Source organism: Hakea prostrata, chromosome 9 (assembly GCF_041222555.1).
Source record: "Hakea prostrata isolate BN-2017 chromosome 9, UWA_Hpros_2, whole genome shotgun sequence".
NCBI lineage: Eukaryota > Viridiplantae > Streptophyta > Magnoliopsida > Proteales > Proteaceae > Hakea > Hakea prostrata.
In genome coordinates this window covers 44,143,154-44,215,242 of record NC_142608.1, presented here as the reverse complement: position 1 = coordinate 44,215,242, position 72,089 = coordinate 44,143,154, and the positions used below count along the sequence as shown (strand labels likewise).

The 72,089-nt window shown below is 39.6% G+C and overlaps 1 protein-coding gene across 2 annotated transcripts; it reads right to left on the bottom strand.

The window, feature by feature from the left end:
* Positions 1-14,961: 14,961 nt before the first annotated feature.
* Positions 14,962-62,102, bottom strand: LOC149005282 (polyadenylate-binding protein-interacting protein 9-like). Of its 2 annotated transcripts, XM_089168164.1 has the most exons (10): positions 61,482-62,102; positions 61,039-61,149; positions 60,844-60,888; positions 49,564-49,636; positions 49,345-49,457; positions 49,136-49,195; positions 37,267-37,314; positions 37,013-37,081; positions 16,667-16,728; positions 14,963-16,568 (listed from the first exon to the last, which is right to left on the bottom strand). In XM_089168164.1, exons 1-10 carry the CDS (start codon positions 61,779-61,781, stop codon positions 16,511-16,513), a joined length of 939 nt encoding a protein of 312 aa, XP_089024290.1. In that variant the 5' UTR covers positions 61,782-62,102; the 3' UTR covers positions 14,963-16,510. The 2 variants fall into 2 exon arrangements, with proteins under 2 accessions (XP_089024291.1, XP_089024290.1); XM_089168165.1 differs by lacking the exon at positions 37,267-37,314 and having other exon boundaries at positions 14,962-16,568.
* Positions 62,103-72,089: the final 9,987 nt, after the last annotated feature.

Here is a 72,089-nt window from a genome sequence, read left to right as displayed (position 1 = left end):
TTACTTGTTTATGCTAATTAGTTCATGTATGATTTAGTTACCAATTATATACAAGTTAGATGTTGTTATTGATTTCTTTCCATATAAGGAGTTACTATATATGTGATATGATTGGGTTATGGTTGTGAATGATTAGGTATGGTTTGGAAAGGGGAGGTGTCCTTTTGACACTTCTGTCCTTGGACACCTACCGGAATATTATGGGATGTTTCCGGAGATGCCCTTTGGACACCTTCCTAAACTGTTGGTTGACATATCTGGGGTTGTCTAGTAGTGTTTGGCTAGGATGTCCCATTATGTCAGACCCTAATCGGAGGGGTATTGAGACCGAATGACCCGTGGTAGCAATGGGGATTCATGGGCGCTCAAGACCGGTAACCAACCCGTGAGAGGATAGGAATCACATTGTGGGGGCCATTCATTGGTAGGGTTGCATATGGATAGACTTGGTCTCACAGGTGCTCAAGACCAGTAACCAACCCGTCTGGGGACGTGAGAGCTTCCCGTTTACCATATGTGGATAACCGATTGGGTTGATGAGTCCGTAGTCAAGGACTATGAGGACTCTAGTGTGAAGGATACCAGAAAGGATCGCCAGGGGTGAGGAATGGACGTATCTGTATCTGAGTTGATGTGACTAAGTAGGAGACTTGCATTTGGCTAGGCTTTAACCTTGACATGCGCCAATACTTAGACCAATGGTGATGTGAGAGAGCGGTGACCTAAACCCCAGCCATGGAATGTCCCGAGGGATGCCGGACCCACTACCAAAAGGCATTGTGTGATGAGACATTCCTAAAGAAGTACGGTGCTATGACTTAAAGCATGTTTGCCAATAGAGACCAGCATACATAGAGTTAGAATCATAATGCATCATATGTTTCATATCATATTGCATCTTACTTTGCTTTGAAATCCTGCTATTTATGTTATTATGGATTAACTGCCTTACTGGGTTTCTTTTGAAACTCATTCCTTTTGTGTTATGTATTGTTAGATTTCTCTATAGGTTCTGAGTATCATGACTGCTCGTATGAGGAAGCGCAAGGAGAAGAGACATATCTCCTGGAAGGTGATTGCGGTTACGACAATTACACTGAAGATTCTGCGGGTGGTTATGCTGCGTACGATGCTTAGTCCGACCATAGAGTGGAAGCGCCCTTTGCGCCATTTTTGAGATTTATACTTATAGAGATGTCGTTTATAAGATTGAGAACAATTTAGTTACTTATTGTACTTGCTACTAGGATTAGTTTTCATCCCTTTTCCTATTCTTTTTGAACTACTATTCCACTGTTAGTAGAGTGAGAATTCCGCCTCACTTTACTTTATGATTTAGACATTTTGCTTGTCTTTCGTACTCTGATGATATTGGATTTTATTCCTTCCTTATTTGGATCTCTTTTTTATACTTTGCACATTGATTATTTATGTTCATGATTATGTTATTGTCTATGTAGGAGGTTGATTACCTCGATACTTGATCTTCGGGGTTGTGGATCACACACTCGGGTATGCCAGGTAGGGTACGGGCTGGGTGGATGTGACACATTCTATTAATTAGATATATGCTGCAATAAGAACAGCTTCACCCCAAAATCGAAGATGCACATGCATAGAAAACATGAGGCAATGTGCTACCTCAAGTAGATGTCTATTCTTGCATTCGGCAACCCCATTTTAAGGTGGAGTGTCGACGCAACTAGTTTGGTGCATGATGCCATGGTTTGCTAAGGAGGAAGGGAATGCGCCACCCAAGTACTCAGTTCCGTTATTCGTACAAAGGATTTTGACTGTCGCCCCAAACTGAGTCCTAATCATATTATGAAAAGTTTGAAAGCACGAGAAAACGTCACTTTTTTTGGTGAAGTAAGTAAACCCATGTGGTCTTAGTACAACAATCAATAAAGGTTACAAACCATCTATGACCAGATACAGACACGGTTCGAGAAGGACCCTACACATCAGAGTGAATGATTGAAAAATGAATTTTACTACGATTATCTGAAATAGGGTAAACATGCCTGATCTGTTTGGCCAAAATACATGCCTCACAATAAAAATCATTCAAATTACACCTTTTAATCAGATCAAGAAATAATTTGGAAAAAATAGGTAAAGGAACGTAGCCAAGATGACTATGCCACTATAATAAGATAAAAAGTGCAGCAGAGGTGGAACTAGAGACCGTAGAAAGAACTGATGGGGACCAATCCATTAAGTAGAGCCCCCCTTTCTGTCTACCACTGCCAATCGTAAGCCCCGTTTCCTGGTCCTGAAACACATAATGAGAAGGAAAGAAAGTTTTTTTGTAGTTCATATCACAAGTAAGGCTACTAATAGATAAAAGATTAGTCGAAAACTTAGGAACATGCATGACATTAGATAAGGTAAGAGAAGGGGAACAAATAATAGATCCTTTCGAAGAGATCCAAAGCAATAGTGACAGATGAATAAGTATGAAACAAATTAGATGAGCCTGTCATATGGTTGCCCCATAGTCGATTACCCAGGAGGGATAAGTCAAATTGACATTGTGACAACCAAAAATACCTGTGGGGAATTGTGGATCAACAAAGGAAACAATGACAGAGGCTTTACTCACACTGGAAGTCGATACTGGAGAAGATGAGTCAAGTCTGGACATCAATTGGCGAAGGTGCTGGAGCTCATCTGAGGAAAGAGGTGTTGGAGTACTCAGGGTGTTAGAATTGGCTTGATTTGCAGATGTTTGATTGTTGCCCTTGATTCCATTTCTACCTCCTCCACGGGAATTTGTTGGACATCCATGCAACTTCTAACACTTGTCCTTTGTATGATGCTCTTTTCCACAATACTCGCACTTTACTGGGAGGGCAAAAATTATCGAACTAGATTTATTATTGCCATAACCAATCACCAATGTAGATCTATCAGATGTTTGAGTGTGTATCATAACTGTCCTCAGTATTTACCATGGCATAGGCTTGAACCAGAGAAGGGAAAGGCTCTCTAAAAAGGATCTATGTGCAAATTTGATCAAATTCTATATTCAATCCTGCCAAAAAATCATAAACTCTCTGTTTATCTTCCCATGTTGATAGGCAATAGCATCTTCAGCATTCTTCAGTGTAAACTTCCCATAGAAATTTAAAGTCTAGTAATCCCCCTGAAGAGTGTTATAGTACTGAGAAAGAGGAAGGTCTTTCTGCTGTAACTGATTGATTTTCCATCTAATTTCAAAGCATTGTGCATCATTGCCAACTCTAGAGTATGTATCTTTAGTAACTTTCCAAATAGTTGTTGCATTAGGAAGGAGGAGATAACTCTCTGCTATGCTAGATTCAATGGAGTTGAAGAGATGAGAAAACCCATGACCAAGATTCATCTATATACCACTTGGAAAGTTGCAGACCAGGTGTGGAAGGTTTTGTAGAAGTCCCATCAAGATGGCCAGTAAGACCACGAGCACCAACAGCGTGGGAAACTAAACGAGACCATTTAAGATAATTTATCCCATTAAGTTTCACAGTGGTTATCTGAAGGGGAGAAAACTCACGATCCTTATGAGTGGAAGACATGGGAGACTCTTCAGATGTACCAGATAAAGGAGATATAGGATCAACCATCATCGCAAGGAGAAATTATTCAAATTTACAAATAGCCCCCTGAACTTTTTGAAATTATTAAAAAGTCCCTAAAATTGTTTAAAAAATGCAAAAAAGTCCCTTTTTTTTTTTAAATTACAAAAAAGTTCCTACAATTGTTGAAAAGTGCAAAAAAGTCCCTAGCTTTTTCAAAAATTATGAAAAAGTCCATGGAATTGTTGAAACTTGCAAAAAAGTCCCTGAACTTTTTCAAAATTACGAAAAAGTCCCTGAAATATTTTCAAAATTATGAAACAATACCTGAAACTATTCAAATTTGCAAAAGCTGCCCTTGCTTCTATCACAAATTGTTGTTGACTATAGAATAACTCCCACTAATTCATATAAAAAGTATCTCCTCAGGTTACTTTCAATTGGTATATTGTTGAACCAAAGTACACCAGGAAAGTTTTCAGGAAAGACTGGAGGGACACAACCGGTCCTTAAATACCAGACTCCTTAGACAAAAATTTCCTAGACATGCACTTAATCACCCAATATACATTTTCAAGATACCCGAAAAGAAAACAAACACGTGAATAGCGACTTCAAAAAAAAAAATTCTACAGCACCTCAGTAGGATGAAAACAAAACCTTGCTCTAATACCATGTTGTAATGTGAGGAATTGCTCCTCTAAAGTATATTATTCACAAGACCCCAATAGGGTATTTATAGTTACAACCTAGTTAAGTCCTATACTAAGTAGGAAAAGGAAATATAAAAAAAATAAAAATAAACTCTAGACTTATTAGGAAACATAATCCTATTCTAATTAAAAAACCTTAGTCCATGTTTTCAACAAAATAGTATAAAAGGCTTAACCTCTACAGGGGTGGGCATGAAAGCATTTTCTCCAAAATTCTTGAATCTTCTCTAAGCTCTGCTTCTCTCTGTTTTTGCTCTTCTTCTCGCCTTTCACTAAATTCTGCTTTGCAAGTCTTCTTCATCAAGAATCACAACAGTTTGGTCCGACCTGCCAGATCAATGGCAGAAGGAACACGTACAAGGAATTTGATTGAAATGGTTGAACAATTTAGAAAAACCTCATCGGAATAAGGAGTTGCAATCACAACCTTGAGGGAGATGATGTCAGAATTGACTATCAAGTTCACGGCAATGGACAGACGAGTTAAGAAGGCTCTCTAGTTGAATCCACAAGTTGATTTACAGTCTAGATCTCCAATATCGCTTCTAACGTTGACAATGAAAACATCCGTTGGAATCCATATGCGAACGATTAAACTCAATTTTCCACGCTTTGATGGAACAGATCTAGTCGGATGGGTGTTCTCAAAGCCAAGCAATTCTTTGAGTATCAAGCAACACCTGATGATCAAAGGATTCTTGAGTCTTCATTCCATATGGATGGTTATGCTTTGCAATGGTTCCAATGGATGCATAGGGTAAATCCGTTCAGATCTTGAACTATTCTTGCTTGAGCTCTAAAAACCAAGTTTGGTCCTACAAGATTTGATGATCCTCAAGTTGCTCTAGCTAAACTTACACAGATTACAACGGTGGATGAATATCAAAGTTGTTTTCAGGCTCTCAGCAAATCAGATCCAAGGATTGCTGAGTTCCTTCTTAGTGAGTTGTTTTATATTAGGTCTCCGACTAGATATATGACACAAAGTAATGGCTTATTGTCCAATGAACATGACGCAAGCAGTAGGAATGGCACGTTTGCAAGAGGCCAAATTCCAAGAGATTAGACGAGGACCTTTTCGAGCAATTCTAGTTTCCAGTAGACCGCCTCGGTTGCCAACTATCACATCCCCCCAGCCAGTACCCTAACTGGCATACCTGGGTGTGTGATCCACAGCCCCGAAGATCAAGTATCGAGGAAATCATCCTCCCACATATGCAATAACATAATCAAGTATAATATTATAAACAAAAGATCTAATCAAGAAATGAATATCAGTATAATCAAAGTGCGAAAATGATACCAGATGTAATCACATCAAAAAGAAGTAGAGTGAGGCGGAAACTCACTCCACAGTTACAGCGGAAATGTAGTACGTAAGTCGAAAAAGAATTACAACTGAGTTTAAAGGAAAACGAGGAAAGAAAGTCAACTGAACTACGAGTTTTCAATCCTATAGATAACATCTTCAAAACAGTGGACTTCATCAAACCAACATAGATGTTCCAACTCTACGTTACGCCTAATCGTAGTACGCAATTTGATCTCTCGAGGGATCATCAGTGTGATCTTCATAGTTGCTAGTACTTTGCGTGAAGTACGCTTCATCAATTTGCGCTTCAACGTACTGTCCTTCATAGTAGTCAGTACCTGTAGAATAATCTAACAAAAAGATTGTACAAAAAGGAGTGAGTTCGAATGAACTCAGCAAGACAAGTTAACTCATAACAACATACATGAAATAGATAATGTATGTATGCATCTAAACTCTATGTATGCTGGTCTCTATTTGCAGACATGCTTTAAGTCATAGCACCATACTTCTTTGGGTAGGTCTCAAATCACACATCATCGGTTGGTAATGGGTCCGGCATCCCTCGGGATATACTGTCACATCCTCCCAGCCGGTACCCTCTAGCATACCCGTGAGTGTGATCCACAGCCCGAAGATCAGGTATCGAGTAATCAACCTCCCACATAAACAATAACATAATCATGAACAATAATAATAAAAGTGCGGAAGATAAACCATAGATCCAAATAGGGAAAGAATGAATCATATATAAATCAGAGTACTAGATATAATCAGAGTGTCAAAACAGATAAGTAAAGTGAGGCAAATCCCACTCTACAACCAGCGGAAAAGTAGTTCTAAAAGAGAATAAGCTAGACAAAATCTAATCCCAGTAGCAAGTACAATGGGTAACTAAATTGTTCTCCACTTTATAGACAACATCCCTATAAGTATAAATCTCATAAACGGCACAAGGGCGCTTCCACTCAATGGTCGGACTAAGCATCGTACGGAGCATAACCACTCGCGGAATCTTCAGTGTAATTGTTGTAACCGCAATCACCTTCCAGGAGATATGCCTCTTCGCCTTGCGCTTCTTCATAGGGACTGTCATAATATTCAGTACCTGCAGAATAGTCTAACAAACATTGTACAATAAAGGAATGAGTTTCAAAGAAACTCAGTAAGGCAGTTAAATCCATAATAACATAAATGGCAGGATTTCAGAACAAACATAAATGCAATATGGTATAAGACAAGCAATGAATGAATGAATCTAACTCTATGTATGCTGGTCTCTATTGGCAGACATGCTTTAAGTCATAGCACTGTACTTCTTTAGGAAGGTCTCAATCACTCATCATCAGTTGGTAATGGGTCCGGCATCCCTCGGGACATTCCATGGCTGGGGGTTAAGTCACCACTCTCTCATATCACCATTGGTCTAAGTACCGGCGCATGTCAGGGTAAAGCCTAGCCAAATGCAAGTCTTCTACTTAGTTACACCAAGTCAGATCCAGATACGTCCATTCCTCGTCCCTGACGATCCTTTCCGGTATCCTTCACACTAGAGTCCTCATAGTCCCTGACTACGGACTCATCAACCCTATTGATCATCCACATATGGTAAACGGGAAGCTCTCACGTCCTCTCACGGGTTGGTTACCGGTCTTGAGCGCCCATGAATCCCCATTGCTACCACGGGTCGTTCGGTCTCAATACCCCTCCGATTAGGGTCTGACATAACAGGACATCCTAGCCAAACACTACTAGACAATCCTAGATATGTCATCCAACAGTTTAGGAAGGTGTCCATAGGGCATCTCCGGAAACATCCCATAATATTCACGTAGTAGTCCAAGGACAGAAATGTCAAAAGGACACCTCTCCTTTCCAAACCATACTTAAGCATACACATGCATCAATTCATATCATCACATATATGGTAACTTCATATATGGAAAGAAATCAATAATTACAATCACTTTGTATATAATTGGTAAGTAAATCATACATGAGTCAATTCAATATGAATAAGTAATGCTACTGTAATCAAAGTTATGCAACAGTAGTATATCATTGTAAGAATCTAATTAAGGAAACAAATCAATGATATTCAAATATAGAAACTAGATTCATGCTATCTATGTTGTTAAAGAAGTAACCATCCTTACCTTTTATAACTCGCAAAGGAATCCTAAGAAATCAAGTAAAATCTTGGCAAACTTGAGAAGAAAGTCCTAAACAAGTGTATACAACATATTAGGAAAGATCCCTAACAGAAAAGATACCAAAACATCCAACACAGACCAATTCTGGAGTTGCTGTACTCATTGGTCGAGTGGATTGGTCGACTGGTCCAGTCGACCAATCAGTCAACCAATGCAGACAGTAGCCTAAAAATAACAGAGTTTGAAGATATAAAATCCGAATTTGGTGGTTCAAAAGGGTACTAATCAAGGGGTAAACTACATCAGTAGTATCCTAACATAAAGGGGACCTCAAAACACCAATCCAATCAAGCCATCAAGATCCAAATTAGGAAACAAAAAGTTACCATAATTAGATCAACCATGGATCTTGAAGAATTTAAGATAGAAATCAAAGACAAGAACAATAGAAGAATAGATCATTGCTTCAGGCATGAAAAGCATACTTAGATCTTCAAGGAAATAGGCTTGAAAGCATAAATCTAAATAAGGAAACAAAACCTACCATATATGTAACTATCATGATTCATGAAGAAAACATGGTATGGTAGAAGAGAAACAACTAGAGATTGATAGATCATGGATCATGAAAAGAAAACACAACAATTGGCTACTAACATGATCAATAAAGAAGATCCATGGAGATCAGAATTCAAATCAGAAGTTAAACAAAGACTAGATCATGGTTTGATCATGATTCCTTCAAAAGCTTGCAATGATCATGGTTAAGATCATTGTTCTAGCCATTAATCCTTAGGATGATCATGAGAGACAAGTCCAGAGATGTTTGCAACAGAGAATGCAGCATCTCCTCTACTGTCTCAACTCAAAAAGGAAAGAAAAACAGAGATGGAGGAGAAGAAGAGAGTGTAGACATACCTTTGATGCAAAAGGAAGAGTTTCGACGAAGATCCGTCAAGAAAATCACCAAGGATGCAAGGGAGATGACTTGCAGAGGTCTTTGGTTCGTTCCAAAGAGTTTGGAGGCAGCAAATACGAAGTAGACTCGAGATTGGACTTAAATAGAGCAAGCAAGACCTAATTGCCAAAGACAAGACTCATTGGTCGAGTGGATTGGTCGATCCCAGTCCACCGACCAATCAGTCGATCCAAGTCGACCAATCGATGCGACAAAGAATTCCAAAACAGGGAATTGAAGACCCAGATCAAATCCAATCCTAAAGGGGTTTTGCACACATAACAAATGACTTACCTAATAGGTAGAAATGCCTTCAAACCATGATAGAGAGCACTCCAAGTCCATCAACTAATCCGATCTTCATCAAGATTCAGTTTCCATAAATAGAACTTCATCATCAACTCTCATGGATTCAAAGCCAGACACCAAGTCCTCCACTGGGATGGCCCAAAGCTGACTTCTTACTTTACTTCGGGTCACTGGACCTACAAATAACAAGGTTTCCGGGTCAAGGTTAGGGCTGGGTTTTACACATACCATGGCTGGGGGTTAAGTCATCGCTCTCTCACATAACCATTGCTCTAAGTACTAGCGCATGTCAGGGTTAAGCCTATCCCAATGTAAGTCATCTACTCAGTTACATCAACTCAGGTCCAGATACGTCCATTCCTCGCCCTTGACGATCCTTTCCACTAGAGTCCTAATAGTCTCTGACTATGGACTCATCAACCCTATTGGTTATCCACATATGGTAAACGGGAAGCTCTCATGTCCCCTCACAAGTTGGTTACCGGTCTTCAGTGCCCATGAGCCCAAGTCTATCCATATGCAACCCTCCAATAAATGGCCCCCACAATGTGATTCCCATCTTCTAACGGGTTGGTTACCGGTCTTGAGCGCCCGTGAATCCCCATTGCTGCCATGGGTCATTCGGTCTCAATACCCTTCCGATTCGGGTCTGATATAACGGGGACATCCTAGCCAAACACTGCTAGACAGCCCTAGGTATGACAATCAATGATTCGGGAAAGTGTCAATGGGCAACCCCGGAAACATCCCATACTATTTCCGATAATGTCCAAGGACAGAAGTGTCAAAAGGACACCTCTCAATCCCAAACCATACTTAATCAAACACATTCTCAGATCAGTCATGACATACATAATCAACAACTCATCATACAAAGAGAATGAAACAACATAATCTAATCGTTAAACAATATATAGTAATAAGCATTTCATATAGACTTAAATAATGAAAAAGAATAAACAAGTGAAGTGCTACTGTACTTACAGTAGTACATCAGAAATATAAAATACAAGAACAGTAGTTAAACTCAGAGTTTCTTGAAGTAGAAACCAAAGAGTACGAGATCTATGTTATTATGAAATAACTGTCCTTACCTCGATTATCGCCGAAGATAATCCAAAGATCAAAGAGAGAGACTCCAAACTTAGCAAATAAACCCCTAACAATCATAGATACAACATTAGGAAAGATGCCTAAAAGATCAGAGAGCAAATGAATCAAACTGAGCGAAAAATGAAGCTACTGCCGTCATTGGTCAATTGATTGGTCTACTGACCCAGTCGACCAATTAGTCGATCAACATAGTCAGTACGAAGCAAGTACGGAAATTCTGATCCGAAACTCAATCTACAGGGTTCGAAACTTCACGAAACTTGGAGGAAAACTATATGATAGTATTCTAACACTAAGGGAATGAAAATCGGGCACTAATAGTGATCAAAAACATTACCTTTAAATAAAAATCATGGTTTCCCCAATTGGGTGGGAAAAAAAACCCAAAATTCGATGAAAATACACTATGGAAATCACAGCAAAGGCAAAGGATGATTTAGATCTCATCCAAGAAAAAGGTAATCAGAATTAGATTCAAGTACACCATGAAATTTAGATTCAAATGGTAACGAAATCAGATCCATAAGAAGAACTAGGGTTTCAAACAGATCTGACAAGAATTAGGGTTGAGATCTCTATGCTGATCATAAACCCTAAAGAAAAGAATCAGATTACGGAAGAGATAGTTGCAAGAATGCAGCATCGTTTTCCCAATCTCAGTCAAGAACAAGATCGAAGAAAGAATAAATTACAATACAGAAGAGATACTAACCTTAGACTGGCAGATCGGAGATGAGAGACTTCAGATCTGGCAAAGGGATCTTCGAAATCACCGAAAAGAGTTTCAAACGAGTCTTCCCATGTTCTCAAAGTGTTTTGGAGGCAGAGGATACTAAGAAACACGAAGTGTGTTTAAATAGAGAGTGAAAAACCCTAAAATTGGAGTTTCTCGGATTTAACACACCATTGGTCGATTGATTGGTCTACTGACCCAGTCGACCAATCAGTCAACCAATCAGGTCGGCAAAGTTCAAACAAGGAAATGAAGGATCAAATGGACACTAAACCTCAAGGGCTTTTGTACACACATCAAGTGACATACCTAGTGTGTAGAAATGCCTTCAAACCAAGTCAGATAATACTCCAAGTCCTTCAACTAATCTCATCTTCAGACAGGTGCAACTTCCTTCCTAAATCTGCACAGACCTCCAAGTATGGAACTCCATCATCAACATCCATGGGTTCAGAGTCAAACACCATGTCTTCTACTGAGATGACCCATGGTTGGCTTCTTCCTTTACTCCTGGTCTTCGGACCTAAAAATAACCGGGTTTCCGGGTCAGGGTTAGGGTTAGGATAGGGCTGGGTTTCACACCAACTCCACTGAGAGCTCTGGCACTACCTGCTCCACCTCCTGCAGGTATACCAATCAAATGTTTAACGCTAGCATAAATACAGTCTTGTAGGGAGAGAGGAGTTTGCTACAACTGTGATGAAAAATTTGTCGTGGGACACATGTTTAAGACTAGACAATTGTTTTTGATTGAGTATGAAGAAGGTGGAGATACTATTGCTACAGAAACTATGGTTTGTGAAGAACTCGAGTTGGAATCAGAAAATGTGTTTTCCGGATTGTCCTTCCATTCTTTAGCAAGTACTTCTTCTCCTACAACTTTGAGGTTAAATGGTGAGATTAATGGCAAGCTTCTCCAAGTGTTGGTGGACATTGGAAGTACACATAATTTTGTACGAAGCAGTGGCAACGTTTCTGCTGCTGGAAACGAAACCTGACGTTACAGTGTTAGTTGGAAATGGAGACAAAATTGTGTGTGAAGGTCTTGTTTGACATCTGTACATTAAAATTCAAAATCATGAGTTTGTTGTGGATGCATATTCTCTACCAATCAAGGGGGACAGATATCATATTGGGAGTGCAGTGGTTATTTGGTTTGGGACCAATGCTTTTTGATTATCAGAGGTTGACATTACAATTTCACGAGGAAAATCACTAGGTCACTCTTCATGGAGATTTGTCGTGGGTTCCTACAGGATTACATTATCATGAACTTCGATGGCTACTTTCCCATCGATCTTGTTTAGAATTGTATCACCTAGAAATGGAGGAGACGCAGGGATCAAAGGTGAGGGTTGAAACTGAAAATCCAGATTTGGCTGAATTGTTGGATCAATTTGTTTCAGTGTTTGAGGAACCTCATGGATTACCCCCTCACTATGAACAAGACCATGACATCACTTATAGGATGGAGCTCAGCCTATGAATGTGTGTCCCATATAGGTATCCACATTTTCAGAAAACTGAAATTGAAAGGCAAGTTATAGAGATGTTGTCAAGTGGGATTATTCAGAGTAGTACAAGTCCCTTCTCTTCACCGGTCCTCTTGGTTAAGAAGCATAATGGAACTTGGCGTTTCTATGTCGATTATGGAGCTTTGAATGCGATTACCATTTCGGATCGTTTTCCAATTCCAACTGTGGATGAATTATTTGACGAACTCCATGGTGCAAGCTTCTTTTCAAAATTAGATATGCGTTCAAGTTATCATCAGATAAGGGTGAAGGAAGAGGATGTCTGTAAAACAGCCTTTCGGAATCACAAAGGACACTATGAGTTCCTTGTGATGCCCTTCGGCTTGACGAACAACGTTTTCCAGCTGTTCCTCTGGCAGTTTGTTCTGATCTTCTTTGATGACTTGTTAGTCTACAATAAAACATGGGCCAAGAACCTTGACCATTTGCAACAGGTGCTGCACACTCTTAAAGCCCATAATGTTATTTGCTAAATGGGTTAAATGTATGTTTGAAAAAATATAGGTGGAGCATTTGGGCCACTTAATTACAGCCCAAGGTATACAAATGGATCCAAGTAAAATATCTGCCATTCAAGCTTGGCCCAGGTCCAGGAATGTAAAGGATGTGAGGGCTTTTTCGAGTTTAACCGGTTACTACTGTTGTTTTGTACGAGGATACGCTCAAGTTGCCACACCTTTGATAAATTTGCTTAAACAAGGCACATAGGAATGGTCGGCGACGACGCAAGAAGCTTTTGATGCTCTGAAATAGGTGGTGATGCATGCATCGGTACTTGCACTGCCCGATTTTTCTCAGCCATTTATCGTTGAAACCAATGCTTCAAGAATTGGTATTGGGGCAATTCTCTCTCAAGTTGGGCACCCAATAGCATTTTATAGTATGGAATTGTCTCCAACTATGCAAGCAACATCGACATATGCTCGAGAGATGTTCTCTATTACTCAAGCTATTGCAAAATGGCTGTAGTATTTTCTTGGGAGACGTTTGTGATACTTAATGACCAAAAGAGTCTGAGAGAGTTAATTGAACAAGTTATTCAATCCCCTGAAAAACAGAGATGGTTGATGAAGTTATGGGGATATTCTTTTGAAATCTCATACAAGCCAGGTCAGGAAAATGCAGCAATAGATTCTTTGTCCAGAATTGCTAATTTTAAGCTTTATGTTCTCACCATTGCTTCCTTACAATCCTGGATGATGTTCAAAAAGAGGTACAAGAGCTACCAGAGCTTCGTCAACTACGGGAGGATTTGCAATCTGATCTGGAGGGGTGTCCAAGGTATGCATACAGGGATGGTCTTCTCTATTATCATAACAGAATTTTTTGGGCACTAATTCGAAGCTCAAGAATATATTCTTACAAGAATTCCATTCCTCTCCTTTGGGTGGCCATGCTGGACATCTCCGAACTTACAAGCAGTTATCTGCTAATGTTTTTTGGAAAGGTATGCTTCAGAATACGAAAATGTTTGTATCACAATGTCATACTTGCCAGCAGACAAAGCCAATTTTCGCCAGTCTAGCCGGTTTATTGTAGCCTCTACTGGTACCAAGTCAAGTCTGGGAAGATATCTCTGTAGATTTTATTATTGGGTTGCCGTTGTCTCAAGGAAAAATATGTCATTATGGTTGTAGTGGATCATTTGACCAAATATGGTCATTTCTGCCCTCTTCCACTAGGTTATACGAGTCACAAAGTAGCATAAGTGTTTGCCCATGAGATCCTTCGGCATCATGGATTACCACGTTCTATAGTCAGTGACTGTGATCGGCTATTTCTCAGTTCTTTTTGGAAAGAGTTAAATAGACTGCAAGGCACCACATTGTCTATGAGTTCCTCTTGTCATCCTCAAATGGATGGTCAAACAGAAGTGTTGAACCGTTGTTTGGAGGCGTATTTGCGAAGTTTTGTGGCAGACGAACCTCAGAGTTGGGTAAAATTTCTGGGATTGGCTGAATATTCATATAATACTGCACATCATACCGCCATTAATACTTCTCCATTTCGTGCTTTGTATGGGTGACAACCCCTACTCTTGTATGATATCTGCCTCATTGCTTCGCTAATGCAATTGCTGATGACACCTGGCAAACCCGTGAGCAGATTTTGTTTGATCGGAAGACGCATTTATTGGGGGCTCATTTGCGGATGGAAGACATGGAAGATCACCGTCGGGAACCATAGAAGTCTGTCATTGAGGATGCAATCTCACATAAACCCAATCACCTACAAAAAATCCAAGTCTCATTTGGTAAGGTGGCATATCGGTTGGCTTTACCACCTTCTTCGCAAGTGCATCCAGTTTTTCACATTTCTGTTCTCAAGCCTTTCTATGGTGATCCTGCCTCTATGTGTGTTCAGTCTCTTCCACTACAGCTTCCTCCTCATCTGCTAGCCATTGTTAATCATCATGTTTTGCGTCGTGGATGTGCTTTGGTACCTAAACTTTTGGTTTAATGGGAGGGTCTTCCCCTTGAAGATACTTCCTGGGTTGATGTTGCAAATTTTCGTTAGCTTTTCCCTGCTTTCATCCTTGAGGACAACTTGTGGGCCAAGGAGACGGTATGGTGGCAATGGAAAACCAGATCAATATTCAGGAGAAGCCACGTCGGTCTGCTAGACCTGGGAAGTAGTAGCTGATAGCGTTGACAGCTGGTATTGCTCGTACGGCTTGTGATTTGAATAGTATAAAAGGCTTAACCTCTACGGTACTGGGCATGAGAGCATTTCTCCCAAAATTCCTGAATCTTCTTTAAGCTCTACTTCTCTCTGTTTCTGCTCTTCTCGCCTTTCTCTGAATTCTGTTTTACATGTCTTCTTCATCAAGAATCACAACGGAAGCTCATCTTTTATGCAAGATTGATAACTTTTTTTGGGGAAATACAAACATTTAAATTTCTAATTAACACCAATTTTGCAATTTTCCAAGAATTTTAGATGCACCTCCCTTGAGGTTTGATGTAACTAATTCTTTACCAATCAAACTTTCAAAATTACATGTCCTGTCCTAGCTTTCAAGGCGTTAAAATTATAACTTAGTTGACCTGAATGCCCTTATTGCCAAACTATTTTAAGAAATTATTTTTTTTTATCTTCTATTACTGATTTTAAAGAAGAAAAGAAAAATATAGCACCTCCGTTTTTTTTTTCACACCCTGTTTTTTCCACAAGCCTACTCCAAAAAGACAACCTGGTTTACAATAAAAAATAGTGAAAACCCCACCAATATCTATTAAATTTAAAACGACTAGCACACCTTGCAAGGACATCAGCACAAATAACTAATTTTCCTAGCATTCACGTAAAAACGTTGGAATAATTGTGGCCTCCTGTACCATTTGTTGAACATATTTGGGCTATTGGGCCCATTGATATGTCGTCTCTAACTTCCCTTCTGCTAGTATATATGCAGCTACCATGTCAACCCCTCCCCCCAGCCCCCAAGAAAATGAAAAAAGAAACAGTTCCTTGTTTGGGAATAAGCGTATCTCCAACAAAAACATTGTGAACCTTCTTTTGGGAATAAATGTATCATATAGTAAATCCTAGGAGTTCGTCAGATGTATGCTACTATATCCCTTTCTCCAGAGAAGCTGTCTCAAATCCTAGTACAATCAGCTTTTGAAATCTTTACTTACTGGGAGATGTATCAAACGACATTTCCAGATCCATCCATCTATTGTAGAGTGCAAGAGAAGTTTCGAAATGGTTAGAAACTTTCAAGTATACCCATGCCATGTCAAGTTCATCTACCACAGCATCGCAATAGGTGAGTACATTTGATGCTGGAAAAAGCCAACATTACACTGTTGGTTATATAGCAGTGGCATTTGAACCTGCAAAGCTAGAACTAGGTGGTTCATTGTCCAGCTCCCGCAAAAACTGAATAAATAACCTCATCAAGTACATGAGAAACATTGCAAGAAAGGTGATGACTATGCTATGAACTAACTGATTCTGACAAGAGCTTGAAAGCCAGATCATCAGTGTTCAGGTGCAGAACACATTGCAACAAAAAGATGGTTATGTACTGAAACTTAAGCTTCACCATCCCCTTCACCACAATATATTCTCTCACATGGAATTAACCATTTGCCATTGTTCATGGCCCTTAAGCCTGGTCAATGCATGGTTGTGCGAGGAACTCGAGGCCTTACTGGTGTTTTTGAAGGGCTTACCCTACATGAACAAGTATTAGAAATTCATTCAGATAAAATTATCATCTGCATTAATAAAATGAATTCCACTCCAGTACAGTGAGCTCTCAAGCACCATACCTAACAGGAAGGCTTCCCATAAGCATCCCACTGCAGTTCAGTGCAATAATGGCGCTTTGCGCCTGTGCCATGATAAGTAATGAGTCAGTTCAAGCATTTAAGAAGAGAATTTCCAGTTCGATATGAATTATAAAGAATGTGAACACCCCAGACGCTAGCCTCAGACTGTTTCTACATGCTCAGCTACCAACAATGTCCAGGCAGACCATACAAAAACCTTTTTCCAAGACAACAGAAGGTAGAATGAGCTAGAGTTCCTCCACACAAATAATATCCATGCTGGAGTAAGGCATCTCATAAAACAATGGATCAAAGATATAATTATGCCCTCAACCTTATATGTTAAGAAGAACTAAATATCCTGGTAACTTGTCAGCTAACATGGATGAAACTAAAAGCATTTGTCTCCTTCGTCTTTATAATTTAGTAATGACATGAGCAATTATGAATTGCACATGCATAAATTCTTGTACATCATTGTGCCAAAGCTATAAAACATCATGAACCTGAGAAAATCACTCTCCTAACTTGAAAGGTGGTTTGCCACCAAAAAACCATGATAGGCCGTATGATCATGACACCATTCAGGGATTATGTAGCCACTGCCACATCATTATGGATAAATGACCAACATGATAGGCAGTTCTTTTTATTATTTTGTCATATTGTTATTTGGGCCCAGAATTGTGATGTAAAAATGTTGTAAGGGAGTTATTGCTCAAGTAGTTCCTAGGAAGTAATTTCCTCTCCATTTTTTTTCTTCATTGGGTTTAGGACTATTTGGAAACAAAATCAAGCAAGGAAGGAGCAAAAATACGAGTGACTTTATCAATTCACAGTGTGGAGCCTCCTCTTCTATCCACTCCTCTTTTCCTAACCTACTTGATATCATAATTCTTCAAACCCCCCGTCTCATTTCTTCGTGTCTTACATCTGTTCTTTTAAATACATCAACCCATAAACCCCCAATGTTTAGTCAATTTAACTATAATAAGATTGTTATTGTGGCTTGATGCGACTATAATATAACTTTTGTTACATGGTTTCACGAAGCAAGAATCCACGTAGCTGACCCCATTTAGTTGGGACAAGTTTGCTTCTTGTTGTTTATATGGTTTCACAAACCAGACACTACACCATGGTAAAATTACCCGAAATGCTTAACCAATAGATATTTGTTGTTCAAAAGAACACTGAAGGAAATCAAATCAAGAAAATAATTAAATCCCCCCCCCCAAAAAAAAAGGTTAACGGATACGATAATCGGATGATTATAATAATAATTCACCCAACAAAAGATCAGACAATTCATACAGGAACTTCTTGGTGGAGATCGTAATGATTTATAAAGTTGCCCTATTGCAACTCCAGCGGCCAACCCAAGGCCGACAAGGAACTTAAACCAACCCAAAATAACTGGGGGATTACTCACATGTAACTCCACAAAGCCACCTGATAATAAAATTTTGCTTGGGCTATAACTAATACCGTTATTCGTTTCATTTCACAAAGAGACAAAATTTGGCTAGGATTTCTTGAATGCACAACTACCACAGGGAATCAGGATATCATTTATCAGATCAAGTCTAAGAGAGATCTGAAGAGCCCCAAAATGCAACTCAACTCAGCAACCAGATTTGAAAAGTTTCATTTCATAGTTTGCATGACACTGAGTTTGAACAGAAAAAACAAGAAAATTACGAGTCAAGAAAGTTGGATATAGTGAGCAGAGTCTTATCTCTAAGCAGGCTATTTATAATTTTCATAAATCTAGATTGAAGGATGGTGGATAGATAAGTCATAATTGTATGGAAGAAGCTAATCCACAAACACTTGAGCTCTGATAGGCTCCAATAATAGTATGAAATATCGCCGGAATTTCAGCGAAACTCACCAGAATTTTGGTGCTTCCGTAAGTGGCGAAAAGAGACCCAGGTCAAAAAAATTACCGAAACATTCCGAAATTTTGGTGATATTTCAAAAAAAATTCGCCGTTTCAATAGTATCGCTGGGTGGCAAAACGACATGTTTTGCCGAAATTTTGCACTATGACTCCAATGTTGCTAACCACTGAAATCAAGAAATACAATTTGCTTTCTATAAACCTAGGGGATTACAATCCATTCTCTCCTACTCAAAAGAATCATTGATGAGGATATTAGATCTATGGATCTTGAGTTTCAGAGGATATAAATGTGCTGGGCAGAGATAAGCCTACTACAGCACCAATATGGACAGAAATTGAGTTCAGAAAGCTACCATATCACTTGGATCCTTTGATTCAATGAAGACCGCAGCCTTATTTCCAGCCTTTTTTAGCCTATTTTGTTTAGTGAATTGATAGATTTCTAGCCGGATCAATAAAGTTGATGCCTACTTATTGTGTGGATTGATTTGAATTCAGATTTAGTTTGCCGGAGGCTCTTAACTTGTGCAGCTTAGCTGATTCAGCTGGGTTAACTTGGTTCTAATGGGGTTTATTTGAAAATTTATTTAGTTTATCTAGATTTTAATTCAACTCACATGTCATAATTAACCCATGGGTGATTTTCACTTTAGTGCACTTTTCTTAATTTACTAGTTTAGGCATAGTTTCTAGTTCATCCTAGGAATATTTCTTTATTTGTTTATTTATTTATTTTAAGGTATTCAATTATATAAGCATGGAACCACATTTAAGTGAGTGATTAATGAGGGGGGAAAATAAAGGAAAGACTTGAAGCACTCCCTGATCCAGCCCCCTTTCACTCTTTCATCTCAAAGAAAAACTGCCCAATACCACTGTTCTCACCTCTCTCTCAGCTGCAGGTGAGAAGGGAGAATGCCTTCCTTCCTTTTCTTCTATTCTACTTTCTTCCTGGTTCTGCTCATAGTTGTCAAGGCGTCGGCGACGCTTAGGCGACCGAGCACCTTTGGAGCACCTCAAATTGGTGTCGCCTCATTTTCAGGCAATAAGGCAACCGCCTTGGGGTATGAAGCATCACCTCAAGAGCCTCAGACGCCTTATACCCCAAGGCGTCCACTTTTTTTTTTCTTTTTTAAATCACATGAAAGATGCCAAATCGAAGGCATATATTGAATTACTTATTAGATTCCAATTGTAAAGTATCTATTGTTTGAACCTATATGCATATTTATAATGACGCTACATGTGATCAAATGTTAAAATAAAAAATAAAAAAACAAACAAAATCGAAAGAGAATAAGTTCTTGACTCGAGTCTCACACTCTCACTCTCACTCTAATCCCTAATCTCTTTCTCTTCCTCTCTTCTTCTCTTCCATTCCCACGACGACACTCTGGCAAGCCGCGCGACTTTTTATTTAGGACCTACTATGTGTGGTTTGTAGCATGTTGGATGACTTGAGGTAGGCTAATATTAGCTTTTTTTTTTAATCATATAAGATATGATAGATTTATAATGATTTGGAGTGAATGAGATGTACACTAAAAATTTCACTTAACGCCTCATCGACTCATTGCCTCAACTAGCCTAAACCGCCTCGCATCGCCTCATCGCCATGACAACTATGGTTCTGCTGTGCAGTTTTTTCCTCAGAATTCTTTTTCTTCACCTGTTTCTAGTTTGTTTAAATGGTATACTGTGTTTGCAGTTCATATCTTTTTTTCTTTCTCTGCTGTGCTTCTATTTGACTGCTATACCACCCTAGGCCTAAAAATTGACAGATTAATCTTTTTTTATTTCCTGCTCATGTTAAACTCTTACAGTTACTGTTAGGGCTATAAACCTGAAACAGCAGTGCAAAAAAAATAATTCACTGAATGCTGCTCTGCCTCTTCTATTTTCCTCTTTACACATACCTTAATGGTATAGTTGGGTCCTTCATTGGAGCCTTTAATCCCTGTTTGAAGTTTGAACAGTTATTAGCTTCCTATTTTGATGCCAGAATCCCCTATCATGGTAGCATGCAGCATTACATTGTTCAGATTGTTTACATCATCATACTATTGATTCTATAATCTAGTGACTGCAAGTCAATAGTTTAACTACAAATCCATTGAAAAATTGGATGTTTTAGCACCTCTTTAGTCTTCTCCTTCCATTTTCCCATCCCATATCTTTTATTTCGTTTCTCTCTCTTGTGTTGATGCTGCCCTTTGGCTAGGACTTATATTGCTAATAGCAACATTTAATATCACATCTTATCTTCATGTTATCAAGTTTATATGCACCTGCCTGTGTTTGTTTAGTGACACTTCCCACCCTAATAGAACATATCAAACCAACCCTCGTAGGACCCATAGTCCCAAGGCTTTCCCTTGCATCAATAATGCAAACTTGTCTTCATACTTTCTTGCCCCCAAAAAAAAAGGAAAAAGAAATCTTTATACTTGTTTGAAACTTCCCGAACAGTTCAAACCATTGGATATTCAGATTAATTCAAGCTTCCCCCCATCCTCTTTTCTAAGGAAACTCTGAGCATGTCTAGAACATCGTTTCTATCTTTAAGTAACTGGAAATGGATTTAAGACATTGTAAATCTATACCACTTGTAATTGAATCTGAGAATAGCAAAAGTAACTGCAGTTAAGAAATTCCAGGCGACATTAGATCTCTATCCATGCTGGTTCCATTCAAATATTCTTTTCCCTAGTTTCTAATTTCAAGTCGTCTATCTGTGCTGATTCCGTTCAAAACCCAAAGTCCCTAAACCAAACCTCAGCCAACTGCAAAATTCCATTACCTTCATTGCTGATGTATATCGAATATCAACATTGATGTACCCAAGAGACCACCATAAACAAACTCACTCTTAATCCAAAGTACAAGAGACCACCATCCGTGTACCCAAAGTACTCATGAGACCACCGACATCCATGTAAGCATAAGCGCCAAGTTTCAATTTACTTCAAAAGGCTCAACGAGATGGATGTGGATAATGACTGGGGGTTTCAACTGTTCACATAGGATTCAAAAAGGGCAGGAGGTTTAGGTTACAACTGAAAAGGAAAAATTCTGATTCTTTTAGAGACCACTGACATCCATGTAAGCATAAGCACCAAGTTTCAATTTACTTCAAAAGGCTCAACGAGATGGATGTGGATAATGACCTGGGGGTTTCAACTGGATTCACATAGGATTCAAAAAGGGCAGGTTTAGGTTACAACTGAAAAGGAAAAATTCCTGATTCAAAAAGAATTAAGAGAAAACAACCTGAGATTTTTTTTTTTTTTTGGGGGGGGGGGGGTGTCAAACAAATACTTTTGAAGCACATAATCGTAGTGGATGCCTACAGTCGTGCCTCTTCCATTGGTGACGGGTGCTATTGTCATGTTCTAAGTTTCTCTTGCAGCTCTCAGGGTCGTGTTAGCGGTGTTTAGGTCTGTAGCATGCAAGGATCTCTTTGGTTCTTGAAGTTACTCTATATGCTCTTTTATAATCATGGTAGTTGATTTTCTACCTGAGGAAATTAATGACAGGTCCTTGAGAGTTGGTGGGCTTGCATCAAGATCACTGTTAGCCCTGCTTAAGCTCAGCTGAATTAACTTCCTTAGGTTATGATAAGAAAAACATTGGGTACACCATAGTAGCATATTTTGGAATTCCAACACTCATGAGAGATCATACATTGCTACAAATCTGACCCGTTCAACACGATTCTAAGAACTGCTATGTTCTATTATGCATACCCCTCAACCGCCCCGTCTCTTTACCTAATCTTCATTCTCATCAACTACAACACCCTTTCCTCTACCCAAAGCTCTAAGGTTGATCTCCTCTACGAAATCAACTATGTACAGATCAGGAAAAGATCCCTTCTGCAAATCAGATACACCCTACCAATTTCCCTTTACTGAACCTTACTTTTGTCTTCCCTGAACTTCCTGCCTCTCAGACCATCCGGTTCTTGCTCAAACCCAAAAAGGCCCCAACAATCAAGGAAATCGCCAAATCCAGTAGTTTTTCACAATTTAATGTGTACTCCTCTAGAAAAGAACAATATTTTGTCATTCACTTGGCCGAAGAACTCATCGATCAATGGATCATCCAAGGTTACACCCATCTACATCTAGGTGCAATTACGCTCTCCCTTACTTTTCCTGGTAGAAGAGGAATACTTGCAGCCTCCAGAATATATCTACTTGATTCATGGTTACTTACATACCAACATGCTACTATTAGTCTGGTACAGATAAACTTAAGAGGTTGGTACCATGTTCTTTACCAACATTCACCAAGTGGAGAGGCACGACCGTACGCATCCACTATAATTGTGTGCCTCGGAAGTATTAAGAACTAAAATAAAAAAACTAAGAGAAAGTGAACAAAAGTGAGGTTCTGATACCATTCATAGAATGAAAGTGAAGTTCTGAAATTCCTTGTTTATTGCATTTCATGCCTTTTATAGGCAATTACTTACATGAAACACAGATGAAATGCCATAAAAGCAAATAAAAATTCAAATCAAATGCAAATGAAAAGCACATTCAATAGTGCATGTATGAAGTCATTGTTTATGTCATTGCTTGCATCATTGTACAACACCAGTACAGTATAGTTCACAAAAAATTCCAATACAGTACAGGGACTATTCTTCGAATGCTTCTAATATGTATCATAATTCCAATCTGAATCATGATCACATGTAGGCCGGCTGTCTTGGAGATAATAATGGTCTATCATGTAATCATGCCACACAGTAAGTAGGTAAGCACTATAAGAATTTACCCGGCCTTGGCCCAATGTAGCCTTGCAAGGAATGTAGCCTTGCAAGGATAGGGTTAGGGTCAAGGAGAGGCTAGGGAATCAGAGTCAGGTTAGGGTTTAAGACCCCAGCCTGACCTGACTTATTGCAGCCCTAGTCCACACATTAGAACACTATTCTAAAATGCAAGAACCACCATCTCCTAGAGGTCACATGTTCACTAGTGCTTACCATGCATATCTCAAAACACTGTTCACAGTACTCTTTTTTCCTGTAAGTCAGGTTCCTTCGAACATTCTGGATTTTAATCTCTTGATCCCGCTAATGCCTCTCACCTTCCTGCTCATGAGGCTGGATGTGCTTTCTTTGCTTATAATTCAACTCTCTCCTGGTCAAAGCTTAACTGTTGGGCCTTTAAACACATCTTTCTTGGGTATTCTACTTCTAAAGGACTAATCAGTGTTGTCATCCTCCCTCACACTCTTTATTACCATGAACACCACTTTCTACAAGGATGAAGGATGAACCTTCTCACTTCAAGGAGAGAATCTAGAAGAAGGGAATCCTTCATCAACATTCATCGTAGACATAGTTCCAATCTCAAGGGAGTAAACTAATGAGATCATACTACCAAAATTCATAAGGAATCATCCATTATAGAAATGAAAGGACTACCCTATCATATCATATGCATCTGTGCTCCTTGAGTTAGTCCCACAAACATAAGCACCATCTATATATCTTCTTCTGATGATATTGTCCCATTGCCCCAAGGAGAGGGGTTGAAACTAGTACCACGCACACTGTTTCTAACTTCATGTCTTGTGAACAATGCAGACTGAATTGGCTATTTTCCTTTAAGATCAAACTAAGGTTCATAGATATGGGTCTTGGACCTTTGATCAATAGGTTCACGTGGCCAGGGGCTTATTCTATGGACCTAGTGCCTAGGTTAAGTAAGAAAATACTTTAAATAACTGCATTTATTAATTCATCTAAAAAGTTTTGCTTCAATTATGTAATTCTGCCTTACTTAAGTTTTAAGGGTAAAATAGTCATCTTTTACGTTTTTACTTCAGTTTTAGGCATCCAAATCTTGGTTAATTAGAAGTATGGTAGCTGCTATCCTAGTCAGTTTCAAGTCCTAATTCAGTAGGACTTCTTTATGTAAGGCTATACATAGCTTCTCACTGATTAGAATGGGGATCAACAACTCAGATTATTAATAAAGTTACTCTGAATTTCAAGTCCTATTAGGGAGTCATACTGTTGCAACTGTGTTTTCTGTTCAATATGGAAGGTCCAAAATTTTAAAAACAGTAATGGTCTATGGTGAAGTCAAACATACTATGGCTGGATTGAAACTTGACAGCCTACAAACTCCAGTTCTATTCAATCCAAAGCTTCATAAAGCCCACTTATCTAGGTATCTGGCAGCTTACACTCCATTCCCATTTCATATCCCCCTTCTCTGTTCTATTTCCCTTGTTTTTTCCTTCGATTGTCAGATGTGCCAGTACATATAAGTTTCAAGGTCATATATATGCAAATCTGACCATTGGAATTGACTCAAACTAGGAGTGAACCTTTCCCTATAAAGCCTATGTTCCCCCCTAAGTTACACTTACACCTCCATCTAAGTCCTCTAGACCCATTTTAACCACAGGAATCCTACTAGGATTCAAATCCTACTAAATTTAAGAATCCCAAACCAGCCATTAGATTCAGTCAAAATTCAAACCAAATCATCCTTATGATGTGCCTCACTGAGATGAGGGCCAATAAACCAAGATCCTGATGATCAGCAAACAATCTAGGGTTACGAACCCTGTGGTTAAGGAATTCTAGGCTATTTAGGGGTTTTAGGGTTTGCTGAGTGGTTGGACAGGGTTTGAATTAGGGTTATAAGTTAAAGGCTTTCCAAACAAAGTCTAAACCTTACTGTTTTCAATTTCAGATTCAAGTTCTAGGGTTTGAGAATTTTAGGTTTTCAAGCTTTTAGGGTTTCTAGACGGTAACTAGACCAGCGATTGGGGTCGAGTGCTAATGGGAGTGTAAGGGTTGTGAATCTCAGGATGAGGAATTGGGAGGAGAGGATTGGGAGATACGTGACTTAGGGTTTGGGGGAAGATGAGAAAGGTCTGAATGGGGCAGGGAAGAGAAAACTATAGGGTGCGATTTCTTTTTCTTTTTTCTTTCTTTTGTTGGGAGGGGGGGGGTGAAGTTATGGTAGGGATAGCTACCAGATTTAGAGGGCTTGGGATGGAGGATGGATAGATGAAGGTAGACCAGTTGTGCTGCTGAAGGAGAATTCTTTCTAATTCAAAAACCCCAAGAGCCCACTCGATGCTTGATCTCTGTTGCAAGAACTCTCTTTGATAATTTTATTCATCAAACTGTCCTTGCTACAAGCATAGGCGGTCTATCCATAGCCTTTATTACTGACTCCTAACAGGACTAAACAACAAAAACAGAATTTAAATAGGACTTCTATCTTAAATAGGAGTCTTACTTCCATGGTCAGAGATCCTGTGAGATCTCTCTAGAGATCTCGCCTTTTAGGCCTAGTGAGACGAGATCCCGGGCGAGTCCCAGAAGGTTAGAAAACTCGACGAGATCTCAGTTTGATATGAGATCTCGGTCCAACCAGCCTTTTTATTATACATAACTTGAGCGAGACAGGTTGAGATTCAGTCTCATTCTGACCCTGTCTTGCTTCTCTTGTCTGCCATCTCGCCAGTGAGCTTCCAATTTGGATTTTGGCCCAATTTTTTGACTGATTCTCGCCAGATTCTTCACCTGCAAGACTCCTAAGCAAGGTTTAGTACATCTACATCAAGAAAACAAAATCAATCAAGGCCATTTGAAGGAGTTCTTCAATCGAGGTGAAATTTTCCTCCAAATTTTATTTTTACAAATACTATGTTCTAGAGTAGGTCTTTGAGCTTGGATTAAAAATATTCTCAACATCTAGCTCTAATATACACTTTCATGGAAAAAACTTAATTTCTGTTATTAATATATTTTTTGAATTTTCAGATTTAAAATAATACATTTACTAAGAAATTGAAATTAAATATATTGACAAATACTCAGGTCATGAAACTCATTCTAATATATGTTAGACTCCATTAGAAGGACTACAACCTGACGGAGTCAAATTTCTTTTTCATGCTTGTTGCTATATATATATATATATATATATTAACTTTCAGATTTAATAAATTAATTAAAATAATTACAAAAAAAATTTAATTAATGAAAAATTCTATTTTATTTTAAATGACTCTTATGTTATGTTATGTATTTCAAAAATACAACCATGTTAATATAAACATGCTATGTTTGTGTCACAAAGTGTGTATTTTTTTGTTTTGTAAATTATATGTTTTTAATTAACCTAAAAATATTTTTCACTGATTTAGTGTTTTTGTTTGGATATTTTATTCTATCAGTGTAATAGTTTAGAGTTGAATACATTAGTGTGATGGAATGGTTTAGATGTTTACTTTTTAGTACTTTATTGACATGGGAAATGCATATTTACGTTGTGTAATGTGTATCAGTTTAAATGGCTGATCATGGAGCTACTATTGGGAGTGGCACAGGTATTGGGGCGGAAGACATCACTTGTCAACATGGTGCAGCCTTGACTACTGATAAGAAGTCAGAAGTATAAATATTGCTTGAAGGTGTTCTGGTGGTGCAACCAGACTGAAACAACACTTCGCCGGGGGGGGGGGTACAAGGATGTGCCAAGTGTCGTAAGGTACCCTAATGAAGTACAACAAGCCATTGCAGCCAATTTAAAAGGAGGAAGATAGAAGAAGGCAGAGAGGGTAAGACAGTAGAACGAGTTTGAGGAAGCAATCTTACAGAGAACTTTCATGGATGTGGATAAGGAGTTAGATGATGATGCGGTTGCGAGGAGTATGGGTGTAGAATCAGCAGCAAAGTGCAGACAGATGAAGGCTGCACTCAAAGCTAGAAGACAATCCTAGTAATTTGATAATATGAGGCAATATGAGTAGGCTAGAGGACCAAGTGAATCTGGGTCAGAGTCAACAGCTCCATCAAGATTTCAGGAGGGCGGTGTGAGGAGGAAGCCCAGACATGGCGAGGAGCATGCATATGGTAGTAGGGTGGATCCCATACTTGAGCAAGACCCCACCAACTTCAAGTAGTAAGACTTCTACCAATGAACCATCCCTCACATGTTTGGTGGCAGTAAGACTTCTACCAACGAACCATCCCTCACATGTTTGGTGGAGGTAGTAGGGAGGATCAGGCTAGGGATGCAATCAACAAGTTTATGTTCTACAACATTGCACCTAATGCAATCGAAAGTCCATATTACCAAGGGATGATTGATGCTACTGATAGGGAAAAGTGTGCGGTGAAAGGGCTAACAACACGGGAGCTGATGAACAACTACTTGCTTCAGTAGAAGGAGCTGGAGGAGTACATTGAGAGAGTAAAGCCACAATGGGAGACATAAGTGAGATTGTGATGGCTTGGATGGACTGATCCTACTAGAGACTACATTATTAACTTCACGGAAAATTGCAATAGCCAGACAGTGTTCTTGAAGTCTGTGGATGCATCAGACAAGGTGAAGGATTCCAACTACTTGTACAAGCTTCTGAGGCAGGTGGTCCTTGAGGTAGGGGCAAGCAACATAATCCAAGTTGCATGGATAATGGTGCTGACTACAAGAAGGTGGGGCAGGTGCTTATGAACAAGAAAAGCAATAAGATTCAGCTGTTCTAGACACCATGTGTAGCACATTCTATTGATCTTATGTTGAAGGACTTGGGCACAAGGAAATCAATCAGCAATGCAGTTAAGAGAGCAAGGTAGGTGAGCAATTTTATATATAACCATGGGTACGTTTTGTGGATGATAAGGGATAAGTGTGGTAGTATCTAGTGAGGGCCCAATTTGACTAGATTTGCCACCATGTGGCATTAAAAAGCTTCAAAAAGAAAGTTGTGGGTCTTGGATCGATGTTTGCAAGTCAGAAATGGTTTGGTTAGGCTGGATGTAGCACACTTGAAGGAAGAATAGCCCAACAAACCGTTGCTGATGAGTCCTTCTAGAAGGAGCTTAACAGGACATTGGATACATTGGAGTCTATTATGTTTGTTTTGAGGATGATGGACACTAAGAAGCAGCCAATATTAGCCCACATATATGCTGTCATCCAACCAATGAAGGTGCTGGTCAGAGCTGCTGCCCCTAGATCCTCAAAGCCTATCTCAAGATCATTGACGAGAGATGGGAGAAGCACTTGACGCATCCTCCACACTTGGCTGGTGAGTCACTTTATATTGTATAATTTATATATTGTTTAATGGCTTAAATAGAGCTGAACGGCTGTGAAATAAATCCAACCATTGAATTTATTGAATTAAATCTGAACTACTTATGATGGGTGATCTAGATTTAATCCTGCCAAATTTAATGGTAGGATTTCTATGAGCATTCAGCCAACAAGCAATTTTCACAGCCGTTCAACCACCTCCTTCCATTGTTTAATTGCATTTTTATAACCAACTAAGTCCATAACCGAGTAGTTTTTAGTTTCCTCATCATAGGGTTACTACCTCAACCCTAAGTACCAATAAAAGCATAATCTGGAGCCAAGGTCCGGTTCATGACAGCGGTGTAAGAGGTGGAGAAAATAGATCAAGATCCTAGCAAGCAGGGGCTAATCAATAGAGAGCCAAACTTATTTAATAGTTTCTTCACCTTCTTCTTTCATATCTATTCTTAGACTTGTGCTAATTTTTTTGTCAAAATTTGAAAGACAAGTGCACAGATCTAAGGATTTCAGAGATACCTCTGGGAGTTTTGGCAAGGCTACTGCAATTGCAGCTAAGAATAAGGGCGACCCTAATAAGTATATCTAGTTCAACTAAGCACACAACCAAGTAGTCAAGTACAATAGTTAAGATTGCCAAGACCATAAGGCTAATGCACTCTTACCCTTTTTTTGTGATGCAGCTGACTGGTGGGTGCTATATGGGACTAGTGCCCCAAATTTAAGGAGGATAACAATTCAGGTGCTGTCACAAACATGCTAATCCTCTAGTTGTGAGAGGAACTGGAGCATCTTCTCTCTCATCCATAGTAGGACACACAACAGATAAGGGAGTAGGAGACTCGAGCAACTACTTTATGTGCATTATAATATGAGGTTGAGAGTAAGGCAAGGCATACATGACGATATGGACGATGAAGCTCGGAAACCAATGGAACCATGAGGCAGATGATCACGAGGATGTGATATACCAGTGGGTTAAGGATCAAGGTGGACTTGTCATGGATCAACCAGGAGGGCCACAATATCCTACTATTACTACTGCCTACTGCCATAGACCCAGATGAGGTAGACGCCCACATTTTCTCATAAGGGTGTGGTGCATACAGAAACCAGCTACACAACCAACTTTACCATTTGAGGAGCCACCTAGCCGACCTTTACACTAGATGAGAGTGGGACCTCTAAAGATGATGATGATGATGATGATGATTATGATGCTACTCATCTTATGAGTCAAACTCACAGTTAGGGAGGCAATGGTAGTGGTGCTATTGGTGTAGGTGGTAGTGGTGCACATGGAAGTCAATGGGGGCTTGATGCAAACCCAGGTTTAGGTTTGGATACCCAAGACCCTCTTTAATAAGCAACAACACTGGTTAGGGTTTCTAGGTGTTTAGGTTAGGGTTTTTAAGGGTTCTAATACTGTTTGGATATGCTGGAATTGAAGTTCCAGATCTGAATTTATATTAAAGCTCAAAATCCAGATTTGAAAAGCCAATCCTAGACCAGGTAGGAATAGGGATAGGTTTTGGTCAAGGCTGGGAAAGGGCCTAGGGTTGAATGTGGGTGGAGACTAAACTGGAAACAACTCTGGCTTTAATTTCAGAAGTTATCCTAAGGGTTTAAGGGTTGAAACTTGAGGTATAAGAAATAGAAAATCTCAGAAAATTCTGCAACTTCCTCACAAAAGAGATGAAGTGCAGGTTTTCCTTAACTCCAGAACTAGGGCTGCAATGGGTAAACTGAAGTTATAAGTCAATCCTATAGGCTAGGACGACCCATTGAGGGTGGAATGGGGCTGATTTGATGAGGGAATAGATGAAACCTATTAGGGTTAGGACTGAGGACATGGGGAAGGGGAAAGGCTACAGCTGCAAGGGGAAGGGTTGGCTTCACCAGGATTGAAGGGGAAGGCGTAAGGGTTGTATGCGATGGGGTTGGGAGCATAGAACTAGGCCAACAAAAGAGGGAAGGGACTGTTAGGGTGGCAGACAGAAGGGAAGAGAGGTAGGGTTTGGGTGGGATACTTACTTGAAGAACCGCAGAATGCTCTCTGTAGAATGATTGCCTTGGATATTGAAGGTCTTGAGGTTGAAGAACAGTGCACAAATCCAGCCGTAGGTCACCCTCCCAGGGATCCTAAGACTTCCCAAGTCTATTTTCTCAAAACTCAATTCATTGATTCATCCAAAACTGAAAAATTACATCAAATAACTAGGCTATTTATAGCCTCCACTGACCTTCCTAGACTCAACTAATGAATCCCTACTAAGTTGGGTTCCACTTACCTACTTGAATAGAACTTAACTAAATAGAACTCCTTTTTAGATAAGGTTCCTAATATTAGGTAACCCTATCCTCACCTACTAACAACTCCAACTAACAATCAAAGACCAATATTAACTCAACAAATAGGACTCCTTATTAGTAAATAACTCTTTCCTAATGTACTTAATCACTAAATCTCCACCTTAGAAAATAAAACCAAAATCAAGAATTCAGAAATAATTCTGAAGTGACCCTACTAAATAGACTTGATCATAGGGGGAGAAATGACCATTTTGCCCCTTGGTCAGTTTGGCCCCCCCCCCCTTGTTTGGGTCCTATTTCAGATGGGCTTGGGCTCCTTCTAGGCTTTTTTGGGGCTGCCTGGGGCCTGGATGCGTTATGGTCACCATCACCAAGACCAATTACATTCACCAAAGAGGGACCGTTTACCCATGCCACCCAAGCCAGAGAGGGTGCTGACTATGGTGCTTGGGCCCAAACATATAGGACGCGTGGCCAATGAGACACAAGGTTTTATGAGTATGCAAGATCTGGTAAAGAGCAAGGGGAGTATGAGCATGAACACTAGTGCTAATGCTACTTACCATCAGCCTTAGCAGTCCTCGGACTATGCATATGGAGATCAGACCACTGATTTTGATTATGGTGGCTACTCTTTATATGAAGGGCATCATGTCCCCAAGACCCTAGCTGTGGAGAATTCTCATATGGGAGTAAAGGTGGGTTGTTGACTGGCTGGTTCAGGAACCCAAACCCACAAGTTCATTATGCACACCAATAGCATGAGGACAATGATATTCCTTGGCAACACGGAGTACCCATGGATCCATAAACCATTAGCTGTAACTATCGCAGCGAAGTCCTCATCAGAGGCAAACTGAGGTTCAAGCAACACTTGGCTGGATACCATGCAGATGCAACCAAGTGCCCTGATGTCCTTAATTTTGTGAGGGATAATATTTTTTACTACCTCATTAAGTTGGTTGAACGACGTAAAGCCACTAGTTGAGGACTTGCAGAAGGGGGTTGTGGTGCCAGTGGTGGAGCTGGGCCTTGATTGATTTGATCTCACCTTCTTCTATTATGAACTTATGATGGTTGTACTATTGTATTCTCGAGAGCCGATAATGTGACGTCATATTACAATATGGATGGAATTTAGAGCAACTTAAATTATTTGATGTATCTTATCACTTGTTTTTTTATTTATATACCCTAATGGTTCTATATTAATCATGCATGTTCATTCCTGCAACATTTCAATTTCATACTTAGGGTCGAGTTGGAACTCATACATAGGGTTGTTTTCCCACAAAATTAAGGCCATCAGTGTGTTATGAAGACCTAAAATAGGCTAAATACCAACTTTGAGCCCAACCCGACCCTTAAATGAGTTAAATCCCACAAGATGGTCCCTCGAGTCCATCTACAAGTATTGGATTTTGAAGTCAATCTACAAAGATTATTCTCCATCAAATGTAGGAGATGCAAGCATTAAGCAAAAGTTTCCCTGGGGTGTCAGCAATTGTAGATCCCCCAAAAGTGGAGGCAATCCAACAACTCTTAAAAGCAAAGGTCTGGATAAAGAAGCCAGATGGAGGTGAGAGAAAGAAGCTAGATGGGTCTAGAGAAAGGGCAGGCAAAGAAAAGGTGGGGGATAGTTTTGACTTTGGTGCAAAAAATGCAAGATGGGCTGGTTCAAATGTTATGGTGGAGAAGAACGGATTGAGTGGGAAGGCATTCAAAGAAGTTTCTCTAGACAATGAAGGTTAGCAGGAAAATGTGGCCTTTAAGCCAAGCAAGTTTGACCCAGGAGATTGGGGGGAGAGGTGTGGTTAAGATTCCAAGCAGAAGCAATGGAGAAAGATGAGTTCCAAAAAGGAAGTCAAAGGAGCTAATCCTTTTGGAAGGAGTGTAGAGGAGTTTTTATTTTTATTTATTTTTTTAATTTTTTTTTTTGGGGGTGGGGAGGAGAGGTCAGATAGGGTCTATCTCATAATGGAAGGGAGAAGGGGGGGGCAAGATCTAGAATTTATAAAATGGGAGAGACGGCAAAGCTTAGCCATACTTGAGGAATAGACTGCCCTAGCTCCTACTCCTACCACATGGTAAAGGATGCTAAGAGAGTGCAAAGGGTTTAGCAAGACGGAGATGGTGGAGCTATCCACAATATTTTAAAGGACATAGTGGAGAGGGCCAAGGGATAAAGAGAGAGAAGTTTTTGCTGGGTCTAAAAAGGGTTACAGGGGGTGGTGGCGGTCCAAAAAGAGTCATTGTTAAGGAGGTGAGATTGGACCCTATTGACCCAAATGTAATTCTCTTTGGTAGGCATCCTCCAAATGAATTTGAGGAGCCCAGCTACATTCATGTATGTGATTCTACGAATCCCTAGTCCACCCTTAGATTTAGGCTTGCAAGGGTGAACCTTGTGAATTAAAGGAGGAAAGAAGAGGGGGGTGGAGACTCCAAAAAGAAAGAGTTTGAATGTAATGAGGTTTGTGTAGAACCCAAAAAGAGATTAGAAGAGGTGTAGGGAGGACATCATGGAAGAGGCTTCAGCTTTACAAAAGATCATGAGATAATCTGATGTAGTATCCGAGCCCTCTAAGTCCAAGATCAAGAACAAGTGGAGGGCCAAGGGAGCCACCTAGGCTTGCTGCCCAGCAGCTTATTTTTAATTTTATTGCAGTCCTTTAGCATAGTTGATCAAGCCATTGGCAGACTTGTAATTCTGTCCACTTGAGGGTCATATTGGGTATGCAAATTTCCTTTTTAATCCTTGTAGTTATTTATTCCTTTACGTCAGTCCTTGTACAGGTCTACTTATAAAGACCTACCAGTATTAGGTTAGTTAGGATAAGGCTGGAAATTTCTGTGGCAACTATGGCTTTAATTGAGGGTCAAGGAGACTGCCTTATGCACATCATATAAGGCAAAGGTCGCCTCACACCCTTGAGGACTGCCCGAATGACTAGGCAATGCCATGACAACTATGAAGACCATCCAGGAACCATCCCATACACCAAACCCCAAGATTTAAATACGGGTGCGAAATTGGTCCAGACTTAGATATCTTGGAAGATTAAGGCTTATTTGAGTAAGGTCGCATTATCATCTGTAAAAGCCAGGTGGGTAAGAATGGTCAATTTGCACTTAGGGAGAGGGGAGATCAAATAAAGGTTGATTTTGGATTGCATATTGCGGATAGGACTTCCAAGGCTAGAGAGCAGAGGTAGGGGACAGTGGACAGCCTTGGTGAATGCCAGCTTTGCAAGAGAAGAAGCCAAACGGGGAGCCATTAAAAAGGACAAATTAGGTGAAGGAGGATGTGCTAGTGAGGATCCATTGGGAAAAGATGGGGGGAAGTGCATAAGATTAAGGTCAACGCTGAGGAAAGTCCCATTGGAGAGAATCAAATGGCTTGTAGAGGAAAATCCTAAGAAGGGCAGAGGAGAATTGTGCTTTCAATCGAAACCCTTAACAATCTCGGAACAGAGAAGAATGTTGTAAGAGATGCTTTTTATGGAGATGAAAGCAAAATGTTTTGGACTGACTAGATAAGGGACAATGAGTCCAAGGCAATTGGCAAGAATTTCATCTATGAATTTGTAGAGGAGGTTGCATAAGGAGATAGACCTAAAATTGGGCAAAGAGGAAGCCCCTAGGTGATTTGGGGGAAACAAAGAAAGGTTTGACTTATGTGAGGGAGGTTAGGAATGAGGAAGAAACTTCGAATGGCTTTGGCCAAGTCTGCTTTGATGGTATCACCAAAGTTTGAGATCTCACGAGATATCTAAGGCAAGACGAGAATAAAGGGCGAGATTTGCGCATCTCGCTTATCTTGCCCCGTTGGCAAATCTCTCCCCATATCTCGCCATATCTCAATGGAACTCTTTTTGCCCCATTTTTGCTGATTTCAGCTGGAATTTCACTTACAACTACTCTTAAGACATCTACAACACCAAAAGAAGGTCAATCATTCTATGCTTGTCTTACGAACTTATGAGTTTTGACTTATATAGGGATTCCAATGGTCGTATAATTTTGTTATTCTATTCTTGAGAGTCAAGACCGTTGGTAAGGAGAGGATCAGAAATGCCGGATAGAAGTTGGTTTTAAATATAAGAGATGTTGGTGTGGACCGAAGAGAGTTGGGAGGAGATGTTGCCAAAGGAGGATTGTACCGAGCTATACAATCGGATTTAACAACGGGAAGCTTGGCAGCAAAGGAGTGATGATGGGAGGGTTTAGCCAAGTTGTAATAACAGTGGGTGAGAAAAGGGAATGGGGGATTCACATATCAGAGACTTTGAAGGGTTTGGGGCCAAAGGAGATGAAGGAAGGATTTGATTTTGCAGAGCCAATAATAAAAAATGCTAGAATTTTAGGAATTCAGCATTGGAATTTGGGAAGTGGGATAGCCAGGTACCATTGACTAGGAAATGATCAAGTTTGCTAGCTATGCGATGGCTACAAGCTGGGCAGTTTTGCCAAGTAAAGCCAGACCTGCGATGGTCATCCACTCAATGAAATCAAGGCAATCATTGAAGGCATCTACAAAAGGGAGTTAAAGGGAGTTTTCTGTCACTTTCTTAGTGCTAGAGCAGATGACAATGAAGTCTCCCCCAGGCCCAAAGGAAGGGCTCCAGAGCTAGCGAAGAAGGAAGCAAGGAGGGATCTCTGCTTGAGAGGCTATTGAAGGCATGGATGATGGAGAGGGTGAGAGAGGGCTAAGAATTTGGGAGGGAGATGTTGAGGTGAGGGAGTAGGTTCCCTCTTTTTTTCTTCTTTTTTTTTCTTTGGGGGGGTGGGGTAAGAGATGGAGATAATGAGGAGGTATCAGTTGAACATTGTCATTTGAACAATGAACATGCATAATGAATTAGATTAGTTTGAATTTTGGATTTTAAACTTCGACCATTAATATATGATGTACAATAGGCCATCTTAAGGGTTTAACTTCGGCATAATCCACTTGGGGTCTAAAGAGGAATAAATAGACACCATTTTCCCCCCATATATCTGAGGTCACCAGTGTGTTCAGAAGGCCTGAGATAGCCGTGGACAAGAAGTTTCAATCCCAAGTGACCCCTAATACCCCTCAAGTTGGGGGAAAACTTTCCACCAACTCAGTGAGATCTTGCCAAGATCTCAAGCCAACTATCTTTTTGAGTTGGCGAAATGGGCCTCGAGATTGAGATCTTGAACCGTAGTCCTAGGGTGCTTGGCTTCTAAACAAACAAAAAAAAAGTGATTTGACAACAACCCAACCCATCCCAAAATGCCTAGACACTTGATAACCATGCCGACTATCTAATTCAGGTTACTGTACATTTTATGGAGAAAATATGGCGATGCAAGAGCAAAAAACAACCTGTAGTTTCTGAAAATGCAGAGGCACAAACGAGGGTTTATGAACCTATGTGGTTATAGAAACTCTATGATGTGCAGGGCCTATGAGACTTCAATCATAACAATAGGGTTGTAATCATATAGCTCATAAGTCATAACATTGTTCAACATGATGGAACAAAAACATATCGGAAGTGACACTTCATCAAGAAGAATTGAAAAAGGTCCAATTTGCACTCCTTTTGTTAATACTAAAAACCAGCTGATAGACCTCCATCCCATTGTGTTGGACATGCAAGATATCCATTCACCATGTTGAGGGGCAGTGTTGAACTGGTGAATATTGGTTTAGTTTGGTTCTCTTAGTAAACTGTGTAAGGTAATTAGGTACATTGGAATGTTTAGATTTATCTTACACTTGTTTAATGTGTTAACTGTGACATTGTGAATACACAATCAAACCACTGTTTTATTCTAAAGATTATTGGCAGCCTCTATAACATTGACAAGGCAAATAATTCTCTTTCTCTCAAGTGAAACCAACATCATCCAGCATATAAAACTGTCTAGCAGACATTGTGTGTACAATGAGAAAGCAAGCATGCATGAAGGCTGCAGAGGTATATAAGCCACAAAACAAAACCGCTAGCTGAAGATAGGAAAAGGCAGCTTGCAGTTATATGCACTCTAACGCTGGAGTTTAAATATTACCATAGCAAACTCGACAAATGCTATACGAGTCGAATGCACGTTATCTCCCAAAAGCCTTAGGCGAGAAACCTATAAATAAAGTTTTATGCAAGATGAGTTAAGGAACTTCAAATTTGAAAACAAGTATTTGTGTCTGAACAAGGGAGAGATGGTGTTTATTTTTTCCTTTTTCTTTTTTTTCCTTTGGGGGGGCGTGGGGTGGTTGGGAGGGGGGAGTTGATAGCAATGAAATAGTTGTGGGGCATTGTTCTGACCTCTCCACAGATAGTTTCGAAGAAAATTTTCACATCATTTTGAGTAACCTGCCAATGAAAATAAAGCTTTTAACTAGAAAATAAGAAAAGAAACACTAGTCAAAACCAAAACCAATAAATATTCAAAAACAAGTTGATCATGCCCAAAGTTGTGAGTTAGTCCCAGATTTGCTACTAATTAGCCTACAAAACCCCTTTTACACTTCGAAGTCAATCCAGCAACCATTTTGAACTTTTAAGATGGAAACTGTAAATGGAATCTGGGTGGATTTGCATCATATCCATGTGTTCACAGTATGTGTTGCCACAGATGAATCATGAGTGTGAATATTGGGAGTTTACCACCCTTATACTCAAAGGAGTCCCTCCACCCATTGGTTCAAACTATTAGGGTGAAAACCATGGTATAAATTGTAACCAAGATTTCACTAATTCCAGTCGAAATTTCAGTTTTTAGGAAGCCGAGACGAAACCCGTAGCGGAAAAAAAAATTATCAGGTTCGACTCATCACTGTTGAAATTCGAAATCTGGTTTTGGGCCAGACCAGGTGGTTCCAGTTATAAAAGTTCACCCTCTTGGTCAAAACCTGTGAGATTTTGTAGGTTTCCACTGGCTTCACCGAGGTTGTTTCGACCACCAACTCCTCTTTCAATTATTTTTTGTGCTTTCAAAACATTTTTACCCAATCTCAGTCACTCCTTGACCTTCCATCACACCATTTGCTCCTCCTTTGGAGATTTTGGAAGATTTTTGCAAGGTTTGTTTCAAACTTCCTTTTTTTTCTTTGTTGATGGCCTAAATGGTCATATATGGCTACAAGATTAATATATGTTTAGTGTAGGACTATAATCTATTATTGAGCATTGTTAGATTCATTTTTTGATAACTGCTAGTATTTTTTTAAAATTTCTGTTTTTAAAAACTATTTTCTCAATTTTGTATTTTGAGAAAATACATATGTATACATGATGTATGGGATTGAATTTAATGTATGCGAGACACCATCACTCGATCTATGCAGTGATATTGTTGAAATGAATTTTTTGTAGATTTATTTTAGTTATTTGAAACTTATTAAATATTTCTAAAATAATTTCAAATTTAAAAAAATACTAATTATTTTCTATTTTATACTTAAATATAGGAGAATATAAGTAGAAGCATTTTGTCAACGGTTTTGAAGAGACTTAGTGTGTTTTCTTGTATTAGGCATATAATTTTGAAGATGTCGAACATTGTTACATTGCATGGGAGGCCACTGACCGCAAATAAGAAGTCTAAGTGCAAGTGTGCAACTACTGCAAAAAAACATATAGGAGGAGGTGGGGCCACTAGATTAAAGTGGCATCTAGCTGGGGGAGATATGAATGTCACTAGATGCCCCATGGTTCCTATTGAGATCAAACAGGAAATGGCCCAACACTTGAAGGTTGCAGAAGAAAAGAAGAAGGAGAAGAGAGTATAGTGGGATGAGTTCAAGGATGCTTGCCTAGATGACCTGCCAAATCTAGGAGAGCAAGACTTTAATTTGGAGGAGCTAGGGGAGCATAAGCTATTTGAGTCACAGGAGGCATCATAGATTAAGAGAGCCATGCAAATGATTAAAATGAAGTAGAAACTCAATGAGTTGAGGAGGCAATAAAGGGCCATGGGAGCAAGGTCCTCTAGAGAGCCAAAGTTTTAGGCAAGCAGATCCCAAACCATGAGGAGACAGAGTGTCAAGGAGGAGCCAAATCTCACCCTAGCCTCACGGGCCCCATAGGGCTGGGCTTCATTAGTAGCAACCATAGATCTAGATATACAAATTCTTCGCATAGATCTTACCCTATTTAGGATGGCAAAGAACGAATAGAAGAAGCTAAAGCAATATAAGGGAATGTGAAGGATAAGGTGGGGCTTGCTTTCTCATGGGCTTTCTACCACAGTATTCCAGCAAATTCCTACTATAATGTGATGTTTGATGAGATTAGCAAGTTTGGGAGTGCAGTGCCGGGGCCAACACCACATGAGATTTACAATTTATACCTACAAAAGCATAAGGAAGATCTGAAGACATACATTGAGGGTTTGAAGCCTTGTGGGCTCCTTACCGGGTTCCAGTTATGTGTGATAGTTGGACTGGTCCCACTAAACAGCCCATCATCAGTTCATTTTGATCTGCAATGGGAGATAGTGTTCCTCAAGTTAGTGGATGCATCCAGGGAGAAGATGGATGTGAAATATATTTGCCAAATAGGGCTTGCTTTCTCCAAATAGGCTTTCTACCACAGCATTCCGACAAATGCAGCCCAAGGGCCCTAGGACAATGCAACATTTGATGAGATCACCAAGGCTAGGAGTGGAGTGCAAGGACCAACCCCACATGAGATCTACAATGCATGCCTGCCAAAGCATAAGGAAGATTTAAAGACATATATTGAGGGTTTGAAGCCTATGTGGGCTCATTACGGGATTACAATTATTTATGATAAATGGACTAGTCCCACTAAACAATCCATCATCAAGTTCATTTTGAACTGCGATGGGAGACAATGTTCCTTAAGTCGTGGACAAATCCAGGAAGAAGAAGGATGCAACGTATATGTACCAAACGGTTTGAAGTCCATGTGGGTTCATTATGGATTACAGTTATGTGTGATAATTGGATTGGTCCCACTAAACAGTCCATCATCAACTTCATTTAACAGCAATGAAAGACAATGTTCCCCCAAGACAATGGATGCATACTGGGAGAAGAAGGATGCAAAGTATGTTTATATGTTGTTGAAGAATGTGGTGAAAGAGGTTGGAGTGGATTATGCGGTCCAAATTGTCATAGATAATGGGTCCAACATCAAAAAGGTTAGGATGAAGATGATAGAGAATCCCATGTACAAGCTCATCTGGACTCCTTGTGCTACATATTGCATTGATATGATGCTGAAGAACATGGGCCACGTGAAGATTGTGAAATGAGTGGTACACCGAGCACGACAATTGAACACCATCATCTATAACCATGGGTTTGCACTACAATTGATGAGGAAGCGGTGTGGCGGTGACTTGGTGAGGCCAGGCGTTACTAGGTCTGCAACCAATCAAACATTGCATTATAGAGCTCTGAGAGCAAGAAAGCTGTCTTGAGGTCTATGTTCACATCAGAAGACTAGTTTAACTAAAAGCATGGTTCTCAAGGCAACAAGGCGAGGCTAGGCGATAAAGGGCAATGAAAACTGAGGCGACAAGGCATTGCCTAGGTGACAAGGTGACAGGTTGCCTTAACCTAACAATGAGCCTAGGCACCTAGGTGGATGCTTTGCCATCCATGATCCCAAGAGGGATAGTAGCACAAACCACCATTTCCAGTGAGGGCTTTTGGGATAGTCCAAGGATTCTAGTAAAGATCCTTGAATCTGTGGTGACCGTAATGAGGATAGTAGATCAACAAAGGAAACCAAGTCTTCCACCCATATGAGCTGCATTTGGCATGATGAAGCAATAGGTTCAGTCGGTCTACCCAAGGGACAACAAAAAATTCCTCAACATCATCTAGGATAAATGTGAGAGACAGTTGTAGCATCCACTACATAAGGGTGGTGAATTTATACTTTATAGTTAGTAGATTTAATTTTTTATTTTTTATTATTATGCTGTTACGTTTCTCACTATTTCCTCTTATTCCTTCTTACCATACTATCTAAATACCAAGTACCACTATAAGCTTCTGCTTGGGATGAGGCAAGATTTGAGATGCACGGTCCAGATTGTAGTGGAAAGGATGGAACAAGATCCTCTTCGTTAGGCATTTAGACAATCATCAACTTGGAGGTAAGATTGTGAGAACACTAGAAAGTCCTTCAAAGATGCCATTGGGAGTTTCGGTCGCTCCATATCAATATTAGCACGTGAAACCACCAACATGGATAGTTCAAATCTCTCTATATCTTATCGTTTAGTTTTTCTCTTGTACTTATGTATGACACTATGACATTACTAATTGAATTCCATATGTTTGTTACAGCTAACAAGTGGCTACAATATGGGACCGACTCACCCAACTTGTCAATGATTCACCCAACTTGTCAATGATTCCATGTAAAGTGTTCTCACAGACATGTTTTGCAACGGGGTGTGAGTGGATCTAGAACACTTTCAACCGCATCCACTCGAAGAGACCAATTGGGGTGAAGCAACTAAAAGACCTTCTCTATGTGCATTATAATATGAGATTGAGGGAGGATCACATTAGACAGACGATGGATCATGATAATGGCTAAATTGAGTTGTCCGACATATTTGAGGTGGGAGATGATGATGAAAACTTGTTATTTGAGTGGGTTAGGGATAGAGGAACCAAAGCTGATTAAGGAAGGTTGTCCCAGTAGCCATATTGCACAAGAGATGGGGGTTGATGTGGATGACTTCTTGGCCACGGAGGGCAGACATCATACACAACCTGCCCGTCCCGATGCATCGACAAATAGTGAAGATAACATACAATTTTCCAACACCGGTGATGATGCCACTTAGCCAGTTATTGAGGCCCAAGGATCTTTTGATGATGATGGTCATAGCGTTGGTCAAGCACCAGCCAAGCCAGCCACGGAGCGAGTAATGAGGAGGAACCACCACTATTAACAAGGTCCACAGGGGAGACTCAACGTGAGCATGCAACACAGGATTCACAACATGGTGCACGTACATATAGCCATCGCAGACATTACCGTGGACATCAGTTTGACAGTTCTCAGATGGATATGGCCAGCTTAGTAGGCTTTATTGGATCCATGAGGTTGGATGAGCCTAGAGGATATGGATACTGGAGACCATTATCATTCCCTAATTCCCAATCCCAAGATAGTGGCATGGAGAGTGTTGGGGGTGCACCATTGGGGCTTGTGGCTATAGATATGGTCAATATGGATATGGGGGTCATCAACTTATTCTATTGATGATGGCAACAGTATGTCAGTTGGGTATGGTGATGGGGTGCATCATTTGTGACTACATCTTTGGAGTTCCATCAGTAGTAGTAGTACCATCTGATGAGAACAAGGTTGCCCCCCCCCCAGGCCAAAACCCTAAAGTGGACCCATCTAGGGCTAGCTGAACCCTAAAGAAGGAATTTTGGTCAAAACCAGGCCTAAATAATTGCTGATTTTTATTTTCAGAATCTTCTCTTTTATTTTTTAAAGAGTTTCAGAGAGTTAGGAAGTCTAATTGAGTTAAATAAGAGTCCTTGAGTCTTTAGTTCCTTTTAATTCCAGCATATGTCAATTAGAGTTTTTAATTAAATAGAATTTAGCAAGTGTCAATTAGAGTTTTAGTTAATTAGGATTTCATTTCAGCATGAGTCAAGTATAGTCCACTAAATCTTTTATCATTTGGTCGGTTGAGATTAATGTTGTGAGATCCTACTCTATAAAGGAATCTCACTTAGAGTCAAGGTCTTTAGTAGGCTATAAATAGCCTATTGTTTCTTTGAATTCCTTAAGTCTGATTATTTGAGTCACAGTTATTGAGTTGAGGACCGTGGTTCCTGTTTGAGGGTGCCACGATGGATTTTAGATTAAGTTCTTCTTCAAAGATCAGCACCTTTCTTCAAGAATTCCAGCATTCTTCTCCCAATTCCAGCAGCCATGAACTGTCTCAGCAAGCTCTAAGTACAGAAATCCCCACCCCCTTCCCTCACATCTCAAACCCATTGCACCTCTCCCCCAGCAGACCCCCTTGCATAGACCCTAGGAACCCCTCCCCTCCCTTTGCAGCCCATTCCAAGCCCTCCACCCACCCCCATAGGCCTTCCTCAGCCCCCAAAAATTCCTTGCAACAGCAAGGAAACCCTCCACCAGCCCCTTCCTCTCTTGCGACACCCTCCCCCCCCCCTTCCTACCCATTTTGGCCCCTTCTCTCTTTCTCTACTGACTTGCGGCAGAAAAAAGAAAGAAGCAGAAAACAGAAAAAGAAAGAAGAAAGAAAAGAAAGAGGAAAGAAAAGGAAAGAAGAAGAAAGAAAGAAAGACTGCCCAAGATCTTCAAACCCTTACCCCATTCCATCCCAATAGTTATGTTAAACCCATAACCTACCCATAACTTCCATATTCAGATTCCCATCTTTATTCAACAAATTATTCATCCCATATTATTTTGTTACATCCCATATTGCTTTCTTATTATTAAATAGACCATTCCATCCAGGTTTTGAGCTTTTTCACCCAACATCTTTTCCCTATCAACCCATATCACTCCTAAGATATTCCCACGACTTCTATAGATACCCATAGGCATCCCACTGTATATTTAAATTTATTTGTGGAAGATTCTGGGCAAACCCTAAATTTAGGGAATCCATCCCGGAAACCCTAACCCTAGAACTGGGTTTCAAACCACCACAGACCCAATTGGGCCATTTCCAAGAGCAAGTGACTTACAGAGTCATTTTCCTTATGACACATTTCCTAGGATGGGATATCTACATTATGTTGATGATACCTATAAAAAGGTAGTGAATGAGTTCCTAGACAACTTAAGGCATACCATGTCATGGCCAGCATTCATCTGGTATTCAGAGCACTATATAGACAGGGGATGGATCCACCAATTCCACCCAAGTACTCAACTTAGCACTGAAGCTTGGGACTTCGTTTTTAGTTATTGTATTTTGTTGTATATTTAATTTCATATCAAACAATTCATGTATGCAATACAGTTTGTCCAATTTTAAAAAGTTTGCATTTGTCGCAACCTCCCATGTGTTAGTATACTTGAATGATAACTTCTCATTGGTTCTTTTTAGCAAAATACTAGTTCCATGTGTTTATTATGCTTTAAATAGATAGTAGGCAAGAAATCAAATGAAAACCATCAAACAAATGGGCCAAAACTTGTAGTAGAAACTTACTAGGAAAACTTTCAAGTTTTGACCGAAATCTCGGTCACAAGGCTGGTTGAAACCGGCTTCAAAACCGAGATTTCGTACCTTGGTGGAAACTTTACAAGACTATCTACAACGAGAAACAAAGTAGAGGAAAAAATTCAAACATTCACCACAAAAACCAAAATCTTCCTAGTCAAAACAACTCAATTTGACTCTGCTCCCCTTAAACCCATCTAACCCTGCTTTGGCCCACAACCCATCACCCAATACCACCTCAGATGCTTCAATTGTTGATTCTAGTATTGAGCGAAAGATTATACCTACAGGTTCTGTATTACAGGTTACCAATAGCTAGGGGGGAGGGGGGGGGGGAAGAAGCACTACATCTAGGAATCAACAACACGAAAACTTTGTTAGAAATTACTCCTTTCCTTATCGGATCAAGACTAACAAGAATGGTTGGGACAACAAACATCAATCTCGTTCATACTTTGGATACCCATATAACCATCAAAGACTGTTGAAGTGACTAATTCCTCGAAATAAGCCCGGCCTCAAAATCGAGATTTCGTACCTTGGTGGAAACTTTACAAGACTATCTACAACGAGAAACGAAGTAGAGCAAAAAATTCAAACATTCACCACAAAAACCAAAATCTTCCTAGTTAAAACAACTCAATTTGACTTTGCTCCCCTTAAACACATCTAACCTTGCTTTGGCCCACAACCCATCGCCCAATACCACTTTGGCCCATCCAATTCAAAACTCAATCCTTTCTAACCCATGCCCAATCCTCCTAAACCAAAATAACTCCTCCTACCACTCCCAACTAAACCCAACTCTATGGTTGTTGGCCTCCCACTCTTTATCGGCTCCCTTTACCTCCTTAACCTCTGATTCTTGCCCACCCTCAACCTCTTCTTCCCCCACCACCTCTATCTCCCTCTCCTTCCCTTAGATCCGCCACTCTTGCCTATTCTAGGAGATATCTCTGTCCCTCACCTCAGTTCCCCATGATTAGGGGTCTCATTTGGAATGTTAAGAGGTTTTAATTCCCTTGCTAAGCAAACTGAAATTAAAGACCACTTAAATTCTTCTAAGGTTCCCTTTTGTGCATTACTTGAAACCCAAGTTTCCAAGGAAAATGCAAATCACATTGTTGCCTCAATTGCTCCCAATTGGTCCTTTTACAATAACTATGATCACTCAATTAATGGCAAAATATGGATTCTTTGGAACCTGACCATTCTCTCCCATCTCTATCCTCCTCTCCTCTCCTTAACTCCTCCATCTTCACTTCTCCTTTCCAAACTCCCAACCCGCTTTTCTCCATTCCGTTACCTATTCCTTCAACTAACCTCATAAGCGTTTTCCTCTTTGGAATCTCCTCTCCTCCCCTCCCTTTCCCCTTGCTCTATCCCTCCCTCAGGCTCTTGGCAATAATTTCAATATTGTCTGCTCCAGCTCTGAAAAGGTGGGAAATTGTTTCCCTACAGTCACAGCCTTTAATGACTGCCTTGATTCCATATTTCCATTGATATGGACGATCTCCGCTGGTTCAGCTCTCTCCTAACTTGGCAAAATCGTCGTTCCCACCCTAACCGCATTGCGGACAAACTGGATCGCATCCTTGTTAACGATCACTGGCTTTCTATCTTTCCTAATGCACATGTTGAATTCCTTAATTCTAGCATTTCTGATCATAGCCCTTGTAAAATCCAAATTCTACCTTACTTCTCCTTTGGCCCCAAATTGTTCAAATTTTTTTGACATGTGAACCTCCCATCCCTCTTCTCCTCCATTGTCTCCTCTGTCTGATCTAAGCCCTCTACTCATCTCTCCCTCCCTCTTCTTTCCTTTTCTGCCAAGCTTCGGCTTGTAAAAGTGGATCTTAAAGCTTGGAACACCTCCACTTTTGGCAATATTTCCTCTTAGGTTTCCGTAGCCCGCTCAAACCTCTCTCATACCCAATCCCTCCTTTCTAATCTCTCAGATCCCACTCCTGCCATCAAGGAAAAAAAGCTCTCAACTGAATTCACTTGTCTCCTCTCTCATGAGGAGGGTTTCCTTCGCCAAAAATCCCACATCAAATGGTTGAATCTCGGTGACTCTACTTCTTCCTACTCCCATCGTTCAATCAAGGCATGAAATAACTTCAATTCCATCACTCTACTCCGTAAAGTGGATGGATCTTTCATAGATACAATCATTGGGATCAAAGAGGAAGCCATCTCTCACTTCGTCAATCTCTTCAATATCCCCACTCCCCTATTCCCCCCTCCCTCATCAACAAACTCGTGTGCCCCTCCCTCTAGGAATCCTTGCAAGCTATCCCCTCTAGGAAATTTTGGCTGTTGTCTGCTCCCACAAGTCCAATCGTGCCCTTGGGCTTGATGGATTTAGCAAGGGCTTCTACCTTGCTTGTTGGGACATGCTCCAAGCTAACCTATGTATTGCCATTCGAAGCTTCTTCCTCAACCCCCACCAGCTCCTTCACATCAACCAAACCTTCCTCTGCCTCCTTCCTAGAACCCTTGGCGCCTCCTCCGTGTCTAAATTCCAGCCCACCTCTCTTTGTAATCCTCTCTACAAATTCATTGCTAAATCCTAGCAAATCACCTCAAACTCATCATTCCAAATCTAATCAGCCCACATGAATCTGCTTTCATCTTTGGCAAAAGCATCTCTGATAATATCCTCCTCTGCTTCGAAATTGTCAAAGGTTTTGATATGAAGCATGGTACCCTTGCAGCTCTTCTTAAAATTGATCTTCACAAAGCCTTCGATTCTCTCCGCTAGGATTTCACCCAAGATCCTCTTAGCACCATGCGCTTCCCCCCATCTTCACCCACTAGATTTTCACATGCATATCCTCCCCTTCTCTATTTTTGTTAATGGCTCCCCGGCCAACTTCTTCTTTGCCAAAGCAGGCATTATGCTAGGGCTGCCCCCCTCTCCCCCTATATCTTCTCCCTTGCCCTTGAAGTTCTCTCTCGGAGCATCCAACATAGTACCAACCTTCACCTCATCTCCCCCCTTCAAAAATGCAAATCCTCCAACCTCACCCACTTAGCCATTGCGGATGACCTCATGATTTTCTACAAAGCCGAGTCTTCCTCCATCTCCTTTATCATGTCCTCCCTCCAACTCTTTGAATCTCTCTCCAAACTTTGTACCAATCTTCTCAAATCCAAGATTTTCCTCTCAAGTGTCATGTCCTCATGATTTTCTACAAAGTCGAGTCTTCCTCCATATCCTCTATCATGTCCTCCCTCCAACTCTTTGAATCTCTCTCCAAACTTCGTACCAATCTTCTCAAATCCAAGATTTTCATCTAAAGTGTCCCTGATACCCTCACCTCTTCTCTCCTCCATATCACTGGCTTCTTCCTTGGTTCCTTCTCCATCAAATACCTTAGTCTCCCTCTAATCCCTACCCGTCTCCATACCATCATTGTACCTCGATCCTTGACCTTATCAGCAAAAAGCTGCAGCTTTGGAAAAGCAAGCTCCTCTCCAATGCAAGTAGGCATAAACTTATCAAATCAATTCTCTAAGCTTGCTATATCTATTGGAGCGGCATCTTTTCCATTCCAAAAGCCACCATATGTTCCATTGAATCTCTATTTAGCAGCTTCTTTTAGAAGGATCAAGAAATCTCCAGATTCCTCCATCCCACTTGTTGGTCCAATGTCTACAGGCCCAAGGCTGAGGGAGGCCTTGGCATTCATAGAATCAAAGATTTCAACTTCATTGGCCTCCTCAAGCTCATTTGGAGAATTACCTCCAAAGAAAGCTCTATTTGGGTTGATTGGACCTCTTGAAAAAAGCTTCTTTTGGATTGTCTTCCCCTTCTCTAACTCTTATTGAACCTAGCGCAAACTTCTCTCTCTTCGTCCCCTTGCCCTCTCTACTATGTCCTTCAACATTGTTGATGGCTCCAATATCTTCTTCTAGCTCGATTCTTAGCATCCTCTGCCATGTGATTGGTGCTAAAACAGTCTACTCCTCTAGGACCCCAAAACTTTGCACCCTCTCCCACTTCCTTAATGCTCGGGCTTGAACAGTCTACTCCTCTAGGACCCCAAAACTTTGCACCCTCTCCCACTTCCTTAATGCTCGGGCTTGGGTGCCGCCTCCCCTTTTCCCTCCGAGCTCAACCTTGTTTGATCCCCTCTTCCCCCTCTCCCCTCTCCCTCCCTCTCTTGAAACTTACTCCTTTGGCTCCCCTCAAATAACCACCTCTTGTCCACCGCCTGCCTAGAACCACATTCATTGCCCTTCCACCATTGTCCCTGCTTGGTTCAAAGGTAACATCCCTCGCAGCTTTCACAGCCTAGAGAGCCCTCTCACTCTGTCTCTCCCCCCCCCCCAAACTCTCCTTATTCACCATTCCATCCCTGCTAACCCTACCTACATTACCTACCCCGATGATGAGACCACCCCCATCTCTTCTTTGCTTGTCCTTTATCCTACCCCATTTGGACCCGAACCCTCTCATCCATTTGGCTTAGATTTAGATGCCCCCAGCCCCAGGATAGTGAGTGCCACTTGATAGGTTCTACTTTTGGAGGATTTTCGATCGGTAACACCATTGGGAAGCTACTCTTCGGGGCCTGCATCTCTCACATTTGGATGGAACATAACTTCCGTAGATAGACCACCAGATCTCGTTCCATGGACCAGATTTGGAAAGCAATATGTCATGATGTTAGCTCTAGGATTTCTTTCTTGCCCCAAAAACCTCTTATAGACACACCTCAAAGAACAAATTCATTGTTGTTACTTGGGGTCTTGATACTCTTTGTTAGCTCCTTCCAGGCTCTAGTCTGGTTCCCCCCCCCCCCTTCCTTGCCTTCTACATTTCTTCCCTTTGAGATGGTTATATTATATTTTATATTTATCCCAAAAAAAAGAGAGAGAGAGAAGAAGAAGAAGAAGAAGAAAAAGAAAAGGAACCCAAATTTGTGGGGGCTTACATATCATAAAGAAAAGGAACTAAAAAGAATATACCTTCTTATCAATGTTTGTACAATAGACTGTCCTGGCACACATCTCACGTTCATCTTCAGACTGTATCAGCTCTCAGAATATATAAATATAAAATCAATAAAAATGAAAGAAAATAAAAACACTACAAAATAAAATTGGACAAACATTTATGTCAGCCACCATAAAGAGTCCAGGAAATCAAAAACAGGTAGAGCATTTCCAATTCATACCCTGGGTAGGAATGTAGGGTTCACAGGCAAGATAGCAGTTTTTGAAGGTAAAACTCTGACAGGATAGTAACCCAGCATGGTCCCACCAAGGCTTAGAGCTGCTCTTGCTCCATCTGTCAAATACATAAACCACAAAAATCACAATGTACAGAACCTCAAAAAAAGATTTCAAGGATACAACTACATAAGAAAATAATGAGGGCAAAGATAGCAACTTACGCTCATCCGCAAACTCAATAAAGGCAAACCGAAGAACTGAATGAGGGTCACCACAAACTCGACAGTCAACTACCTTCAAAGTACACAGTTTACAGGATTCAGATATCAGATTTGTGTCATTATTCAGTGGTCACTAAATGTACAGTTAAAAGCAACCACATACAGTCTTCATGTAAATCATATCCTAAATGGCAAGAAATGTTCATATAAAAGAGAAAGAAGAAACAAAAAGACAATTTCATGATGAAGAAGAGCTATAACACATCAACCTTAATACATACTCCCCTCTCCCCTTTGGACTTATTTGCTGTCCCAAATTCCTTGTCCATTGTACCATCTACTGCAAACGTTTATTTCATGTTCCCAAAAATGGCCTTTTGCTAGCATTTAAAATTAAAATAGATAAAAAAAAAAGGCAAACATAAATGCACAAAAGACTGGTGAGGATAGTTTTGGTAACTTGTCCGTTGGGTAGTCAATGGCACCATTGGACCTTAAAAAGCAAGATTTGTCAAAATAGACACTCTGAAGTAGACAGATTCCTTGGCAAGCAATGCGCTAGGCAATATGGGTTAGTTTAGCTATGCTGGATGGCCCTATGGCCCATTGGAATGGCCCACTGATTGGTGAGGTGGACCAGCGCCCTCATGATGTCTGCACTAGCAGATTACGATGTCAGTGGCTTATCGATCAAACATTGAACACCTTATAGGAATAAAGAAACATGTCTTCTGATATTCATGTTTGTATCACACTTAGCTCAAGTGTTGCAATTGAATGTGCTAAATGATGCGCTAACACTGCATGGTTACTTTAAGGGAAAGGGTAGAAAACGCCTGAAAGAATTCACCATCCTATTAACTATACTTCAATGCATAGAAACAGGGTTACTCTCTTCCTATAAACTCATTTATTTAAATTTATTATACCATATCTCAACTAAATCTAGAAACCTGATTAATTTTGATCATCACATCATGAAAGTATTTAATATTTAATGAAAATCTATCGAATTCATTTGGAATTAAGACTCTTCGCCGACATTAAAAAGAGGACAAAAAAGAGAGTAACATATAAAATATAGACATGAAGATTTGCTAATGTAAGCAGAGAAGGGACAACAAAATCTGTACAGGAAAAAGTTAATCATGCAAAAAAAAGAAAAAGAAAAACCAAAGTCAAGAATGATTAAGGGGGAAAAGAAAGAAAAAAAAAACCACTATCTAAACCTGTTAAAACACCATGTGAAAACACTATCTGCATTAAAAGGAAAAAGATCTGGTTTTTTCTGAAGGGTAAAGCTAATCTACCCAGTATCCCTGTGTCAGATCCATATCATCTTCCAGGGTGGGGATTGAAATCTCATTTTATTAGAAATTAGAGTTATCAGGAAAAAATGAATTATCACAACAAAAATGTCTTGAGGGTAATAAGGTCTTTGTAGCATTTAATTGAGATTGCGTCTCCAACAGTGGAGCTTCAGGAATCCAAAAAAAAATTCTTTGATTGACTCGTCCATTTATTTCCCTTCTCTGGTTGGAAATAAAAATGGAACTAGAATTAGGTTGGTTGCAGATAAAAGTTGGATGCTCAACTTTTACAAGGGTTTCAAGGAGATCTCCCATGTTGTGAGGTTCAAGCTTGGAAGAAACTAGGTATTTCTATAGGAACAGAAATTTCATTCATGCGCAGTGGAATCCATGGTTGCTAAACTCTGTGATCAACAATGGGGAGAGACATTGCTTGAAGGAATCAGAATGTAAATGATAAAGAACCAACCCCCCCCCCCCCCAAAGAAAAGTTCACCGATTTCCTAGATCAAACTCATCATAAGTCATTATTTTGGTGTTCAATTCTGATACATTTGCTAGACATAATGAGAGATAACAGGATGTAACACGATAGGGGGAGTCCCCCTATTGTGGTTTCCTTATTGGTTTGGGTCTTTGGTTATTAGTGGTTTCATTATTGACTTAGGCTTTGGTCATCAGTGTCCTTATCTAAGTGAGTTTCTTACTAAGCTTTAGGCTTAATTAGGTAAGACTTAAGAGTTACATTTCCTTTTGTAATTCTATCGCCCAGCCCTGTTCTCCAATTATTCTCTCTTCTTCTCCCTCAATCACTCTTTCCTCTTCACTCTGCCTAGTACTTGTTACAGATTTTGAGATTATTTACATGTTATCAGAGCCAATCTATTGCCAATTTGAGAGTCGTTTAAGGCTTCTAGTTTGAAGAATGAAACCCCATTTCAAAAAAGAAGAACTAGTATATGTTTGGTTTGAAAGTTGCTGGTAGTGGCGCAAACCAAACTCGATCTATTTCTACTGCTGTTTCTTCTTATGTGGCTGAAGAAACTGCTAGCTAAAGTTTGCTCTGATTGAAGAGGAGGAATTACACAGAGCCCTGCTACTGGTTCGATTCAGTAATTCTTGCTAGAGCTAAGGGTTTCTCTTTCTTGATCACTATTCAATTTAATCTGCTGCTATGATTGTTTTGATATTCTTCTTGTTTGATTCAGCAAGGATTACAAGAAAGTTTGTTGGTGTAACCATGCATATTCTTTGATGGCCCCCAAGTTGTTCTTTAGTTGAAGAGAATGAGATTGGTTCAAGAGTTTGGTTTTGCATCTATTGCTGTTGAAGAACCTGGCTTTGGTCAATTGATGGCTGAAGACCGTAGTTGTTGGATTTCCACCATTGATTGAGTTTGGGTAGAAGATGGTGTCGTTGGTTTCATGAAAGTGCAACTCCAAATGGCTACACAAAAACCTATCCCAAAGAAGGCACTCCAACAATCAGACTCACTCTTGAGTTGATTAAAATCCAGAAAAAGTTTCTTGCAGTTGACATCTTCAATCTTCCCCTCATGTGTATCATTACACATGATCAAAACAAATAATAATCTCCTCAAATGAGGAATATATCAACAAATTTCATAACAAAAGAACCCATAAATAACATATCAATATGTCTTCAATTATCCTCACACAACGACAAATATAATCTAAAGTGATGTGATCCACGGTCCACCAAATGATAACATTAGTAATTAATCCACCAATACCAACTCAATCATGGGATCTAATCCTTTTCACATCTTATGGGCTTACAAAATCAACAAACTGGTCCAACTTAAAGAAGGAATGGAAAAATTGTAATAAACCAGAATTTTTTTCAAGGGGCCATTGGTAAATAAAGGAAAGGAATGGCCAATCTGTAAATATCACAAAACTGGAACAAGAATAGAGCAATCCCAAAAGGAAACACAAACAAAAGCCAAAGGTTAAACTTGGAAGGAGAATACTCTCACAGGCAAGATGTAAATAGCATGAAAATGTATGTGTACAAATTACGGTAGGAAATAATCATTAAATAGGTTGTCCTAAAAGAAAAGGAAAAGATAAAAAAGGATGTCAAAGAGGTAATGTGAGGTGGGTTATGTGAGGAAAATTAGCCAAAAACAAAGGATGAATAGGGGGGAATAAAGCCTAAATTTAAGGAAACAAAAAGGAAAGCAATCCTAATTAGATATTTCACAAAAGAGAGTAAATCCAGGAAAAGGGGGAAAAAAAGGAAGCAGAACTGTCTTTAGAATGGTAATCTTGGCAAACAAACAAAACGGATCTAAAAGCCAAATAGAAGGATATCTTTGGTAGCATAAAAGGAAGCTAAACCACAAGTAGACCAAATAACGTGATTGCCTCTTCTTTTCCTTACGATAAGGAACCATAAAAAAGGAGGCAGAATTATGGGAAGCAAACTCAAAATGGAAACCCTCAAAAGAAACCAGAAAATCAAGGAAATCAATATCAACAGATCAAAGCAACAAAACCAATATCATATGTAAATTTTTTCTGCAAACTAGAGGTGGAAAAGCTTGGAACTGAAACCAGCAAGACCATCTTCTACCCAAACTCAATCAATGGCAGAAATCCAACAACTATGGTCTTCATCCATCAATCGACAAAAGCAAAGATAGGTTTTTGTGCAGCCATTGGGAGTTTTCATGAGATTTTTTTTTTCACACACATTGGAGCTGCAAGGTCTTTTATGTAGCTGTTAGGGTGCTACATTTGGTGGGATTTTTTTTTGTAACTATTAGGTGCTACACTTAATGGACTTTTCTATTGCATTGCATGTTGCATTGTGAAACCTTCAATGGGAAAGGTGTTTGATGTTCTCGTTGGTTGCTCTGAAGAAGACATGGTGTTACACTAGTTGATTGGAGTGCTGATTTGAACTTGTTGGTGTCTGATTGCTACACAATTCAAGACTAGTACTGCCTTTCAAGTTTATTCTATTTGTCCAAGCTGGAGCTTTCTTTGTTATACTCTAGCTTGAGGGGGAGTGTTAAGAGATAATGAGAGATAACATGATGTAACACGATAGGGAGAGTCCCCTTATCCTGGTTTCCTTACTGGTTTGGGTCTTTAATTATTAGTGGTTCCTTATTGTTTATGGTTTTGGTCATTGGTGTCCTAATCTAAGTGAGTTTCCTACTAAGCATTAGGCTTAATTAGGTAAGAGTTAAGAGTTATATTTCCTTTTGTAATTTGATTTCAGTTTATTATTAATATGTGGTTGCTGGTACAGTAGAATACATAGATTCTATCGCCCAGCCATGTTCTCCAATTATTCTCTCTTCTTCTCCCTCAGTCTCTCTTTCTTCTTCTCTCTACCTAGTACTTATTATAGATCTGGATTGTTTACAACTTAACAGGTCTTGCTCATCTCAACACATTTTGTGGTTGAGATGTTGTGCTACTCTCTATATTCTTCAATTGATATAAAAGATACTAATTGACAGATAAAGAATGAATCCATGGTTTCTAGACTGCTGCAACTTTATTGCGACTTTGGAGGAACAAAAGAGAAAAGAAAGACGATTTTGCCATGCTTTGCCTCCATCTTGTGATTTTCAACTGGTTGTCAGAATACCCACAAGAAGCAAAGAGACGGAGGAGGGGGATTCTAATCAATTTGTATGTACATTCAATGGAAAGAAAAATAAAATTGTCATGTTGCTACAAAAACACTCGCTTTCTTGTTACGTTTCAGGAATATGGAGGATATAACTGCTGGAAGGCGTTCTAATGGATACACCAAGGTAAAAGATTGCACCTCCATCAAATGAGTCAGAGAGAGAGAGGAGGGGAACCCTCTTTTTTTTGGGCCGGGAGGGGGGGGGCTGCCTGATGGGAATCCTCAGATAATGAACAGGATAGGGACAAGGAAAAAGAGAGGCAACTGTAAAGAGAATGTACCTTGGGGTTTAACGTCAATTCTCAAACCTTCCCTTTGAACTGGTAATGTCACCTAGGGACCAAGGTTCTCGCAAATTTACAAATTTATTGGACATTCAATGTAACTGACACATACTTTTTCTCAGTACGGTTACAAAGTTTGTTATAACCTTTTTGGTTACAAACAGATGCATGCTTTTCAAAAAATGTAATTGCACCCACCTTCCTCTCACCTACCCAAGATAAAGAGTTTCTCTTTTATTAAGTGGATTTTTTTTTTTTGTTGGGGGCAGGGGGGGGGGGGGGTTGAAGCCACACTATCAGAATATTAATACATTACATAAAATTAGTACATAGATGTGAGCATTGAGATAAATAAGTGTCCAGAATAGAAACGATAAAATGGCGAGTAAATTTCAAGATAGGTGCAATAGGTCAAAAGATGAGAAACCATCAGCAAAACATAGCTCAGTAATATCCATTATATGAAAATGGCCCATGACTGCCACCTGTACAAATGATATTACACAAATAAAGACCCTCAAAATATAAAGAGCGGGCAATGCAAGAGTCAACCACAATCCAGGAAACCAGAGGGAGATCGATTGTAGCTAGCATGTTTGTCAAGGCGACAAGGCAAGGCTAGGTGATAGAGGGCAAAGGAAACCAATGCGACAAGGTGACCCAAAAATGGGCCTAGGCGCCTAAAAGCCGCTTTGACAACGATGGAAGCTAGGACCAAGAGAACGATAAACAAACTGAATAAATAAATTTCATTACCCCACCCCAAGTCCCTAGACGCCATTTCTTCATAAGAAAGGAGGAAAGGGGGATAGGAATAGTAGGCTATCTCAGCATCAGGCCTCTCAAGCACACCTTTGTCAACTGCTGGAATATGCATATTCACAGACCATAAACTAGGAAGCAAACACTAGAAATACGGGTAATTATATTCTTATTCTAGGACAACTTATGGGGTCTATTTATAGCAAGGGCTGCACTTTATTTTAAAAATAAAAAAAAATAAAAAATAAAAAAAGAAGCCAAATGAAAATAGAAACTAAATTTATGTAAAAGGAACAGAGGACTGAAATGGAAACTAAAGAAAATTCTAAATTCTAAATAAAATTTCAGCCTATTTTCCCTTTTTACAGTAGAAAAAAGTTCAAGCCTATTTTCTCTCTCTCTCTCTCTTTTTTTTTTTTTTTTTTTTTTTTTTTTTTTGGGGGGAGGGAGGGGGAGGGGGATAAGAGCAAATTCAGCCTATTTTCAAAATCCAAGATTGGAAACTAACTTGCTAAAACAGGAAACAAAAACTAAACTAACAGAAGCTGCTAAAAGAATATCAGACAAATACCTAGCGGTTAATCTTCACACCAGTTTCTGTTCATACCATAGTTGTTAAGGCGTCGCCTAAGCGTACAGATGCCCTTCCAATCTGTAAGGTAAAGGTTGCCTTTGGTATGTCAATAAGGCAGTTGCCTCGGTCTCTAAGGCATCGCCTCAGGCACCTCAGATGCCTTGGAGGCCAAGGCGTCCACCTTTTTGTTCCTTTTTTTTTAAACATGCTGATACCATTTCAAGGGCTCCGATTAAGTTCTTCGTTAGATTCTCATCCAAACAATATTATTGGTGGCATATCACACTGATTGTATGCCACTGCTACATGGGATCGATTAGTAAATTAAACAGAGGAAAAAAAGCATAAAACAAACCTAAAAACCCATTTGCGAATCAGTTCATGGAAGGGATTTACGAAACATAAAGAAGCAGCAGCGCAGCAACTCCCAGCGATTCTTTCTCAATTCTCTCGTCCGGCGAAGGTATGTCTCTCTCCAGCAACCCTTTCTTTTCCCTTTTTTAAACTCTGTTACAGTTTTACAAAATCGAACACCTTCATCACTCGAAGCGGCAACTCTCTGGTGATTCTTTCTTGACTCTCTTCTCCAGCAAATGTATGTCTCTCTCCTGCAACTCTTTTTTTTTTTTCAAAACTCGGTTACGGTTTTAACAAAACCGAACACTTTCATCCCTCACAGCGGCAACTCTCAAGCAATTCTTTCTTGACTCTCTTCTCTGGCAATGGTATGTCTCTCTCTAGCGACACTATTTTCTCTTCGTAAACTATCCAACGGTTTTTTTTCCTTGTTCCAATGCCTCATATATTTTCTGTTTCTATTCAACCGCATTCATCTCCTCAACTACAGTCCTTTTATCATAATTGCCAATTAGCCCAACTTGGTTTTATAAATGCCAGCGGCAGCCCATTTAGCCATGGATGTGAAATATATTGAAGCTGGTCTTTGCTTTCACTCTACTGCACCGCAAATCCATCACAGAGCCACTATGCAATAAGAGCTCAAAATCTGTGTTATCCAGGGAACAAAATAATTTAAGATTTACGGCACTCTTTAATTGCCGCCTAGATGTACAGTGATTTTGATTTGATTTGTTTGTGGTATGTTGGATGACTTAAGGTAGCCTAATTTTAGTTCTTTTATTATATAATAAATTTCACTTAAAACAACTTGACCGCCTCAACTAGCCTAAAACGCCTCGCCGCCATGACAGCTATGGTCCCTACCAGTGCCCAAATGACTGTTCATTTCGACAATAATTCCAGGTGTAAATTCTTCTTTTTACTTCTTCATGCTGAAGTTGCCTTATGAGATGCTTCATCGGAAGAAAAAAAATCACCAGAACATCAGTCCAGGCTGCCTCCCCACAGCAGTTGAACCCACAACCTTGCTTGGCCAGTGTTGGGGCTCATTGACGCAGCTATATTAGGACCTCTGATCTGCATCACAAGGCCAACAACATTGGGTTGATGTTAGGGGCATGAATTGGTCCTCTTGGGCCAAGCTCACTCCCCCAAACCCAAACTGGGCTGGATAGGATTCCTTATCCTGAGGGACTAACGGTTGAAATTTCAGGCCCCATGTCAGGGTTGGGCAGGACAGTGATTGAGGCGTAGGGCCAAGCCCAGCACTATCAGATCCCATGTTAGGTTATGCTTTACAGTTTATTGTTTCTATTCAATGAAAGTATTTACAGCTTTACAATCAGGCTATTTCAACCCAAAAAGAAGTCCTATATTCAATTAGCGTAGAAAAAGCAATACTCAATCACAAGTGTCTCATTTTTCCAAAATGAACTAAATGGGAAAAGAGAAAGTTGGGGCAAGCCAGACCTTAGCAAAGACAAGGGTCAATCAAAAGCCCGCCTGGCCTTGTCAGAATCAATCAGGGTCAGGCTGGGCTGAGCCAGACACAGTTAAGCCTGGGCTTATATTTCTCACCCAGACCTAGAGACAGTTGGACTTGAGTTGAACCAAGAGGACTATGGTGGGGCAAGGATTTAAAAAAAAAAGAAGCAGCCAAACCTGGCCCTATTTAACCCCTAGTTGATGCAGTGTAATAGACAAATGTGCCATTGATTTTCACGAAACACTTGGTCCTTGCATATACTGGAGCAGCGAACACAGTTGGAATGGCCGTTATGGTGAAAAACAGTTTTTATTGAATTGAGTCGACTTGATGTGTGACAAAATTTAACAAACTGAATGTGTAGAGGGTAAATGTACAATCTGAAACCTGGTGAGGACAATCACTGGTGTGTGGCAGCAGGAGAAAATAAGACTAACAGGAAAAATCCAAAAGCCAGTTTAAAGGATAGGGAAGCTGGGGAGAAATCAGAGTCGCAGCGAGAATAAGAAAAGAAAGGAAACACATACAACCACTACTTGCACAAACTTCAAATCTCAACATTCAATTTCCAAATCTTCATTCAAATAAATAAATAGAAAAGAGTTCTAGGAATATTTGTAAGGCCAAATCCAGTGCATGCTCCAGAATTAAGACGGGTCCGAGGAGGGCCAAAAATGTATAGCCTTTCCCTTGTTTTTAAGAAGGCTGTTTCCAGGATTTGAACCTGTGACTGAGCACTTGACCAATTTTTCAACTAGAAATAGAAACCTAACTAAAATAGAAACAACTCCAAAGAGGAAGCTACCAAAAATTCCATAACTAAGGAGAAAGAAACTAACTAAGAAGCTCCTATATAATCTACTAGTGTAACTGAGATAATCTTGCATCCTAAGATAACCTACTTGCCCTTGCCAAATCAGAAAAATGGTTTGGGACCAATCCTTGGTTTGGGACTCCGAAGTGGCTAGCGTTCATCCAGACACACTGAGGCTACTACATCAACCCTCTTGCTTTCTAAAGGAAAAAAAATTACAGTCATCCTGAACATCTTAAGAACACAGCCACAACTCCATCTTTATTAAAAGTTCTATGATTATAGAAAAAGAAAATTAGAGACTGAATGGTTAATTGCTCGATACAGTGAAGTTGTTAGGAATTTTATGAATTGCAATGACAAGTTCCCTTTTCAATCATCTTCTAGGTTATCTTTTAACTGCCACTCCTCCCCCTTTCTATCAATTTCTAATTTTCTACACGAGTCTTTTATCAGCATTCCCTTTCTGTATCTATTGTCTACAACAACAACTCAGCCTCATCCCAACCAAATGCGGTCAGCTACATGGATCCTTGCCTTCCAATAAGCTGTATTAGAGATCATATTGGTACAAGGCCTAAGCCATTAATCTCTTGTCTCACCACCTTTGCTAAGTTTACTTCAGGTCTTCCCCCTTGCTCTTTTAGCTTCTTAAATCTGGATTAAATCACTCCTCTAACTGAGGCATGTAAGACCTCGATTGAACATGCTCGTGCCACTCCAAATGACTTTCTCGTAGCTTATCATATACCAGAGTAACTCATGAACTATCTCTATATGATCATTCTTAACTTTATCCTTCTAGCTTTGCCACTAATCCATCCTCAATTCGGTTACACTGAGTTTGTCCATATGACGTTTCCTAATTGGCCAACACTCTGCACCCAACACCATAGCTGGTTGTGCAAACAGTCCGGTAAAATTTTCCCTTAAATTTTTAAGGATACGTCGATCACACAAAACGTTGAACACACCTATCCACTTCATCCATCCTCTTTTACCATTCTATAAAACACCATACTCTATATCACCTTCTTTATGCATATTTGATCCAAGATACCTAAAATAATCACTTTGTAGAATCTCCTTCTCATCAAGTTTCACCACCTCATTATCTACCTAGTATAACCGAAATTACACACCAAATATTTCAGTTTCAAGTTTGATCTCCACAAATTTAACTTAACACTAATCTCAGCTTATGTCTCGTCTATTGACATAGTATCATCAGGAAAAAAATACATCCAAAAGAAATATATCATCAAGAAAAAACATACACCAAGGAACCTCATTGTGAATCTCTCTAGTTAATTCATCCTAAATAAGTGCCAAAAAAAGGGGCATAAAGCGAGTTCTAGATGAAACACAATTGCAGTCAAGAAGCCACTACCTTGGATTCCCACCCTTTTTGCACTTGTCAATAAATCATCATATATATCTTTAACTATGTCCACATATTCACTTAAAGCATTTCTCTTTTCTAGTACTTTCCAAATTAACTCTCTAGGGATTGTATCCTATCTTCCCATATATTTTCTATAAACAATTAAATACTATTCACCCCCAAAAAAAAAATTAAATACTATTTTAAGTCAAATATTAATCTCTACAATGGCTACATCAAGCCACTTCCACAGGTCAACAGAAGATATATAGAAGGCATGGTGATGGAAACTAGATTTCAAATGAACAATGTCCATAAAGAAAAAACAAAATATAAACTTGTCCCCACAATGCCGCACTATAAATTCTTCCATAAAAGGAACTCCATGGCCATATTTGTACCCACATATCTTTTTCCTTTATTCTTGGGTTGGGGGGAGGGGGGAGAAGAGTAAATTGTACAAGACCACTTGCTTCATTCTAGAAGAGCAATATAACATTTCTATTCCAGGTAGCATTCGTACAAAGCAAGTGAAAGTTGATAACATCCACCAAAGAGTATACTACAAAACAGTCAGAGCATTAACCTGGATTCGAGACAAATAATATGACAAAGAAGCTAAAGTCAAACTTACTTGTCCACAATTAATGAACAATGCAGCAAGTTGCTCTTCAGTGACCTAGATTCGACAGATTCAAAATGTTTCATCAATATAATATCTCCAGTGGTAGAACCAACATTTCATGGCTCAACCCATAGAGGAGTATGACATTGCTATTAAACCAAAAATGAAATAAGAGCATAGGTATGACATAATTCTTTGACTTACATGCTGATCAATGTCAGAAACATATACAGTTCGCCTAATGCTGTCTTCTCTTTGAGCTCTAAGAGCTCTCCCATTCAACCTTCTCCTTCCCGGAAAATAATTATTTCTCTTCTGGCAAGGCAGAACAACAAAATTTCAGTTACGAAGCAGAACATAAAAGAAACTGAGAAAGGTAAATTATTCAAGTTCTCGAGGAGAGAGGAAGAATCAGAGAAATAACTTCAAAAATTAGAGCCATAAGAATCTGCAGGCAAGATGATAAGATGAATGAAATAAATGAAACGTACATTATGCCATAAGGGTCAGAAACCAAACAACATGACACGAAAATTTTTAAGCTGAATAACAATACAGAGGTAAATAAATTTGCAACCATCCCTTAAGATCAAAACAGACCCCAAAAAAAAAGAAAAAAAAATGATAAAAACCAAGAATTTCAATACCTTTCTGTAATTTGCAGGCCCATTGCTTTTCAAGTCCTCATGAGCCCCACCCAGATCACTTGGAGGAGACTGTGATTGACGATCAGGCGAATAAGAAGACGGAAAGAATTCCTTCGCCGACGGGTTCAATTTCGAGAGCAGATCAACGAGCTTACGCATATCGCTCTGAAACTCAGATTTGGAATCAGAGTTTGGAGCATCACCAACAGTAGGAACAACACTATCAGTAGTCGAAGGGCGATGATGATGATGGATGAATTGATCATCCGAACCAATCGCGTTATCAGCAACAGCAGACATGTAAATTAGACTAAAAACTACAAGAATAAATACAATTTTCTCTTCCTAGCAACCTCTGTCTGAAACACAAAATTAGGGTTTATCCCCTAGAAGAAAATTTCCTAATCGAGGGTTACTTTCCCATTCTAAAATTTATAGAACATTCTATCCAAGAATGCCCAGACACGAAGAAATGATCAAATTAAAGGGAAATTTCAGAGGACATTACTGATAATGGTACCAATCACAACAATTTTTTTTTCCCTTTTTATTTTTCTCTTTGGGTTCCAACCTCCTTGTTCAACACAAAATGCTCTCGGTTTATAGCAGAAGCAGTTTAAGAGAGAGAGTCAGTACTGAGCGTGGCGCGTCAAAAATAGGAAAAAAATGAAACGTAAGGTGACGTCAGCACGAAATGATTACCTTTTGTAACACCAAAAAGGATTTGTCATATATAATAACTGCAAAGAAGGTGATTTTGTTGGGAGGCCAACTGTTTTTTTCTTTTTGGACTTTTTCATATCAGTCCCTCTGCTGAAATTTTAAAGGTAAAATGTAAATCCTAACAATAAATAATAAATAAACAACATAAAATCAAAGAGATGACAACAAACATGGGTTATAGTATAGAAATTAGGATGGAATTTCTACCCAAAAAAAAAAAGAAATTATGATGGAATTTAATGATGTATTTGTGCCAAATGGCTTTCATTTTTTTTTTTTTTGATAACTTGGTGTTGGTATGTGTAGGTGTCATTTTACCCAAAAAGAAAAAGTATACAAGTATAGTATAGGAATTAAGCTGAGGCAAGTGTTAGCAGGCAATCCCAAGCCCATATAAAGAAAGATGTTTGATGCATTAGGTCAATAGTTGGTACAAGAAAAAAAATACCCAAACCCTTTTTATATGATATCTACAACCTTGTTAGTATAGTATTTTTCTTTCTATCAATATGAATATGTACTATCACTTCTCATATGTATTTATGCAACAAATAATTAAAAGTGCAAGTATTGGATTTAAGTGTCATGTATTTTGTGAGTCCATATAATTATAGACTTATAGTTTTGTTATATTTATAATTGGATGACTTATAGGTCATCTACTTGTATAGGGATAAAATTATAATTATATGGGGATTAAAATTTTAGATTTATTTATAAATAGTCTCTGTGATAACCTTGTATTCATCTTTGAATGGGATTGGAGGCAAGCAAAAGAGTAGCACTTTGAGAGGTGTGAGAGTAGTGTAAGGTTTTCAGGAAGTAGTAAAAAACTTCTTCTCTCATGTGGATTTAGGCAATTTTGGCTGAACCTTGTTAAATTATTTGCGGTTATGAGAATATTTTGCTTGTGTTCTTCTTCGTGGATGTGCATATGTCTCCAACGAGTGATATCAGAGCAAGGTTTTGTAGATCGTCACCGAAGGTGTGCAAAAATTTAGGAATGAGAGGAACAATGCAAGGAGAACATGGAAGGCCTCAAGGTGTAAACAAAGATAAGATTCTCTGGTATTAGAGATTGTGCAGTTCTTTCTTAGTTGTTTATCCGTCCCCAGCAAGTGGTATCAGAGCAAGATTCGGTAGATTGTCGCCAAAGGTATGCGTAAATTTAGGAAGGATAGGAACAATGCAAGGAAAACAAGGGCGGTCTCAAGATACAATTCTCTGGTATTAGAGATTGTGAAGTTCTTTTTTTAAGTGATTGTTCGACGTTTGGAGTTAAAATCGTTCATGGAAATAAATAAATAAAAAGGGTTCAGATGTGATTATCATTGGGAATCAAGGCTAGATCAAAAGGGAAAAAATAATAGCAATGACTGTTCAATTTTGTTCGGCTATTTTTTTGTTTGAAGTCTTAAATTTTTTTACCTTAAAAAAAATTGATGTACTGATTACATTGTGAGGTAAAAATAGTTGAAAAAGTCCAAGGAGAAGAAACATGAATAAAGAGGAATAAAGAAAAAACGACAATAATCCAGTGGAAGAAAAATAATAAGTGTGAGAATTAAATCAAATAAATAATGATAAATGCATGTTATCAAATACCCCCACACTTAACTCTTTGCTTGTCCTCAAGCAAAATGAAACAATAAAAGTAATAATGAAAATAAATAAAGAGAAAAATCTAACTCACTTTCGTAGGAATCACAGTTGCACTTAGCATGTGCAACAAGCCTTTAAAACCCTAGGTTACCCTAGTAGACGAGTTGTGTCTCGTGAGTGTTTGCAGAGAATATACTCACAAAATTCTTAAGTATTTTTCTAATTGTTCTGGCAATAGTAACAATAAAAAAATAGATTCCAAGACAAAGACACTCCGTTAAAGATTGAAAGGAATAGGCACCCCAACACTATAGCTCTTTATGCCCTCTCTTGCTTCTAGCTCTAGGCAAACAATTCAATCAAGAAGTCTCCTCTTATCTTCAGCCCACCAATTCACCATCAGATAAGACTAATCTAGGTACCAAGTAATACCAAAAACTCAGGATCTAAGCAATATTGACCTTCTTAGACAATTTTATAAGCCCATTAAGTCACTTATATCTTTAATGCACAAAATTCTAGTTTGTGCAATGTTTTGCCTCTTAAGCTTTCTAGAAGGCTCATGTAACGAGTGTTGGGTCAGCCACTTTCAAGCTAGATGGCCTTAAAGGACTACGTGTAGAACACCCCTCAAATTTACTTACTTGAGCCAACTAGGCTACAGGCTAAGATTGGAGCAAACCCCAACTGTTTGATGCGAGGCACAATGTTGGTGACACCAAGACCCAATTACTAAGGAGGTCTATACTTTAAACTTTTACAAGGATTTTTTTTTTTTTTTTTTTTGGGTTTAAAAGAAGATGGCTCACATTATACTTCAAATTAATTCACATTTAAACAAGCTAAAATCTGTCTCAACTTGTCACCATAAGCACAACGCACTACAAGACAGCTAGATGGTCAAACCTTTTAAACTACCTAGAGTTTCTATTTTTCGATTCAACCTCAGTCTAAACGTAAAAACCCATTGCTATTCTCTCAAGATGGTACTAATTACATCAGATGGGATTTCTAAAATCCTTAAACTCTCATTTCGCATCCAAGCAAGGAATTAAAACATTTATCTTACCAAAACCATATTAAATTGGGCACTTTTTATTTTTGCGACAATGCTCTACCAACTATCAACGAGTCTTACTAGAGTTGACACCCCCCCCCACACACACATTTAAATTATGCAGCAACCTCAGTGCATGCAACATATACAGGAAAAAAAATAAAGAACATAATATAAGCAACTAAAGGAAAGAGTGTACCCAATATTTGAAATCGTGACAGAGCACACATCCTTAAAACCCAACAAAAAAAAAAGAAAGAAAAAAAAAATAACATCTAAACAAATGGGTTCCCTCCCATAAAGCGCTAAGTTTAGAGTCTTCAGCCAGACTCAATGAGAGACTCATGAAGAGTCTTGAGGCAAGTCTTCTGAGTCCAACTCCTCAATAAGTTGGCCATCAACAGGGCCATCAATATAAAGCTTCAATCATTGACCATTAACTTTAGAAGTATGTACAGTCTATGGGTTTCAAATATGGTCAGTAAATGGAAAGGGGAAGTGGTCATTCTTGGTAACATTTTTCAACTTTCAATATTTGATGCAGCGCCAACCCATAGCGGTACCAGTTGGGACAAGATCATCGTTGTCATTTGAAATCACAGTGATGTCGGATTTCGTAGGGAACAACGGGTAAGATTGATTCCGTCACTATTAGAGATTGGCTAGATAACGCTAGCATCTAACCGATTAATTATCACATTTTTCACTAAGTCCCTTGGGTTCAGACGATGATGAGGATTCCTCTGGGGTTTTACTCCATCTTCACAATATATCATATGCATACATATAGAAGGGCCTATACCCTTAAGATCAGCTAAGGAACAACGAGTGGCTGCCTTGAATTCCAAAAGCACTTCTAAAAGTTGGTCTTCTTGCCTAGGTGATAGATTAGAAGAAATAATGATAGGCAATGTTTCATTTTTCCGTAAGAATGCATACTCTATATTGGAAGGGAGAGGTTTCATAGGGGGAGATATGAGGAATGAGGATTGGGAAGATGTAGCCAATGGCAGTAGAGGCTCAAATCTAATTATAAATGGAGGTTGCTCCAAAGGAATGGAAGAATCCAACAATGTGTTGACTTCCTCAATATTCATGTTAGATTCCCCAAATGTCAAGGGATCATCAATAAACATGTTTAAAGTATAATCAACCACTACCTCAACAATAAGGTTAATCACAAAGCAGTCCTCATCCCTATTTGGGCTAAAGGATGCATTGAAGATGTTGACTTTATGTGTTACACCCCACCTGCCGGTCTCGGTTACCCGCCCAACAACCCGTGGGAGTGATCCGTCACAGGATCCACGGTCTTACCCATCAATAATAATAAATTTAAGTAAAGACAATCATGAGCAAGAATAAGTTCAATAATTAAATAAAAGGATTACAGGAGTCCAATCAAGGAAAGAATAAATGATCAAAAAGAATATAAGTTCAGCGGAAGCAAATCAAAAAGAATTAAATGATCTTCTTTCCAGTTTCTTTCTCTAAAGCTAAAAACTTAGACTAGGTTTATCAAGGTGAGGGGTTCTCCAATTCTTCTCCATACGATGGGCAAACTGCCTAGCAACTTGTCTCCTCCACCCATCAATGGGTGCTATAAGCGCACTCCATGCACTCACAGGAGCTCCCGCACAGCTATCTCCATTTCCCATTGCCGGTGCCACATCCTCTTCATACGAGAAAGCTCCTTCATGGGAAACCAATCCATCTTCTGGCGTATATCCTCCATTTGTACAGGCTAATATAACATAAACAAATAAAGAAATGAGTTCTGGTGAACTTAGTAAGAACAACAATAATTCTCATCCATATGTCAACATCTATATATATATATATATATATATATGAAGTGCAAAGTATAAATGCTACTAGATCTAACTTTGCAAGTCTATAACAGTTGACATGCTTTAAGATATACACCAGCCCTCCTCTAGGTAGGTCTAGTCACTTTATTTCGGCAAGCATTGGCTACCTCTGTAGGGATACTGGGAAAAAGGGTAAGTCCACACTTGGCACTCAAACCATGGCTGGGGTTAAGTCAACACTCTCTCACCACGATCATTGGCATGAGTACTGGTGCATGTCGGGGTTTCTAATCCAATGCAGGTGATAATGGTAACATACTACATGAAGTCCATACACATCCCCTATCGCACCAACCAACTCGGTTCAGTATCCTTCGCAACCTAGGAATGAGAACCCTCACGGATTGGCTACCGCTATTGGACTCCATTCCATAACCATATAGTCATCCACATATTGTTGGGGCGGAATTCTCTCATGACTCCTCACGACATCCGGTCCGCTCCTTGGATGTCCATGACCCCAATCCTAACATATGCAACCCTACCATTGTATGACCAACAGTGGACCACTGAGTCTCCGCACGGACTGGTTACCGCTATAGGATGAAACAGAGTCACATCACCGTCGTCATGGGTCATCCAGCTTCAATTCCCCTACCGAAAGGGTAGTAATATGTGGGGTACCTAGCCATGCAACTCTAGACTCTACCTAGGTATGTCATCCAGTAGTATGACAGGTCTGGAGACATCAGCAAGCATGTGTCCCATACCACAGCCCTCTGATATCTCAAGCTAAGATATCCCAATGGAATACCCTTTCCATCAGAACCACAAACCATCATCATCATCATCATACCACATGCATAATTGAAAAAGTATATGTAAAGACAATACAAACAACAAGCATATAATAAGATCAGCATGCTATTCATGGTTACAACAATATATAAAATGAAAGTACAGTATTGAAAGACACTGGACTAGCATGTTCAATCCTCTAGATTGCAAACCAGAAACAATTATAAGACTTTTATTGGAAACAGAGGACACCTATAAATATGGTTACAATAATATGTAAGTCGAATGAATCAAATTGGACAAAATCCAAAAGTCACTTGGTCACTGGAAACCAGCCGGTCGCTTAGGCTGAGCGACTACCACTAGTGACCACCCCAAATACAGTGAGTTCCAAATCCGAAACTCAAGCTTTTGATCATCCATTTTCAATCCGATTTTTGAATGATCATAGTCTGAATTTCAAACCTAACACTCCCACAACTAAGGGTAATAAGAAACCTAACAATTGACACCAAATTGGTTACCTAGAATCCTTCCCTTGATTAGATCAATCCTTATCATGAAAGCAGGGTTTCGTTTTCGGACTTGATCTCATCAAGAGCATTAAAAAGGTAGGTACTGTAATAGAAAGATCATGAACAACCAAAGAGGAAAACAAATCTACTTTAATCATAGCCAAAGGTAGAGTATGAGTGAACAGGGAATCACTTACCTCAACCATATAAGCTAGAAAAGACAAGAGAGCTTCCAGGACACTAACAACACTTTAGATCACCTTCCAACACGTCTCCTGTCACACCCCACCCGCCGGTCTCGGTTACCCGCTCGACAACCCGTGGGAGTGATCCGTCACAGGATCCACGGTTTTAGTCTATCAACAATAATAAAGACAATCAAGAGAAAGAATAGTTCAAATAATGAATTAAAGGATTACAGGAGTCCAAATACTCCAATAAAATAATCAATGAAAGAATAATAAATCAAAATGAATACGAGTTCAGCGGAAGCAATCAAAAAGACTTCAATTATTTTCTTTCTAGATTCTTTTTCTAAAGCTATAAACCTAGACTCAAGTTTATCAAGATGAGGGGTCCTCCAATTCTTCTCTATTCGTTGAGCGAACTACCTAGCAACTTGTCTTCTCTGCCCATCAATGGGTGCGATAAGCGCATTCCATGCACTCGCAGGAGCTCCCGCACAGGCTATCTCCATTTCCCATTATCAGTGCCACATCTTCTTCATATGGGAAGGTTCCTTCATAGGAAACCAATCCATCTTCCGACACATTTCCTCCATCTGCGCTGACTAATAAAACATATACAAATAAAGGAGTGAGTTCTGGAGAACTCAGTAAGAACAATAACAATTCCCATCCATATATCAAGCCAAATCAGAAATGCATATAAGACAAGTATAAGTGCAAAGTATGAATGCTGCTTGATCTAACTATGCAAATTTCTAAACAGTTGACATGCTTTAAGATATACACCAGCCCTCCTCTGGGTAGGTCTAGTCACTCTGATCTGGCAAGGACTGGTTACCTTTATAGGGATCCTGGGTAAAATGGAAGGTCCACACCTGGCTCTCAAACCATGGCTGGGGTTAAGTCAACACTCTCTCACCACGACCATTGGCAATGAGTACTGGTGCATGTCGGGGTTTCTAATCCAATGCAAGGTCATACAAGTAACATACTACATGAAGTCCAGATACATCCCCTATGGCACCAACCAACTCGGTTCAGTATCCTTCGCAACCTAGGACTGAGAATCCTCACGGACTGGCTACCGCTATTGGACTTCATTCCATAACCCTATGGTCATTCACATATTGTTGGGGCGGAATGCTCTCATGACTCTTCACGACACTCGATCCATTCCTTGAACGTCCATGAGCCCAACCCTAACATATGCGACCCTACCATTTATATGACCAACAGTGGACCAACGTCACATCATTGTCATCACGGCTTATCTAGCTTCAATTCCCCTACCGAAAGGGTAGTAGCATGTGGGGTACCTAGCCATGCAACTCTAGACTCTACCTAAGTATGTCATCCAGTAGTTATGATAGTGCTAGAGACATCAGCAGGCATGTGTCCCATACCACAGCCTTCTGATATCCCAAGCTAAGATATCCCAATGGAATACCTCATCCATTAGAACCACATACTAACCATCATCAATATATCACATTCATAACCATCATAGTATATCACATACATAACCATCATAGTATAAGTAAAGACAATGTAAACAACAGTCATATAACAAGATCAGCATATAAAACATGATTACAACAATATATAGAACAAAAGAACAGTGAAAGAAGACACTGGACTAGCATGTTCAAGCAAATTTATAAAGATAGGATTGTATGTCCTTACCTGTATATAAGTAATTCGTCCGTATAAAGAAATCCGTACACAATTATAAAACTTTCTCTTCAAACAGAGAACACCTATACACAGGAATACAATAAGGTATAAGTCAAATGAATCAAATCGGATCAAAACCAAAAACCATTTGGTCACTGTGTACCAGCCGGTCGCTTAGGTTGAGCGACCGCCGTTAGTGATCCCCCCAAAAATAGCAAGTTTCAAATCCAAAACTCAGTCTTTTGATCATCCGTTTTCAATCCAGATTTCGAGTGATCACAGTCCGAATCTGGAATCTAACACTCCTATAGCCAATGGGGGAAAGGAAACCTAACAATCATCATAAATGGATTACTCAGAAACCTTCCCTTGATCAGATCAGCCCTTTTCACGAAAGCAGGGTTTCGTTTTCGGATCTGATCTTACCAAGATCATCAAAAGGATAGACAATGCAATGGAAGGATTAAGAACAACCAAAGATGAATACTAAACTACCTTAATCATAGCAAGAGGTGAAACATAAGTGAATAGCGAACCAGTTACCTCAACTGGATTGACTATGAATAACAATAGAACCTTCTGGGACTCCAACAGTACTTCAAATCTGCTTTCAGCACATCTCCGCAGCCGTCTAACCTCAAAAAACGGTAACCATGAATAAAATATTCGTAAAATAGGCGAGGGTTACTATTTAAGAGGTCAGGGGGAAAATAGGGCAAAGCCCCGCAACCGAAACAGGGCGGTCGCTTGGTTCAATCGACCGCCACCAGCAACCGCCCCCATGTATTTTGCTATACAAGGGTGCTTTTGCCAGGGGGTTGATGTCCAAGTACAACCTTGCCCTAAAGAAGAAATTGGGGAGATCTTACCTTCATTCCGAACATCTCCAAACATCACTTGCCTTCCAGAAGTCCAACTACCAAGCAAGGCAGGCTCTTTAGACAGAGAATCTAGATCCATGGGTTCAGGGTATGGATCATGGACTTCTATCCGGACACTCCACAAATTTACCCGACTAGACCTTTGGGTTTTGGGACTTGCAATACGGACAATTGAATGTTTTGTTTTTTTAATAATGGACTGAGCATGGGAATGCAAGAATTGAATGTTTTGTTGTAGTTCACTAAGCGCCTTTAGTACCTATCCTCAAATGATAAATTTTGTGAGGGTTGTGGAGCTGATGGTTGCTCATTCCTATAATCATTTTGTTGCATATTAAATGGAGGTGGCCTATAAGGTACTTGATTAGAGGGATTGGCATTGGGTTTTGCCATGAAAAATTAGGGTGGTTTCTCCATCTTGGGTTGTAGGTATTGGAATATGGATCATTGCTTAGTTTAGAGACTCCTTGGGCTAAATGCACATACTCTTGAACAAACTTAGGGTCTTGTGCAGCCAAATAGCAATCAATGACATTGTGGGAAAGGCTAGAATATAAAACACATGCTTCATTCTGATTAGGTGGAGAGAAACTTGTAGGAAATGAAGATGGGATTTGTTGTTCTAATGACAAGAGATAGTCCAATTTATTGGATAGCAAATCAACCTTAGTACTCATCTCAACGGTTGGATTGATCTCATGAAGACCAGTCCTCTTTGGTTGTCCATTAGCTAGAATCTCAGTTCTAGCTACTGAGGCATGGTGTTGGGAGTTCTCACTAAGGGTCTCAAAAAGTTCCTATGCCTCATTCTTATTCTTGTGCATGAAAATCCAACCACAAGAAGAATCAACCCTTTGCCTATGTCAATCTCTAAGCATTCATAAAAGCACTGAAGTAATTTGGCATTTAGGAACAACATGGTGGGGGCACTTTCTAAGTAATTCTTTTAGTCTTTCTCATGCCTCATAAAATTGTTTTCTTTCTTGTTGGGAGAAGCTCATTATCGCTCTTCTAAGGCTATTGGTACGGCTGATGGGGATGACTTTTTTAAGGAACTCCTGTTGCATTTCTGCCCAAGTAGAAATTTTAACATTGTCCAAGGAATGAACCCAATGCTTAGCTTTATCTTTAAGGGAGAATGGGAAAAGAAGTAACCCTAAAGCATCAACTGAGAGGTTTTGAATTTTAACCGTGGAGGACACCTCTAAAAACTCATTTAAGTGCTTATAATGCGCTTTTGTTAGCAAGTCATTCCATAAAAATATGGTAGTATTTGAATCACACTACACTTGATCTCATATTGAGTTGCTTCTATGTCAGGCAACTTAATACAAGAAACCAGAGTATATGTCATCAGAA

Excerpts from the sequence above, each read along its gene's own strand:
- LOC149005282 (XM_089168164.1), bottom strand. The coding sequence starts at position 61,781 with ATGTCTGCTGTTGCTGATAACGCGATTGGTTCGGATGATCAATTCATC. Across the intron at positions 61,150-61,481 it reads GGCCTGCAAATTACAGAAAG|AAGAGAAATAATTATTTTCC; the intron begins GTATTGAAATTC and ends CTGCCTTGCCAG. Across the intron at positions 16,729-37,012 it reads CATTTGTCGAGTTTGCTATG|GCGCAAAGCGCCATTATTGC; the intron begins GTAATATTTAAA and ends ATCATGGCACAG.